The sequence below is a fragment of the Microtus pennsylvanicus genome, chromosome 1, assembly GCF_037038515.1.
Source record: "Microtus pennsylvanicus isolate mMicPen1 chromosome 1, mMicPen1.hap1, whole genome shotgun sequence".
NCBI classification, from domain to species: Eukaryota; Metazoa; Chordata; class Mammalia; order Rodentia; family Cricetidae; genus Microtus; species Microtus pennsylvanicus.
Window position 1 is genome coordinate 100,323,746 of NC_134579.1, and position 60,948 is coordinate 100,384,693.

A 60,948-nucleotide genomic window follows, 5' to 3' on the forward strand; every position below is an offset into this window, starting at 1 on the left:
AGCAAGTGTCTTAGTCACTGTTCTTTTGGCCGTGAAAAGACACTATGGCCAACGCATCTATTACAAGAGAAAGCATTTAATTGGAGGCTTGCTTACAGCTTCAGAGGCTTAGTCCATTATCCTGGTGGGGAACGTGGCAGCATGCAGGCAGGTGCTGGAGCAGTAGCTGAGAGCTAACTACAATCTGACCCACAGATAGAGAGAGACTCTGGGTTTGGCATGGGCTTTTGAAACCTCAAAACCCATCCCCAGTGACACACTTCCTCCAATAAGGCCACGCCTCTTAATCCTTCTAATTCCCTCAAACAGTTCTACTCCCTGGTGACTAAGTTCGCGTATATGAGCCTGTGGGGGCCATTCTTACACCAGCGTGGCAAGCGTTCAACCACCTGAGCTGTATTCCTAGACTAGGTCGATTGATTGGTTGGTTGATTTCATGTTAGACATGGCACGTAAGGCCTCACACATCAGGGTACTTGATGCTCCTCTCCTGAGCTATCTCCTCAGCCCCTTTTGTACTTTGTATTTTGAGAAAGCCTCTCACGAGGTTGCCCAAGTTGACCTTGAACTCCCTCTGTAGCCCAGGAGACTATCTTCTGCCTCCGCTTCTGGAATAGCTGAGACCAGAGACCTACACCACTCCCACAAGCCTTTTGAGGTTCTCTGGCTTGTTCTTCATCTATCCAAGGAGTCAGCATTACCGTCTCCATTTTTGGATGGGGAAACTGAGGCCCATAGACATTCCATGATGTACACAGCTAATTTTGTATTAGTAGAGATCACCTTGGGTCTTCTAAAGCAAAGACCATGATATTCTCCTCTGCCCCAGAATGCCTAAGGCGGAAACCATGTTGGAGATTTTAAGAGAAAGGCAACAGCAACCACAGACTTCTATTTCCTGGTCCAGAATAGGAGGCTGACTATAAAAAGATGAGGAGATGTGGCAGTTTGTACCGATAATCCCAGCACTCCCAGTGCTAGGGCTGAGGCAGGAGGATTAAGACCTCAAGGTCAGCCTGGGGAAAGACCAGAGTTGAGAGCTGAGGGCTGGGAGGATCTGAGAGCCACTGAAGGGACTCACTGTGGGCTGGGGATGTAGCTCAGTTGGTAGAGTACTTGCTTACCTTGCATGCCCGGTACCCTCTGCCATGTGGTGTGGTGTGGAGGCAGGAGAGCCAGTCTAAGATAGCTTCAGCTATACAGTGAATCCAGGGACAGCCTGTACTACATGAGACTGCAGGGTCGTAAAACAGAAGGAAGAAGGCTCGGGGACATCTTGATGCTCAGCTCTGCCTTCTCTCTCCTCTCCCAGGTGTGTGAGCTGGATATCATCTTCAACTTTGAGAAAGCCTACTTTATCCTGGATGAGTTTCTGATGGGTGGGGACGTCCAGGACACCTCCAAGAAGAGTGTGCTTAAGGCCATCGAGCAGGCCGACCTGCTGCAGGAGGTACGAGCCAGGGACAGTGAGGAGGAGGAGGAGGAGGAGGAGGAGGAGGAATACTGTGGCCGAGGGGACTTCCCCTCCCTCGGACACCTTGCCCGTTGATGAGTGGCCCCCCTCCATCACGCCCTGCTGTCTGACTTGTCCTAAGTCTGGAGCCCCTGGACCAGGAGGTGGGTGGAGCCATCTCCCACTCGCCATCCCAAGCTGTGGCCTCTTCCCAGGACCCATTTCCTTTGATTTAATGATTCTCCCGACAGTAAGGGCTGTTGAGAGAATTGGAGAGTGGTTCATGGTAGATAAGCCTTTTCTTCCTTGATTTCATATCTATTTTCTGTCTCTGCTGATGGAGCCGAGGGCCCTGATCCATACTTGGCCTGCCTGTGTGTGTGTTCTTGTGTGTAACGTGAGGGGGGTGTGGAGGCCAAAGGTTGAAATTGGGTCTCTTCCCACTGAACCTGGAGTTCATTCAGCCTCGCTGGTTGGCCCCTGAGCTCCAGGATCTGCCTGTCTCTATCCTTCCTGCCCACTCCCCCATGCCAGGCTTTTATGTGGTTGCTAGTGACCTGAACTCAGGCCTTCCTGCTCACGTGACAGTACATTAATGACAGGGCAGTCTCCACAGCCATGCCTGATCCCCACTTTTAACAACATGTGTACCCACATACATATGTATACACACATGCACGTGTAGACACACATACACACACCCCGCTGTTGCTCAGGCACCGACAGCTGTGGGGACTGTTAGCTCTCCCTGCTATCTGGCACACCCCCTCTGCCACGCTGCTGCTGAGCCTTGGTGCAGGGAGATGAGTCACCAGGGCTCTGCAGTGACAAGCAAGCCAACTTGAGCTGGCTCTGAGGAGGGGGAGAGATGGGGACAATGAGGAAGGTTGGCTCTCTGAGGAGACACAGTGGAATGAAACAAGGTAAGCTCGCTCATGTCACACCCTCACACACAGATGCGTGCGTGCCCCCTGGTCATTAAACTTCTCTTCCCAAGGACTCTGGGACCAGTGTCTTGCTGGCTTCACCACTCTAAGAGGCACAGACCAAGCGTCCATGCCACCTGCCTCCTGGGAATCAGGGTTCCTCTGCATCCTGCCCCAGCCATTGGGTTCTAAAGCTGCACACCTGCTCCCCGAGTCCAGAGCTTTAGATTCTGGGTGGTGATGAGCTTGGCATCCACCTCTCCTCACCACTGTGGGTTCTGGGAGTGGTGTCATGAGGCCTGTGAGCCCCCCTCAACTGAGGGCTCATGGTGTTCCAGACTTGGGCTCACTTCAGCTTCTCCCCACCCCCACCCCCACATGTCTGTGCTTCCCCTGACTCTGATCCCTTCATCTTGCCCTCCCCGTCTGCCCTCCCTGTGTCTCAGGAGGATGAGTCGCCCCGCAGTGTCCTGGAGGAGATGGGCCTGGCGTAGCCCCGTCAGCCAGCAGGGGACCCTGTGGAACTGGGGAGCCGAGACAAGAGGCAGCACTTGGGGGCTGTTTTTCCCACCTCTCCCCCAGGTCCCTTCTCTTGGTGGGAGCCAGCTGTTTTTCCTCGGCCACCTCACCTTCCTTGGAAGGAGCTGTGGCTCCAGCCCTTCATTCAAACATTCCCTCCCTCCACCCTCTACCTTTCCCAGCGGAGGCTTTAGGAGTAGGAAGGCAGGAAAATGTGACCTGGATGGGGGTACTAAGTGGCTTTCATTCCCTTCCTCAGAAGAACCAACGTTAACCCCAGCCATCCTCCATCCTCCCTGTCCTTTATTGCTGTAAATATATAAATATGTCAGGTTAAAGGGAAAAGGTTTCCAGGGCTCTTTTCTCCCCTCTGCCCCAAAACCTACCTCCACCCTTCCCCATAGCCAGCCAGAGCAGCTTCTCTGCCTGGGAGGGGATTTCCCTCTCCTGCCCTCACTTCCTGCTGGGCTCCAGTGTCCAGCCAGAGCCAGGGAAGGAACCACCAAGTTAATGTTTTTCTAACCTTGCCTCCTGGAGGGAAGCGACAGTTGGGGGAAGGGCCTGCTTTCTGGGACACTGGCCCTGTCCCCCTCCACTCCAGCCAAGTGGGTAGAGTGGGCCAAGCGGCTGCCTCTGTTTCCTTTCTTCTGGAATAAAAGGACAAGTGTTTCTGGACTTGGCTTGCCTCTGTGTTTGTTGAACCAAATTGCTGTCCACCCTGAGGTCAAGGGAAGCTTCCTGCTAGTGTCTTCCTGGGACCTGGGTCACCATAGTTAAGAAGAAAAGCTAAAAATAGAAGATGCCCAGTTGAATGACAGCTGGACAACAGGTTTGGTTGCTGTTTTGCTTTATGTTCTGGGATAATCAAACCCACGGCCTGTGTGTGCCGGGCAGATACTCTGCCTCCTGAGCACTTAGACTTGTGTTTGGAGACACGGAGTGACTTGGATCTCAGGGATGAGTCTGGGATTACTAGCATGTGCCAACCACATCCCGACACAACAGATGCATTGGAAGTTTCTTTACATTTTAGAACGGGATCTCACGTAGTCTAGGCTGGCTTCAAACTCAATATGGATGGGAGGATAAACTTGTCATTTCTGATCCTCCTGCCTCTACTCTAGAAATGCTGAGGTTACAGCTGTTCAACAGCACATTCTGTTTTACAAACTGCTTCATACGTGCTGGGCAAGCACTAGATCAACAGAGCCACATGTCCAACCACAAGAGTTGATTTTGTATTTTGCAATACAAGGGTCTCTTGCATTTGAGGTCGGTGCTCTATTGCTGAGCCACAACCAAAGCCCCAACAGATAAATTAGTGTGTCCCATGCACCGTGAAGAGGTTATTCTGGGGGATCTAGAGCTTATCTGGAATTGAAGTTTGCATGAATGTCTTGCTCTGTCTGGTGTCCTGCCCCCACACACTGCCTGTGACTGCACACATACCCAGGAAAGGACATGCCGGAAGTCGTAGGTTCTCTCTTCTGAGATGTCTGCATAGAGAATTTCCATTTTCATTTTGTTTGGGGGGGGGGGTAATTGAGAAATGATTAAAAACAAGGTGTGTGGGGGTTAGCTCCTTCTCCCCAAGTTTCTGGGAATTCAGGGAGCCATGAAGGGGAGCATGGATGACTTGGGGATACCCAATGAGGAATATCTCTCAGGTGGTACCTTTTTTCATTTGAGCTCTAGAAATTGGCTTGTCCCAGACAGTTGGCTCTTTTCTTGTTTTTTCTTTGTTTTGTTTTGTCTTTTTTTCTGACCCTTTATGAACTCAGTTTATGGGACTAGACCTAGGGGCCAAGTGCACACTAGGCAGGCACTGGTACCAACTGAGCCATATCCCAACCAAACGTCTGGCCCCTGTTGGAGTCCACTCTTACTTAGGTCAAAGACTAGGAATTATGGTTCAGTTTTGGCACAAGGTGGTAGTGGAAAGCAGAGATTGAGATCCTATTTTGCTTTGTTTTTTATTACATTTATTTATTTGTTTTTTTATCCTGTGGGTGGGTGGGTGTGCCGTGGTGGGCATGTGGTAGTCAGCCCTCCCCTTCCATCATGTGGAAAGAACCCTGGTGTCACACTCTTGTCACGTGTGGCAACATGTGCCTTTACCCACTGAACCATCCCACATAGGTATTTCCAGGTACAGCTTCACGCCTTTCTCCCCGGCAGCTCTGGCTTTGGTCAGAGAGTCCGGAACAGATGATGTTGGCGCTTCCCTCACCGCCCCTTGGAGAGGACCACGCAGGCCCACGGGGACTGGTGAATAACGGAAAACAAAGTCCTCTAGTAAAATAGTCCCTTTTATTTCTTAGCAAAACTATTTCCTCCGTGAGGGGTATTTACAACAGAGAAGGGCAGGAAGTGGGGAAGTTCACAGCGATTTGGGGAAAGGGAGGCTCCGGGGTGGCCCCAAGGCTGGGAGACAGACACTTCACACGATTAATTAGAACAGGTTTTCCCGTTTGGGACCGGCAAAACTAGATGGGGACGAGGCCCCTGGAGGAAGTGGGGGTGTAAGGGGACCCGCACAAAAACCCACCAGCCTGGGATGGCCCCGGGATCGCCGGTGAGTTTCGGGAGTTCTGGACTGCAGACCCGGGGGAGTCTAACAGGTCCGGTCCCGACAGAACTCGGGGCGGGGTTACGTGGGGCGGGGCCGGGCGGCAGCCGAGAGGCGGAGCCGGGGCGCATGCAAACACCGAGGAGGAGGAGTGACACGGAGGGGGGCGTGGTGGCGCGCCCAGCTGGGGGCGGGCGCGCGTGGGCGGGGCCGGGGCGGGTCACGGGCGGCGCAGCAGCACGTGCTCGATGTAATTCTCCAGCTCCTCCTGCTCCTGCAGCCGGCGCTCCTCCGCGTCCGCCTCCTCCTGCGCGCGCCTGGCCTGGGCCTCCAGGTCGGGATGGTGGCGCGCAGGTGTCAACGCGTGGTGGAAGTGACGGCGGCGGGAGGATGCGGGTGGCTGCAGTGTTCGCGGCCGAATGTAGTTGGGGAAGGGGTGATAGGGCCCCGGGGGAAACACCTCATCCTCCTCCCGATCCCAGGGTGGGAGCACTTCATTCCAGTCTGGCAACTCATCCCGGGCCGGGGAGGGAGGTGGGGGCGGTGGGGAGCGGACATGAGTGGGGGCTGGGGCAGCCCGGGGGGGCGGCACCGGCTCGGGAGGGGCGTTCTTCTTCCGCTTCCGTTTTTCCTCCACCTCTTCGATGATGCTGACCACATCGTCGGCTGGCAGGTGGAGTCTGGTGGACAGTTCAATGAGGCTATCGATCGTCTGTGGATCCATCTCCTCGTCGTCGTCGTCCTCTTCCCCTCCCTCCTCTGCCCCCTCTACATCCTTCCGCCGATGGCCTGGCGCCTCCTCCTGGGAGCGCTTGTCCTCGGCTCCGGCTTCCCCGTCCTCCTCCTCGGCGAACAGGAGCGAGTTCTGCCGCGCCCTCTCCGCCTCCTCTGCCTCTGCCTCCGCCTCCGCCGCCTCCTCATCCTCTTCCTCCAGCTCGTCCTCCCCACCACCGCGTCTCTCCTGCTCCGCCTCCTCCTCCCTCTCGCTCTCCCGCTCTTGCGGCGTCTCCTGCAGCCCGCGACCCCCGAGATCGCGCTGCCGGGCTCCGCCCTGCAGCAGATACTGGAGCAGCAGGTCGGAGGCGAGGTCGGCCAGCCGCTCTTCTTGCGCCGCGGCCTGCCGGGTGGCCTCCGCCTGTCTCCTCCCTGCCTCTACCTGAGCCAGCCCTTGCTGAAGGAGGCGCTCTCCAGCCTCGGAGCCGCCCAAGAGTGAGCCCTCAAGCCGGCGCACCTTGGGGAAGGGGCCACCTAGGCTTTGGTACGCCTTAGCTAAGGGTGTCAAAGTCTCACCTAGATGTGTTTTAGGGGAGGCCACCCCTTCCCCGAACTGATTGGTTTCGGGGAGGGGAGCACTTTCGGGCATTCGAGCCTGGAATTGCGAAGGGACCGGGGGTGACAGAGGAGCGCGCTCCGGGACGCGCGCCTGGAACTCTCCCCAGGAAGCGCGCCATACGCGCTCTGGCCCGGGGCTCTCCAGATTGACTCGGGTCAGCGTGTGCGTGCGAGTTTCCGTCTCTGCTGCGGTCGTCTCTTGCTGGCGCTTAGCATTGCTCGGACTGAAATCTCGAAGTTCTTGAAGCAAGGATGCTAGCGCCTCCAGCTCTTCTGAGCGGTCGTCGGCCTCGGGATCGTTGTCCTGAGTCTGAGGGCGAGGGGGGGCTGCAGCGGGCACTTGGATCTCTGGTGCCGGGAGGCTATGGGTCTGACTGCGCACGGACTCTGTCAAAAGAGCTTCTGCTGCTTCTTCGGGTGTTTCCTGCTGGGAACCTCCTGGGACCGCCGGGGGCGAGGCCGGACGGTCCAGTGCCTGCAGCAGTACCGAGGCCAGCGCCCGGGGATCCACGCCCTGGAAGAGCTCTCCCTGGTCCTGAGGCTCGGAATTCCGAGCGGCTCGGACCTCTGGGACGCTGTCATCCTTTGGCCGGGACACTGCGTCCTCAGCTACCTGCTCTTTATGCTCAGAGCCGAGGGGTGGAGGATAAGCATCGGAGCGCCCGGGGGGCGCTGCTTCCAGCCCCTGGATCAGTATAAGGAAGCAGAAGAGGACGGATGCAGGCAACGTGAGGGTTTTCATGACCAACGGGCTGCCAGAGACTGAAAAATAGAAAAAAACAAAAGAAATAGAGAATTTCTGTAAGAATTCCCCGGTTTCTATTTCTGCATTCCCTTCCCCCACCTTTAAGCAGGAAATCCGGGGTTTCCCTCATTTCTCTAACCTTACCCGAAGAGAACACATTTAGCAGAGAACAAGAAAGATGTAGCGATCTCTAGAGTCGTGCAAATGAAAAACAACGTCCGCAGTCCTCCTTCTGGGTGCCCAGTGCCTCCTGTCTCCCCCTTCCCTAAGTCATCTCTCAGCCAGCGCCCGCGTACAAGGATAAGCGGGAGGGGGGGTATCTGTTCCCTCCCCACAGGACTCCCCGGATGGTGCGTGGGCGACTTCATCAGCGACAGAAAAGCAGAGACTCCCCCATTTACCAAAGACCCTTCTCGGGGGCACCCCGCTGTGTTCTCAATACCCCACTCTGGGAAAAAAAAAAACCTCCCTTCACGCCCACGACTAAAGAGGGTTGGAGAAATGGACATCGGAGTATTTACCAGCCGGTGTCACGACGGCGGAAGGTGGAGAGAAGGGTCGGGACAGGGAGAAGATCGGGACCCGTCCGCCTTGACTCCGTCCCGCGGCTGGAGTATCAGCGATGGTCGAGGCTGGCGTTCTAGGAGCTGGGCTCAGCTGGGTCAGCAACAGCTCTCTAGCTCCGGCTTCAGCACGCTGGACAGCGCCCGCGTCGCCGCCTTATAAAGGAGAGCGAGCGGGGTCACGTGGGCTCGCCCCGCCCCATTGACGTCAATGTTCATTCATGGGGAAGCGGGCGGGTGCAGGGTGATGGTGGGTGTCCAGTGATTGGAGGATGAGCGTCGCTCCCGGCCTGCGCCTGCGCAGTGAGGCCCTCGGCTGGAGGGGCGTGCGCTAGCCGAGCTCCGGGAAATGAATGAATGAATGAATGAATGAAATGTCGAGGCGGGCGGGGCAGGGGGCTATGAATGAATGAAGGAGGGACGAGGAGAAAAGGATGAATGAATGAATGGAAGAATGAATGGAAGGGTGGGTACAGAGGAGCCAGAAGGCGGGAGGGTGGGTTACAAAGCAACTTGCGGCGCAGAGCCGGCGTTGCTGAGCAGAATAGGCTAGGAAGAGGGCACCGCCAGCAACTAACTGGGCGTCAGTAAGAGATCAATACTGGATGGGGGGACGGTAAGGGTTTGAAAGCCGGGGAGGTGGTCGAGCTCCCTACTCCGCCGCCACAGCGTGGTCTATAGGGAGCACGCCCAAGGACGGCGTGAACCTGAGAGGAGGGAGTGGATCTGCGGTGCGGAATGCCCGCCCAGGGCCAGGGCAGATGGGTGGATATTGCGGTTTGGGTAATCACCTTGGAAAGGGTCCTAGTCGGAAGAGAAAAGGGAAAGATTGACGATGTGTGTGCCTCTGGGTCGTGTCTGCTCACGATGGGTTCGTGTCTGGAGGGGGTGGGGAAAAAGGTGTGTCTGTCCTTCTGGCCAGCGGACTCTGCTGTGCGTGTTAGGGGTCCCTGTTGTGCCCCCTTTCAATTCACCTCTCCCACATCCTTCTGCTTATTTTCCTCTCCCCCACAGCCCCCACCCAAGGACATTTGGAGGGCGAGACCAGACCAGGTGGGGAGGGGGTTGAGCAGGTGGAGAGGGTGACTCAACTCCATTTCTCTCTGCTGCTTAAAGGGGAGGTCTGAATGCGACCGGAGGGGGGGGTGCACTGCCACGTCAGAGATGGACCCTCTCAGCCATCAGACCCTTAGACCGTATCTCCTGCCCAGAGGGGTTGGGGCTGGGGGCTTGAACAGCTAGAGGTTCCGGGAGTGGGGGGCGATGACGCAGAGATTGCGCAGAAAATCTATCAGCCAGCCGGGTCCGGTGAAGGGAGACCAGACGTGGGCGGAGGTGGGATGGGAGGACGGAAATGGGGAGGGGGTAGAGGAGAGGGAAAGGTGGCCCCGGGAGCAGCTACTGCAGGAACGAAAGGGAGGGAGGGAGGCTGAAGGGGGCTGCGGTACAGGCGGACGGAGAGCAGTGCGGGGGCGTGGGCAGGGAAAGGGGGGTGACAATGACACATACCAGAAACACAAGAACTGCGGACACAGGGGTGCTTGTAGGCACACGAAAAGCCCCCCCAGCACCCCAACAATCTGGAAACCAGGATGGGTGTGTGTGGAGGGTCTCAGCGCCTCTTTCAGAGTTAGCCCTACCATTATCCCACCATTAAACTGACCCTTGTTCTAAGCCCCTAGCTCGTGCACGCGCCTGCGCGCGGGCATGGACACACACACACACACACACACACACACACACACACACTCACGTGCTTTCCCTCTATAACCAGCAGTGGCTTCTCCCTTCCATCAGTGACTTGACTTTCCCAGAAGAAAACCCATCAGCTCTGCGGAGAAAAAGGTGGGGTAAGGGAGGAAAGGGAAGAGATGGGGGCAGGGGGAAGGGACGGAAAAAGAACCTGAAGCAGGTTGAAGGAGCGGGCTAAAGGAGAGAAACAAACAAACCAACTTGAAAACCAAGGTGACAGTATACACTCCAAAGAAGGGAGGGAGAAGGGCCTAGAGATACCCACCACCACCACTGCAGCAGCAACGGACACTCCCCCACACCACCATCCAGAGCCTGCGGCCAGAGGCCAGAATCCCCTCCATTCCTTTCCCCTCCCATTTCCCTTCATCCTGAGCAGTGGGCTAAGGAGAGGGTTCGCATTACCTTCCTTAAGGAAGATCAGAAGGCTTCTGGTTCCGACGTCTGAAGTGGGGGGGGGCCTTCAGCGAGAGGAAGGTGGGGGAGAGAGCTCGCCAAAGAGGGGTGACTGAGGGGATTGAGAGTCTGAGTTTGAGATCCCGGGAAAGGAGACAGACCCCGAGAGAAACCAGATACCTGTGGGCTTGTATGCATGCGTGTACATGTGTGAGCGTTTCTCTGGGCAGAGAGTAAAGAGACCCAGGGAAGAGAAGAAAAAGAGAAATAGGAAGAAGCAAGTGAAGGAATCAGGTTGAGACTGGATGGATGCGGTTCCAGTTTAAATGAGTTGGGGGGGGCTTCTCTTACCACCTGTGTGGCTGTTGCTGCACAGGGTAAATTCTAGTCTCTTGGAACTCTCGGCAGACACCTGTGCTATTTGGGGTCTTTGAATGCTCCCAGATCTGGTGTCTGGCTTAGTGTGTGTGCCTTTCTGGGGATCCATGCTTATGTGAACTCTGTACCGTTCTTGTCCCTCTCCTTTCTTCGCCTTGCAAATCTCAGGACAATAAAGTCTATAATTGAAGCCGTTTATCTGCAGCTCCTCTCCCCCAAGTCCTTATCCCAGGCTGTTAGGGGCATTCCCTATTTCTCTGTCTTCCTCACCTCCCCTTATTTGGAAACCCAAGTAACTGCGCATAAACTCATATCTCAAGACCCTTGGTCGTCATAGGGTGGAGATGGGCAAGAAGGGCCCAGATAGCAGACAGGTTTGATGAGTTCATTTCATAGGGTCAAGCCCCTCTGCCTTCCTGCTCTTGGGACTCTGTGTCTCTCTACCTGGTCCCTAGCTCAGCTCATTCTCATAGCACATATCCCTCCCCTCCCAGGGATGACAGATGCTCTCACGACTTCCCGCTTTGTAGTTACATTGTTTTGTTGTTTCTGAGGCAGGGTCTCAAGTAGCACAGGCTGGCCACCAACTCACTAAATCACTAACTGAAGATGACCTTGATTGTCTGGTCCTGCCTCCCCCTCCTAAGTGCTACGATTACAGATGCAATCCTCAGTGCTCAGTTTATGCGGTGTTGGGGATTGAACTCGGGGCTCCATGTATGCTGAGTAAGGACTCTACGGACGGAGCGCCACTCCCCCCCACCCCAGTCCTATCAACCACCTCTTAAGACTCTGCCGCCTCTACATAGGAAAAGATCTAGACAAGGGGCAGGTCCCTAAGTTGCGGGAGAGGAGGGAAATGGCCAGATGGATAATGACATGGGAAGACAACTAGAAAAGGTGCTGCTAAGATGAGGATCTGGAGGGGACACCAGGTATCTGCTCTGACTTGTGCATATGGACCTGTGCACCTTGGTCCTGGTATCTGAATCTCATGCATTCCAGGGGTAGAAGGAGAAGGTGAGGTTCAGCAGAGCCATGATCACAGTGTTGAAGGTTTGGAAAACCAGGGAGGAGGGCTGGGGGAAGGGCATTAGGAAGTGTGGGAGAGGAAGAGCAGGGGCTTCTCTCCCCACCCCCAGCCCTGCAGCTCATCCAACCCCCCCTCTTCCTGCCTCCCCTCCCCCAACCGGTGACTCACCTCTGCAGCCATTCATTTCGTCAGCCATGAGAAGGGATGGAAATAGGCAAGGAGAGGGGCGCTTGATAAGGAGAAAGGGGTCTCCACTTTGAACTAAAAACAGAGAAAGTGTTAAGGACCCTTGAGAATGGTCCGATTTAGAATCCATTCATGTCTTACCCCCCCCCCAAGTCAACCCAAAGCTGGGGAAGTCTGGGAAGGAACTTGGAGAGAGGGTCAGGGAGGGGGGCCAACAAGGTTCCGAATGATATATTGTGGGGAGGGGGATTCCCACTCTGATTTTTAATCCCAAGGTCCCATTCTATTAGACCCCTGCCCACCCACTTCTGAGTGGGGGAAGGGAGACCCAGCAAGCCGGGGGAGGCCATTGCCGCATAGATGAGTCACCAAGCAATGAGGAAAAGAGACAGAGATGGGAGAGACACAGAGAAACTGTTACTTGAGAGACCTAGGAAGGGTAACACACCACATACATTTGTGCGTGTGCGCGCACACACACATCCACACATACAATGAAGGTGGTATTCACCACTAACATGGGAAATTGGGTGCTTCCATAATCTTGCTCCAACCCCCTCCAAAATCCACCTGTCACAGGACCCGATCCCCCTCTTACCGAGTTACTCTCCGACTCTTAGACACACCCACTTAACAAACACAATGTCACACTTAGCACAGTCACCCAGACTTAATGCTGAGGATTTGCCCGGAGTGATATCAATTCTCATTGACAGCCCTTATTCCTTTTTTCTCCCAGGGTGGTGGGAGAGAGGGTTAAAAAAAGAAAGAAAGAAAAAAGAAAAGAAAAATAAAGAAAAAAGAAAAAAAAGCCTCATGGAACGTGACTTCAAAAAATCAAGACGCCTTTTCGGGGACTCACAGCCGGCACTATGTACACGCGACAATACACATAAGTCTCCTGCCTCGCCATCCACACATAGCCAGTGACACTAAGCATCCTCATAAAAAGAAAAGACACTTGGAGTACCTGTTTCAGAGGATACATCAGGTTTGTTGCCCCGAATACATCCCACCCAGACACCCCTTGGCTCGCACACGTATGTACAGAAACGCAGACACACAAAGACACCCATGGGCGCACTCACACGGACGAGAACCACCTTGCGCTGCCTCGCCCGCGTCCGCACTTGTCCTGGCGCCCCCGTGTGGTAAAATCGAGGATCGCAGTCTCCGCCGCTCTTGGAGCAGAAGGGGGTGGGGGGCGGTGCCCAGGTTCTTTTCACCTCCTCCTCTCTGTCACGCGCTGCCCACCCAGAAATGAGGAAAGACAGAGAACGTCTGAAAAGCACAATCTAAAGAGGTGGGAGCCAGATGCCTGGATTGGGGTTAAGAGAGAGACTGGTCTTGGATGACAGAGTGAACTCAGGAGACGAACCCAAGAATTTAGGAAGCAATTCATTCCTATGTCCAGGGGAAACTGAGGCCCTGGGCTAGCCAGGGCACAAGCTGGGTTCTTTCTTCTGTTTGGTGGAGGTGGGGGAGTGCAATGGACAGCATCTCTCCCCGCCCTTTGCTTCAAGAAGTCATTAAGCCCAATTGCTACCGGGCTTGGAGAGCCTCTTGAATACAGGCTGATGGGGGGAGGGAGTCATCCTTCCCCATGGTCAAAAATGAAACATACACACACAGAGGAAAGACCAAAGATCTTTTAGTGCCACATGGCCATAGTGGAAACGACCAGAAAGGTGGCATGGCCAGGCTAAGACAGGGCAGAGTCTGCAATGGCTGTACTGGGAAGGATTAGACAGCGATGACTGTCCCCTTTTCATGCATTGAAACCTCCTGGAGCCCTTCACAGCCCACACCTTGGATTCCATCTCCAGCAAACGCTGTCCTGAAGGTAACATTTCCCTAGCAACTGTTCCCTTCTCCAACGAGAAGTTCAAGCCGATAGCATCGCCCAGAGAGAGATTCCGCGCATGCTCGGGGCTTGGACCGCTTAGGTTATAGACTCTGAAGAGGCTTCTGGAAACTGAGAGAGACTTAGAAGCCACTTGGATCTTCCTGGGTTTGTTCTCTCCCTCTAGTTAGCGTGGAGATCCAACAAAGGGGACCACACCCTATAAACACAAGTCATTTTTCATATTTAAGCAAAACGAATCCAGGGTTAGGTTGGGGTGCAGCTCAATCGGTAGAGCCTTTGCCAAAAATGCACAAACCGAACCCCTGACTTCCATTCCCAGCACTGAGTCTCACCAGGCATGTCTGTAATTCCTACACTTGGAAGTAGAAGCAGGAAGACCAGGAAGTCAAAGCCATTCCCAGCTACATCTCAAATTCAGGCCCAGCTACGGGATACATGAGATGTTGTCTAAGGGGGTGGGGGGAGTCCACACGTTGTTTAGAGGAATGGTGAGAGACGGATCCAGAAATATGGGATGGCCCTCTGCTGCCCTCGGGCTTCCAGCCCAGTCAGAACCGCTCGCTGGATGGAGCCTTGAACAGTGAAACCGTTGTTGAATAATTTTTTAGGAACCGCCACCCCCCCCCCCAATCCCTCTTGGGCGGAAAGGTTCAGAAAATGCCTCACCAGAGATAAACACGGGAACCCAAATGGGGAGCATTAGAAATATGTTTCCATTACAAAGTCTCATACACATTGGGCAGTGGACGAAGCTAGAGGGATAGGTCACAGAGAGAGCTAAATCTTAGAGAGACGCTCAGAGTGGAGGAGAAAAACGGGCAAGGAGAAAGGCAGTGCCTTCCGGATAAACAGAAGCTGAGGTCAGGGGCCTGGGGCCAGCTCTGGGGCTTTAGGGAGGGAGCAAGGATAAATACAGATACAGGACTCTCCTACTAGGGGCTGAGTGCTGCACGCACTTTTGCTCGCTTCCACCAGGGGGTGTAAGAGAGAAGCCAGGAAGGACGTTCCTTCGGGACAGGGAAGAACCCTGAAGGGGCCTGTCCGTAGCTGTGCACAGAGTGGGTAGTGATCTCGCAAGAGAATCCCCTAAATCAGGAGCTGATGTGGGCAAGGGCATTTTGGGGTGTTTTTAGCAAGATAAGAAAAGTTAGGGGCTTAGGAATCAGAATCTAGGGGCTGAAGAGATGGTTCGATGGTTAAGAGTACTGGATGCTCTTCCAAAGCTCCTGGGTTTGGTTCCTAATGCCCAGGTGGAGTCGCATAACCACCTGTAACTCCAGTCCCAAAGAATGCAGCGTCCTCTTCTGGCCCCCTCCGGTACTGCACACACGTTGCATACAGACATACATGCAGAGAAAACAACCATGCACATAAAATAAAAATACATTTTAATTTTTTTAAAAAAGATTTGTTTATTTATTAAGTATACAGCATTCTGCCTCCATGTATGCCTACACACCAGAAGAGGGCACCAGATCTCATTACAGATGGTTGTGAGCCACCATGTGGTTGCTGGGAATTGAACTCAGGACCTCTGGAAGAGCAGCCAGTGCTCTTAACCACTAAGCCATCTCTCCAGCCCCATTTTTTTTTATTTTTTAGAAAAGAAAACAAACTATCTTTTTTCATTATACATACCCAATCCAAGTTCCTACTCCCTCTCCACAATTTTTTTTTTTTCGAGACAGGGTTTCTCCGTGGCTTTGGCTTTGAAGCCTGTCCTGGAACTAGCTCTGTAGACCAGGCTGGTCTCGAACTCACAGAGATCCGCCTGCCTCTGCCTCCCGAGTGCTGGGATTAAAGGCGTGCGCCACCATCGCCCGGCTCCACAATTTTTTTTTTTAAATTATTTTATGTGCATTGGCGTGACGGTGATAGATCTCCTGGAGCTGGAGTCCCAGTTGTGAACTGCCATGTGGGTGCTGAGGTTTGAACCTGCGTCATCTGGAAGAGCAGCCCAGCTCTTAACCACTGAGCCATCTCTCCAGTCCTCCACAATGTTTTAAGAAATTAAAAGCAAACCTTTAAAGGAGGAGAGGGGCTGGAGAGAAGGCTCAGCAGTTGAGAGCACTCGTTGCCCTTGCAGAGGGCCTGCTTTCAGTTTCTGGCACCCACATGGTGGCTCACAGTCGTCTGTAACTGTGATTTCAAAGGACCCAGTATCTTCTTCTGATCATTCTGGCACCAGTATATGTAGGCAAAACACTCATATACATGAAACAAAATAACTCTAAAAAAAGAAATAATTAGAGGTTAGGGCCCACAAGATGCCTAGTGGTCAAAGCTCTTGTTACTCAGCCTGACAACCTGAATTTGATTCCTTAGATCACCATAGCGGAAGGAAAGAACTCCCTGAACTCCCCCAAACCTCCCTCTGACCATTACACTCCTACAGTGACGCTCTCACACATACAAAAAATATGAAAAGCAAATATGATATTGTTTGTTTGTTTTAAATAGCCTATTTCTGAGGGGCTGAGCTTGGGGCTGGCAGGGGTGGGGCTGCCTTAGGATCTGCAGGAGGGGAGGGGTCTAAAGAGCTTCTTGCTCCTTTCTGGAGAAGAGGCCCAGAGGCCTTAGACGTCCAGCCCTCCAGCAGGCACTGCGCAGTGCGACCCTTGGCCAGCTCAACCCTCCTAGGCTGATCTGACCAGTCAGCCAGCTGTGAGCACGGCCGGGATGCCAAGTAGAGCTGGTACAGCCTAGGCAAGCGACTGGTCGCTGCAGGTGCCACAGCTGCTGGCTCTACACTTGCGCCCAGGAGCTACTGCGGAAGACAATACTAGCCTGCGCTGTGGGCCTGCAGCTCCAAGCCTCTGGCCTTGAATAGCCACTGTTGATCACACCGACAGTCATAACTAGTGGCGGTCGCGCTGCCGAGAGAGCGACAGCAGCAGGAGGGCCGTGTCTTAGCTTGCCCTCTTATGAAGATGGTGGGCAGAGATGTTGACCATTGGCTTGGCTAGGCCGGGATCCTCCACTCAGTGAATGGGGCTAAAAGGATGTCCAAGGGGACCATAATGGGCGTGCACCTCAGCCCAGAGGGCTGGTCTTCCTCAACATCATTGTTCCCACAGCATCTCACATGGGCCGATCCTCCAGAGGTTTGGCTTAAGGGATGAAGGTGAAGTAAGCTGGGTGAAAGTCTGGATCCCCCAAAGTACCAGGGCTGGACTAGAGTCAGAAGGGTCCCACTACCTGGATCCCTACAGAAAGATGGATGAGTTTGGAGTAAGCTGAGGATAAGGGTGTTTGGGTCCCTGGGTCTCCAAAGGGGGACGAAACGAGGGAGATAGATCAGAAGATAGAATGAAAGAGGTTCAAATTAGAAAATTTTAGGTTCTTAAAGAATTGGCAGGGTCGTCTGGCCGTGGAGATGGGATGTTGGGCCGTCTGAGCATCCTCTGTCTTCACCAGCTTGGGGGTTAAGAAGTATTTCCTCAGTTGGGGTTGGAGGGAAGATGGTTGCCTGGAAAAGCCACGCCAACTTGGTCCTCGGAGACTGTCCCTTGATTGGCTATAAGCAGAAACAGTGCAGGAGCCTAGGCTGCTCCTGGTGCAGCGCCTTCAGGGTCTCCAGGAGCGCCCGCAGGGTCTGGATCCAGGCTGGGAGTGGCTCCCGCTGCAGACGCCAGCTTCATCCTCGGCCGCTAGGGGGCTCTCTCCCAAGCTCCACCCCAGCCATCACTGGGGGTTCCCTGGCCCACAAGCCGCACGCAGACCACACCACTCAGGTGACAGGCCAGATTCGAGGAGGCCAGTATAGCTGGGACTACAGAGCTGAAGGAGAGTCGTTCGCTAGGACCCCTACCTCTTCGGCTTTGAGAGTATCCAGGCCCGGACCATTCGCCACGTCCCGTAACTCTGGCTCTAGCCCCAAGACTTTACCCACACCCCAGCTTGCTACCGTATTTCTTCATCTATTAAACTATTGTGGAGATAAAATGTAAATTATTGCTGTCCCTTTTTAACAAATGGATGAATTGGAGAACTAGTTCTCAACCTGTGGATGGCGACCCCTTTGGGGTTTTCTGAAGGGTCCTTTAATAGAAGTCGCTTAAAATCATTGCTAAACACAGATTTTGCATTACGATTCATAACAGTAGCAAAATTACACTTATGAACTCACAACAAAATTAATTTTATGGTTGGGTGGAAGATCGCCACAACATGAGGAACACAGCGTTAAAGGGTCACCGCGTTAGTCTAGGTCAACTCTAAGTTCTGGCTCTCAGTCTCCTGGTCCTCTGTAGGACCCCATGGAGCCTCCCTCCTCTTGCCTCCTCTCCCCATTTTGTGCTTCTGCCCTGAGACCCTAAATGGACCCAATTCGAGCCTTCACGCTGTTTCTCTTCCATCTTGCCTCCTGATCCTCCTCTGGCTGTTTCTGTCCCCTTAGAGACTTCTCTACTGCCTATTCCAAATCTGTCTGCCTTTTTGTAGGAATCAAACCACAAACTACTTCCTTCCCATTTGGAATTCTTCCCTTCCTTCCTTCCTTTCTTCCTTCCTCCCTCCCTTCCTTTCTTCTTTCCTTCCTTCTTCCTCCTTTTTTTCCTCCTCCTTCTCCTTGGCCTGGCCTGGAACTCCCTGTGTAGCTAAACCAGGCTGGCCTTGAACTCGTGAATTAGCCCACCTCCTTGTGCTGGGATTCGAGTTTTGTACCACCACACATCAGGCTCCTCTTCCTCCTTCTCACCCTCCAGGACCACTGCCAATCCAGGGTTCCTCACCCCTCCTGCTTAACAGCTTCTTTCCACATCCCTTCCTCCAAGTCTCCTTCCGAGTCCCTCTCTATGAACCTGGCATGCTCTTAGCAGCCAGTTCTTCTATTTTCCTCTGCCCAGAGACAAAGCCAAAGAGAAAGGGCCTCCCTCCCCAAGTCCTGATGACTCCTATTCTGGATCTATTTCCTCTTATGAACCGCACAACCAATCAAATCCACCATTCTCTTTCAGCCAGTTCCAGCGTTCCTCTCACAATACCTGATTCAATGCCCTTAGCCAGGACTCCAGGGACACAGACCCCAACTATGCAGGGGATGATTAGCTTGGTTGGCTTAAGGGGTAACCAGCTGTGGCACCAAGAGCAGTGTGAGGGGAACACTGTTGTTTATTTTTTTTCCTGTGTGTGTTTTCCCTGCATGTATGTTTAGGGACAAGGTGCATACTAGAGTGCCCAAGGACATCAGGGCATCAGATTCCCTGGAACTGGGATTACGGAAAGTTTGCCCAGAGTGGGTGCTGGAAACAGAACTGAGGTCCTCTGAAAGAGTAGGAAGGGCTCTTAACTGCTTAAGCCAGTGGTTTTCAACCTTTGGACCATGACCCCTTTGGGGGGTCAAGGGACCCTTTCAGAGGGATCGCATATCAGATATTTTTATTATGATTGATAACAGCAGCAAAATTTACAGCTGTGAGGTTGCAACAGAAATTTTACAATTGGGGGCCACCACAACGTGAGGAGCTGTATTCAGGGGTCACAGTGTTAGGAAGGCTGAGAACCACTGGCTTTAGCCCGCTCTCCAGCTCCTGAAACATACTTCTAAAGAAAAGCTCCAGCTCCCTTTTCCCTGTCTGAGTCTTTGTAACCTGCCTCCAGTTAGGCCAGCCTGGGTGAGGGGAAGCAGCAATGGTTAAGAAAAAAGGGAACTAGGCTTAACGCATGTCCGAGCTCCTCTGGGGCCACTGAAGACTACAGGGCTTGATCTGTACAAGACCAAGACAAAGCTTACCCCATCGACATCCCGTTACGGAGGAGGGATCCCCTGGCGCTGGAGTTGCAGACAGTTGTGAGCCATCACCATGTGAGTGCCGGGAATTGAACCAGGTCCTTTGGAAGGGCAGCAAGTAGCACTCAGAAAGCTGAGGCAGGCAGATCTTTGTGAGTTCCAGGGCCACCAAGCCCCACCATAAAGATCAGGGGACAGTGACTGTGGCTTTTGAGATGCTGATTCTCATGGGATGCAGACTACACTTTGTTTTCTTTTCTTCTCCTCCTCTTCCTCTTGGCACCAGCAATCCATCCCAGGAGCTCGGGCATGGAAGATAAACATGCTGCCTCTGATACACCCTCAGCAGCAGCTAATATTAGCCAAGGCCTTTTGAGAGGCAGGAGAGAGAGAAGGCCTTTGACTCAGCAGCCCTGTGTGGGTCCCCTCCAGGCCATGATGCATTATGAATCACAGCCCCATCCAGAGTGTTCTCAAAGAGAGTTGGCATAATTCTCAGAAGGCCGTAGGTGGGTGGTTATGGTGGGTGTGAAATGTCACCGCAGTCATGTGTGTCTGAACACTTGGTCTCCGGCAGGCGGCGCTGTCTGGGGGTGGGTTTGGAGCCCTACTGTGATGGGGGTGTATTTGTTACTTGCATAGTTGCTATGACAAGATAAGATACTTGACAAATATCAACTGCCGGGAAGACGGGTTTCCCTTGACTCACAGTTTGAAGGTAGAGGCCCTGGCAGCGGCAGCAGGTCACGTTGTCTCCATGGTCAGGAAGTAGAGAAAGATGAAGGCTCAATTTTCTTTTCTTTTCTTTTTTTTTCGAGACAGGGTTTCTCTGTGGCTTTGGAGCCTGTCCTGGAACTAGCTCTGTAGATCAGGCTGGTCTCGAACTCACAGAGATCCGCCTGCCTCTGCCTCCCTAGTGCTGGGATTAAAGGCGTGCGCCACCATCGCCCGGCTCGGCTCAATTTTCTCCTTTCTATTCATTCTTGGACTCCAGCCCACAGGATGCTACTGCTCACATTCAGGGTGCATCCTCTCTCCTCAGTTAAACATACTCAGAGGTGTGTCTCCTACGTGACTCAAATCCAATCATCTTGACCGCTTGCTTCAGTAGGTCTCCACCTCCTAATGGTTTCACAGTTTTTCAAACAGCGCCACCAGCTGGTGACCGAGTGTTAAAGCACAAGAGCTCAAGAAAGGCATGTCGTAAAAGCCAACCACAGGTGGGGAGATCAGAAAGCCAGCTTCACCTCCAGACACATAGGGGGTCTGAGGTCAGCCTGGGCTGCAGGAGACCCTGTCTCAAAAGTAAGTCATCAGTGGCTAAGGGCCCTATGAAATAATCAGGGGATTGCGCAAATGCTTGTAACTCCAGTTGCACGGGACCTGGCAGCTTCTTCCGGTTTCTGTGAGAGCACACACACACACACCTGCATACACACATGCATACACACTCACAAAGACACATATATGCACGTACATATAAATACAAATTTAAAAATCACTATGAATTAAGAGAATAGGCCTTTTCTGTTTGTTGAATGGAGCCAGGCTCTTGCTATGCAGCCTAGGCTAGCCTTGAGTCTGTGACCCTCCTGCCTCATCCTCCCAAAAGTTGGGATTACTGATGCTCAAAATCAAACCAGCTCTCACCACTTTCTTTAAAAAAAACACACACACACACACATAAAAACCCCCCAAAACAAAAATTTGTTGGTACTGGAGAGATGGCTCAATGGGTAAGAGCAGTGACTGCTCTTCCAGAGAACCTGGGTTTGAGTTCCAACACCCATGTGGTGGCTCACAACTACAGTTTTAAGGGATCTGATGCCCTCTCCTGGCCTCCATTGGCACTGCACCTATATGGTGCACCGCCATCCAGGCAGGCAAAACACCCAGACACATAAAGTAAAATACTTTCACACCTTTAATCCCAGCACTTGGGAGGCAGAGGCAGGTGACTCTCTGTGAGTTCAAGCCTAGTCTAGTCTACGGAGTGAGTTCCAGTACAGCCAGGGCAACACAGAGAAGAAACCCTGTCTAAAAAATGAAAGAAAACAAAAAACAAAACAAAACAACAACAACAAAAAAAAAACCACGCTCATAACTTCTAAAAGTCCAATCACTTAAAAAATTACATTTGAGCAGGGTGGTGGTGGCGCACGCCTTTAATCCCAGCACTCGGGAGGCAGAGGCAGGCGGATCTCTGTGAGTTCGAGGCGAGCCTGGTCTACAAGAGCTAATTCCAGGACAGGCTTCAAAGCTACAGAGAAACCCTGTCTTGAAAAAAAAAAGTACATTTGTGGGCTGGAGAGACGCATCAGAGGTTAAGAGCACTGGCTATTCTTCTGGAGGACCTGGGTTCAATTCCCAGTATCCACATGGCGGCTCACAGCTATCTGTGACTTCGGTTCCTGGACACCAGACCCTCTCAGGCAGACCAAACACCAATGTACATAAAACAAAAGAAAAAAATTCCATTTGCTTAATTATGGATGGGGAACCTGTGCACCATAACACACATGTGGAGGTCAGAGAACAACTGTTAGGAGTTGGTTCTCTTCCTCCATCTGGGGATGGAGTCCAGGCTGTGGGGCTTGGCAGCCAGTGCCTTCACCCACTGAGCAAGTCATCCTGACAACCCCATATGCTTTAAAACAAAAGCAGGGCCTCGCGTAGCCCAGGTTGGCTTCTGGGCTTCATGTAGCCGAGGCTGCCTTTCAATTCCCAATCCTCCTGTTTCTACCTCCCTAGTTCTGGGATTACAGGCATGAACCGCGATTCCATGCTCCATTTGGATTTCTGCAGAGTGCCAGAGATGGAAGCTAAGGCCTCCTGCTTGCTAGGCAAGCAGTCTACCCACTGAACTACACCCCCAGCGTCTCTCAGGTGTTCCATCTCCCACCGTCACAACGAGCTCCCTTTTCAGACAAGGGAGGAGACCAGACACAAAAGGGTTAAGCAATTGGCAGCCCATCATTGCAGAGCTGAAGAATGCCTAAAAGCCTGACTCAGAAGGATAGCACTTAGAGGAAAGGCCTGGATGGCGCAGAAGGGGATGGATTGCTGATGTCACGCTCGCCGGTGAATCACGACCTGGCCCCTCGCTTCCAGTAAGGGCTGAGTGAGATGATGCACGGAGAGGGCTTAGCGTTATATTTCTGGCACAGAGGCTCAGGTAATGGGAGGAATTATTATCTAGCCAATTGGAGCAGCCGTTCTCCAGCAGGGTTTCGTCACAGCCTGCACAGCACAAGGCAGCCATGCCGGAAGTTGCTCTTGTTGACTCCGTGGGCAGGATTGTACGATTCTAGGAACACCCTTGAGAGCTTCGTGAGTCAGAGATAGAAGAACCATCAGCCTTGATCATGAACTCTTTTAGGACAGGGTCGTGTTGGAGACATCCCTGTATCTCTGTGTATTCAGTAGTGGCTGTTGTCGTCACTGTGGGAGAATGCCTGGCAGAGATTTGGATAGTTCTTTGTTTGTTAAGACTGTGTCTCTGCATGTAGCCTTGGCTGTCCTGGAACTCACTCTGTAGACCAGGTTTGGACTTGGACTCCCAGAGATCCACCTGCTTCTGCCTCCCAAGTGCTGAGGTTGAAAGTGCGCAACCCCACACCCAGACAAATTTGGATTTTAAAATTGGCAATTTGGAGCTGGGTGGCAGTGGTTCTTGCCTTTAATCCCAGCACCCAGAAGGCAGAGGCAGACGGATCTCTGTGAGTTTGAAGCCAACCTGGTCTACAGTGTGAGTTCCAGGACAGCCAAGGTTACCCAAAGAAACCCTGTCTTGAAAAGCAAACTAACTAACAACAAAAATAATTGGCAAATTGGGCTGGTATGGTCAGCAGGGAAAGGCATTTGCGGCCAAATGGGATGATTCAAGTTCCATCCCCAGGATCCTCATGGTGGAAGGAGAGAACTGGCTCCCAAAAGTTGTTTTCTGACCTCCGTAAGCACCTGAGCAAGCGTGCAGCCACCCACTACACATATTACATGTTAAATAAAATGTAATAAAACATGCAAAACAAAAATGATATTTGCAGTGGGGTGGGGTGGTACAAGGCACACCTGTCTGTGATTCCAGCACTTGGGAGATAGAGGTAGGAGGATCAGGAGTTCAAGGCCAGTCTTGGCTAGACAGCAATCTGAGACCATCTGGGCTGTGTGGGAACCTGTCTCAAAACGGAAACCAAAAACAACTGGGATGTGGCTCAGGGGTCAGAGTTCATGCTCACCTTAAAAAACAAAACAAAACAACATGTGTTTTAAAATATGTCCCCCCCCCCGCTCTCTCTCTCTTTCTCTCCTCCTCCCCGCCCCCTTCATGTGTACAAGCACACGCCACAGGGTACACGTGGGAGCCAGAGAACAATTTCTAAGACTCAGCTCTCTTCTTCCATCTTGTGGGCTCTAGGGATTGAACTCAGGCAATCAGGCTTAGAAGCAACTAATTACCTTTAACCCCTGAGCCATCTCACTAGCCCTTTCAGCTTTGTTTTGGTTGTTTGCTTTTTGTTATTCTAGACAGAGTTTCCCTGTGTAGCCTTGGCTGTCCTAGAACTCACTCTGTAGACCAGGCTGGCCTCGAATTCACAGCGATCCACCTGTCTCTGCCTTAGGAGTGCTGGGATTAAACTTGCTCCCTGCTGCACCAAACCTTACGCTTACCATCTGCAAAGGCCTGAGTCCAAACTTCAGCTCCCTGACCAAGCAAACCAAAGTCAAACAACAAAGAAACAAGCGATATTTTCATCCCACCCGTCTGATGTCATGGGCTATCTGGAATCCCTGGTGGGAGCTTTGTCTTCCTTTACCGTAAAGGTGCGGAGACAGCTTCTCAAGGCACGATGAATGGCAGGAAGTATTTCCCCTAATATTTTTAAAATAGAGGCTGAACAGATGGCTAAACGGTTAAGAGTACTTGCTGCTCTTAGGGGACCTGAGTTTGGCTCCCAGCATCCAGGTCACACTCACCGACAACTATAGCATACACAAAATCAATAAAATCACTCTTTAAAATAACCTTATAACTTTTCCTTTCTTTCCCTTTCTTTTTTCTTCTTCTCTTTTCTTTCCTTTCCCTTTCTTTCTTTCTTTCTTCTTCTTCGTCTTCTTCTTCTTCTTGTTCTTCTTCTTCTTCCTCCTCCTCCTCCTCCTCATCCTCCTCCTCTTCCTCCTCCTCCCCCTCCCCCTCTTCCTCTTCCTCCTCCTCCTCCTCTTCCTACTCCTCCTCCTCTTCTTCCTCTTCCTCTTCCTCTTCTTCTTCTTCTTCTTCTTCTTCTTCTTCTTCTTCTTCTTCTTCTTCTTCTTCTTCTTGTGTTTGTGTGTGTGTGTGTGTGTGTGTGTGTGTGTGTGTGTGTTTCAAGACAAGGTTTCTCTGTAGCTTTGGAGCCTGTCCTGGAACTAGCTCTGTAGACCAGTCTGGTCTCAAACTCACAGAGATCCACATGTCTCTGCCTCCCACGTGCTGGGGTTAAAGACATGAACTACTACTGCCCAACTAAAATAACCTTTTCAAATTAATGAGTTGCTCCATGCCCTTTAGTGCAGATCATCAGATTTTTTTTATTTTATTATGTGTATATATATATATATATATATATATATATATATATATATATATATATATATGGGTTTTTTTTACACTATGAGGCCCTGAATTCACCATTTTCCCACCCTGGCCTCCCTAGTGCTGAGGTGACCAATGTGTTCCACTTCATCCAGCCCAAGTCCTTACTTTTAGCTGGGGGCATGTTTAACATACTGCAATCTAATACAGTAAATGGGATGAGGGGCATCTTTAAGGGAGGTCTTGAGCCACCTGGTAGGTTGCAGGCCTGGGAAGGCCCTCTGGAAATGAACAGTGAATTGCACTGAGGTGTTCCCCTCCAGGTAGGCACCTGGTCTCTAGGGAAATCCAGGGCTCAGAGGCCTCCCGCTCTGTGCACTTTTCAGGGTATAGCGGCTCATGCCTGTAATCTCAGCATTTAGGAAGCTGAGGCTGGAGGTTCAGAAGTTCAAGACTAGCCTGTGCTCCAAAGTAAGATCCTGTCTTAAAGGCTAAAACCAAATAATCCAAACAAGCAGAGCCAGGCAGTGCTGACACGCGCCTTTAATCCCAGAACTCTGGAAGCAGAGGCAGGTGGATTTCTGTGAGTTTGAGACTGAGTGTGATTGCCCGTTGGATCCTCCCAGTAAGCTGGCCTGGCTGGCAGGCAGAGGTTTTAAACTGGAGAGGGACAGATTTGCCTTGTGAAAAGAGATCACCCTCTGGTGGCCACGTTGAGAATGGCAGGAAGAGAAGGGTCAAGAAGCTTAGCTCCTGGAGCCTCCTGAGTATGGTCCTCCAGATGGCAGGGAGAACTGCTCACTGCACGGTGAGGAAGAGATCCACAACAGCCGTGAACTCTAGGATACAGGGCTCTGAGAAAGGAAGGGAGGGAGAAGAGGAGGGGAGGGAATGGGAAGGGATGGGGAGGGGAAGAAAGGAGAGAAGGGAAGAGGAGGGGAATGAAGGGACAGAACCATCTGAGTCATGCCTGTATTCTCAGCCCTCAGCAATGCTTGTGAATTCCAGGATAGCTTGGCTGCATACTGAGATCTCACCTTTGAAAGGAAAAGACAGGCCAGCATGGAATGTTACAGACCTGGCTGCAGCCGCACTTTCCAGATGGGACGGCCAGCTTACAGATAATGACAGACTTATCAGTAATTATGAAAGTTTGGGCTTTAGCCTAGGCTTCCTAAGCCTAAATTAACCTGTTTCTATTAATCTATGTTCTGCCATGTGACTTTTACTTTTTCTCAGTACAGGGTGTCTGATTTCCTCTGAGTCTGCTAACAAAAATCCCTTTCTTCTTCCCAGCACTCTCTATCTCTTTCAAAGTCCTGCCTATTCTCTCCTGCCTAGCCACTGGCTGGTCAGCTTCTTATTAAACCAATCACAGTGGCCTATCTTCCTAGCATACAAAAGATTATCGCACAACACTTCCACCTTTTTGTCTAAATTAAATAGAAAGGTTTTAACTCTAACATAGTAAAACTATATACAATAAGAACAATTATCAAGTAATAATTACATTCACAATGTCCAGTCCATTTGTGTTAGGCATTGTATTAGTTCTGTACCTAATTTACTTTCTATCATGACTAAAGAAAACTGTAATTATAACTATCTAGTCTTCAATCCCGTCAGAGACCTGAGAAGGATATAATATCACCTGAGTAAACAGGAAGTGCAGAGCAAACAATTTCCAAAACTATAGAAATGACAGAGACATCTGGCTGCCTGGACAGTCACCCCAGGTTCCTCTGCAATGTTGGGGCATCCATCTTCAGCCTACGGGCCCAGAATATCTGATGGACCTTTCTGTGAAGCAGGAATTTTGAAGGACTGTCCTTTGAACTTTGTCTTGGCAAAGTTCAGCCCTCATCTTCTTTTGTGTTCTGTTTGTCCAATTTAGACAGTATACTGTCAGCAGTCAAGGCAAGGGTGGTTTCTTTACCCAGTGGCTAACTCTGCCATAGTGAAAGCAAACTTCATATGGAGATTCTTTGATTCCCACCATCTTTTTTTTTAAGTAAATTGGTGCTGCCAGGAGCAAATGTGTTTCACTGTCATGAAAGTCCTATGTTATTAAAACAGTTTAAATTCCATAATATATAGATCTTTGAAGTGTTTGAAGACCATCTATCTATTTGTTTGACCTTGAAAATATCCCTAACATGACTGTAAGTTTGATGGCTATAAAAGACTATCTACTACCTAATAGCTTTCAAGTACTAGAACCTTACATTATATTTTTAAATGGGCCGCATAGGTACAATGCCTTAAACAAGAATATAACAAAAATAACTTTAGATTTGTATCAATATACAAAAATATCTTAAACAAGAGTAGAAACATATATATAGTATAACAAAAATAGCATTAAATTTGTAGAAATATACAATAATCCATAACAATATAAAATGTTTGAGACTAGTAGTTGCCTTTTTAGTTTAAAAGTAGATTCAATAATCTTCCCTTTTATCTCATCATTCCTGTACCCCCTTTTTTCATAATGAGACTCCTGAATCTAATATACTTTGCTTAGTTTCCTCCATGATCATGGCCGATAGCAACTTGTAACCAATCCCCCCTAAATGATGACCAACATCCACCAAATGACCAAACACCACCAAACCCATCTCTTGGAAATATGGGGGCTGGAGAGATGGCTCAGAGGTTAAGAGCACTGGCTGATCTTCAGGAGGTCCTGAGTTCAATTCCCAGCATCCACATGGTGGCTCACAACCATCTACAGTGAGATCTGGTGCCCTCTTCTGGCCTGCAGGCATACAAGGAGGCTGAACACTGTGTACACAATAAATAAATCTTTTTTTTTTAAAAAAAAGAAAGAAATATGGGCATCATGTTCTTAAAATTACTTGCTGTTGTCTGGGGGCAATAGCATCTTTAGAAGACCCTGAAAAAATTAAGATAAAGACCAAGTCCTGGGAGAGCTAGCTGGTACCCAGTCTTGGTGTGATGGGAAAGTACAGGGCTTAACTGAAGTCCTGACTGGAGTGGTCTATGAGGCTGGATCATCTTAGCTAACTGCCTTGGAATTGTCCTGAACAGTTTGTAGTACAAAGCTGGTCTTTGGGTCGTGTTTGTCACTTAGTGGTGTAACCACAAACCAGGTAGAATCGTCACTGTGAGGCCCCATCATCCTTTTGGAGACTTCAAAGGTTGCTGTTGGGATTGGTCATGGTTCACTGCAGAAAACTTAAACATTTTGAATGTCATATGCAGCAGACCTTGGAGAGGTTAAAGGACCACAATTTATTAAATGCACCTGGGATACATAAGCTTAATTCCTAACTACCTGCTTCAGAGTCAACCCAAAATTATATAATTACATGCAGGAAGCTAGATGAAGCCTATTTCTAGAATTAGTCAATACTCTATAACCATTAATATCATGACAGAAAGTTTATATATATATAACAAATTTTGAGATAATATTTATACCTTAAGAAAGGTTTTAAAGAGTTAAAATAAAAGCAAGGAATGATGAAATTAGTGGCAATAGAATAGTCCCTTAATTTTTTCTCCAGTCCCATACCAGGTGACTCTGCTGACATGAGACAAAGACGTTGAGTTTTCCTTTAACAAACATGCTTGTGTTTAGAGAAGGAGAGAGTCATACTCCAACTCCAAAGCCGGATTTAATTTTTAAGTTGAGACTACCAAAAGACCATTTGCCTTATAAGTCTGTAGAGAACAGCAGAAACAAACATTTGGGAACGTTTATGAATTTTTTTCCTATTGGAGAGGTGCTATACCATTAAGCCAATTTACTCTTTCTTGGGATGATTCATGTTTCTTCTTCAGACATCTGATTGGTCCAGTGGTCTTTAGATTCTTTAGTTAGGCCCTTTTATTCTCCTGGAAAGTCAAAAACAAAACCCTGTCCCAACCTAACTTTGGAGAGGTTTCCTTTTTGGCAGGCTATATCTGATCAAATGAAAGACATTTGCTAGTCTTATAAGTTAATTTAGATGGAACAGCCATGCCAGGATGTCTAAGGAATTTGACCCACTGAAGGGAAGGGAGCTTGGGTAAGAGCCACTCAGAAGGAAGTATGTCATAGGTATCAGTCAGTAGAGCATGGGACTATAGTGATATTTTGTTTATGTTTTAATATTAAAGTTCACCTAAAGATCAGAAGGGCAAGGTAAGCCACTAGAGGGCAGGCAGTGGTGGCACACACCTTTAATCCCAGGATTTGGAAGACAGAGGCAGGTGGATCTCTATGAGTTCAAGGCTACCCTGAGCTACACAAGATCAATGTAGAAACAAATCCAGGTGGTGGTGGCCTACAGCTTTAATCCCAGTACTAAGGAGTCACATGTCTTTAATCCCAGCAGTAGAGGGAATATAAAATGGGAGGAGAAAGAGGTTTAGTCTTTTTAGTCTGTGGTTGCCCAGTCCTGGTAGAGGTAAGACTTCTCCAGTGACTTGGCTGCTTTGCTTTTCTGGTTTTCTTTTCTTTCTTTCTTCTTCTTCTTCTTCTTTTTTTTTAAGATTTTATTTATTATGTATACAGTGTTGTCTGCATGTACACCTGCAGGTCAGAAGAGGGCACCAGATCTCATAGAAGGTTGTGAGCCACTATGTGGTTGCTGGGTCTTGAACTCAGGACCTCTAAAAGAGCAGACACTGCTCTTAACCTCTGAGCCATCTCTTCAGCCCTGTTTTTCTGGTTTTCTGATTGAATCCCAATATCTGTCTCTGGGTTTTTATTATTTGTGCTACATTGGACTCTTAATCCCAGGGTCATGGGTTCGTGCTCCATGTTGGGTGCCAAACGTAGAAGCAGTAATCATTGGGACATCCAGTTGGCAAATAATGACACAGAGACATTATTAATTATAAAAACTTGGCCTTTAGCTTAGGCTTGTTTCCAATTAGTTTAGGATTTAAATTAACCTGTTTCAGTTAATATACTTTCGGCCACATGGCTTTTACCTTTTCTCAGTACAGCACGTTCGACTTCCTCCAAGTCTGCTGGCAAAAATCCCTTTCTTCCCAGCATTCTCTCTCTCCCCAGAAGTCCCGCCTATTCTCTCCTGCCTAGCTATTGGCCATTCAGTTTTCTATTAAACCAATCACAGAGACACATCTTCATAGTGTACAAAAAGACTATCCCACAACACCTGGCACTTGCCCTTTTCTGGAGAAAATTTACTATGAGCTAGGCATGGAGGCAGAGCCTGTCATCTCAAAACTTGGAAGGTGGAGACAGGAGTTCAAGAGGAGCATTGGTTACATAGCAAGTTCAAGGCCAGCCTGAGCTACCTGAGACTTTGTCTCAAATAGAAGAGGAGAGAAGGAGTGGGGAGAGATGAGAGTGAAGAGGGGAAGACAGGAGGCATGGGACGGGGCATGGGGGCTTGAGCATATTTGAGGCGTGTAACAAAATAGCAAGGCAGGCCCTGGAGAACTGGAGCCAGTAGGAGGCAAGGCCTATTGGGCTGGAGCCCACGAGAGTTTAATCTGACAAGCTTCATATATACGTACCTGTAACCTCAGCCCAGGGGCAGCAGAGACAGAAGGATTGCTGGGGTTTCTGGCCAGTGACTGAGCTCCACCTTCAATGAGAGACCCTGTCTGAGGGGAACAGGGCCGAGAGCAATAGAGGATGCTGAGTGTCCTCTAGTCTCGCTATCCCACTGTCTACACACACAGACACACACACACATACACACACAGACACATACTCAGACACACACAGACACACAGACACAAACACACACACAGAGAGACACAGACACACACACAAAGATACACACACACAAACACACACGGACACACATACACAGACACACACACACACCACAACAAAATATCAGGAGGGCTAGAGAGATGGCTTAGTTGATAGTATGCTTGTGTAGCACACACAAAATAACCCTGGGTTCCATCCCCACCAGACAGGAAGATCAGGAATTCAAAGGCACCCTCTCCTCACTCAGAAAGGTTGAAGGTAACCTGGGCTACATGAGACCTTGTCTTTAAAAAAAAGAAAAGAAAAGAAAACAACTTCCTATCTGAAGAAGACCAACAAAAGTTGTGAATTTACCCAAATATTTGCCTGGAGATACGAGAAAATTCTTCCCCTGAATATATTTTTAGGACAGTGGATGACAAATAGAGTTGCATTCGGTTCACATTCAGACAAATTGGTATTATTATTATTACTTGGGCCAGGAAAGAAGTCTTCTGACGCAGGAGCTGATCAGGCATGAGTCATCACTCCCCGCTGACAAGTCCTTCTGCTTCTCAGTCCCGGATGCAGGCAAACAGGTGAAGGCAAAGTGAAAGGATGATGTGGCCACAGGATTCAGAAGACATCAGATCTTACCCCCCACATTTTATCTGTGCCATTAACTCTACTTTGGTCTCCACCCTTATTTTAAGCCCTTAAATCTTCTTTTAATACAATATTTTATATTAATTTGGGGGGAGAAAATTTTATACATGAATACAAAGTATTTCAATTACATTGACTTCTCACTCTCCCCATCCCCTCTGAACTGTTCTCTCTCTCTCTCTCTCTCTCTCTCTCTCTCTCTCTCTCTCTCTCTCTCTCTCTCTCACACACACACACACACACACACACACACACACTTTTATAGCTCATTGACTCCGTTTTGCGGTGCCCATACACTCATGGGTTTGCATGGATCCACTGGAATAGGTCTACTTGCCAGGGCCGATACCCTTAAAGAAAACTGCCCCTCCCTTCTCCAGAAGCCTCTGTCCACAGCAGCTCAGGTAGGGAGGGGTCTTGTGTGCCCCTCCCCTTCCACGCCGGTTTGATCTTGTACAGGCAACTGCAGTTGGTGTGAGTTCGTGGGTGGTGTGTCCTGCCATGTCCAGAAGCCACTCTGTCTGCACTGACCTCCAACTCCTACAGTCTTCCTGCTCCCCTTTTCCCAGATAGTCCCTGCACCTTGACAGTGACCCTCCGGGGCTGAGCAGTGCATTGACCTGGTCTCTGCGCTTTATTTAGTTACATTTCTCCCTTCACCATTGCCTATTACACAAGGGAGCTTTCTGAGAAGGTCTGGGAGCCGCGGTAATCTGTGGGTAATGGAGATACACGGATTTAGTGAACCCTCTGATGGTTTGTCCATTTAGCAATGGGATAGTAGCAGGCTCGCCCTTGGCCCCTACGAGCTCCCCCAGACTATTGGTTCCTGGCCAGATTTACTGGTACGAGGCATGTGTTTCCTCCTGTTTTGTTTTCAGTCTCTGTGTGGGAGTGTTTGTGTGAATGCGGGTGTACACTCAGACGTCAGTACCGACTGTCCACCTTGAGACAGGGTCTCTGGTTTGCCGTTGCATATGTCAGGCTAGCTGGCCTATGAACTTTTGGGGAGTCGACTGTCTCCTCCCCCCATCTCACTGTAGGAGCCATGACTTTCCTGCCTCAGTCTCCCAGGTGCTGGGGACAAAGGCATGCACACCAGGACAGACCCCAAGCTGAGCTTTTGCTCATGATATTCCAGTACCTACCCTCACTTCTCCTACTTCCAAAATTCTGCTCACCCTTCAAAGCTAACCTTCCACACAGCTCTGCACTGTAGCCCGCCAGTTCTCCAACTCCTCCCCGTTCCCCCACTTCACCAAAAAAGGATTTCTCTGTGTACCTCTGGCTGTCCTGGAACTCACTCTGTAGACCAGGCTGGCCTCAAACTCACAGAAATCCACCTGTCTCTGTATCCTGAGTGCTAGAATTAAAAGCGTGCACCACCACTGAGTACCTGGCAGTTCTTGGCTAAACTGTTGGCCTCATTTACAGAAGGAGCAAAATTCTCAGCAAGGATTACAGCCTCTCAGTAACACTCAACTCCAATTCCAATACTTGGGGTGTGGAGACAAAAGGAGCAGGGATTCAAGGCCCACCTCTGCTATAGGATACATTCAAAGCCAGCTTGAGCCACAGGAGACTCGGTCTCAAAAAAGGGGTGGTGGTAGTCACGGCTTTAATCTCAGCACTTGAGAGACCTGCTTGTCTACACAGTGAGTTCCAGGTCAGCCAGAGACTCTGGCTCCAAATTGGGAGGTGAGGTGGAGCTTGATGCTTGCTAGGGTAGGGGTGAGACATTCTCTGCCACAGCAGAGCCACTGGCCTCCTTGTGGTCTGCAAACAACCGCTCCAGAGCCTTCATGTAGAGCCGGTGATAAGGATCCACTTGGTCTTCGGTGGGCTTGAGGGACTGGGGCACAGGGATGGGGCGGCCACAGGGATGGGGTGGCCCACTGCAGGGAGGGGAGATGTGGGTGGCAGGGCTCTCTTGCTGCAAATGAAACAGACAGCAGCTCTCCTCCCCAGGGATTCCCCACTCACCCACAGTAGTGATGGGCTGGGCAAATGGTACCTGTCCCCAGAGGTTGGCTGAGAAGAGACTACGACCCCAGAAGATGCAGGGGGAAAATCCCGTGAGTCTCTGGAAGGCAATTTGGCATCGACACTGCCAGGAGTTTTGGTCAAAAGACTTGATTCTGTAGATATCATTCTCCCCAAAGGAATACACAGGCACGAGGGAGGCCCTGGAAGGGTGGCAAAAGGGAAGAAGGGCTTCCTGCGGTTAGTATGTGTGTCTCCTCGTGCCTAAGTCTCCCAGGGTGCTGGGATTTGAGGCCTATCTCACCACACCTGGCTCCAAGGCATCACCTTGAGATGGGCTGAAGGCCTGGTGATACTGCCCAGACAGTGAAGTGCTGGCCGCAGAATGGTGAAGACCTGAGCTTGCTTCCCAGAATCTGGGTTTTAAAAATCCAGATGCACAGGATGGGGCTGGAGAGACCTGCATTCGAGTCTTGGCACCCACATGGTATCTTACAACTGTCTCTAACTCCAACTGCAGGGGATCCAATACCCTTTTCTGGCCTCCTTGGGCACTGCACACACATAGCATATAAACATGCATGCAGGCAAACACGCATGCACATAAAAATTAAAGACAAGAGTACTTGCTGCTATGACAGAAGGCCAGGGTCTGGTTTTCAGTCCCTTCGCTGAGCAGCTCACAGCTAGCTGCCTGTAACTCTAGACAGGGGACCTGGTGTGTTCTTATGGCCTCGTGTGCGTGCCTGTGTGTGTGTGTGTGGTGTATGCAATATAGATATATCTATATCTTTCAGGTAGAACACTCACCTAGCTTGCATGAAGCCCTGGGCTCTGACCCCAGCATTGCATAAACCTGACGTGATGGTGCACACTTATTGTAATCCCAGTACTCAAGAGGTGGGGGCAGGAGGATCAGAAGTTCCAAGTCATTCTTGGTGACACAGGGAGTTCAAGGACAGCCTGGGTTACTTGAGACCTTGGTGTGGGAGATCCTTCTGTATATGTGTTACTTTTATCAATTAATGAATAAAAAAGCTGCTTTTGGCCAATGGCTTAACGTAATATAGCCAGGCTAGAAGAGCTATATATAGAGAGAGAGAGTAGGCAGAGTCAAGGAGATGCCATGGAGCCACCAGAGGAGAAAGACGCAAGCTACAGGTTGGAACCTTGCCGGTAGCCCACGAGCCTCGTGGTAAAATATAAAATAATAGACATGGGTTAATTTAAGAGGTAAGAGTGAACTAGAAACATGCATAAGCTAATAGGCCAAGCAGTGTTGCAATTAATACAGTTTCTGTGTGGTGATTTCAGGAGTCTGGGCAGCCGGGAACAAACAAGCAGCTTCCGCTCAACAAGACCCTGTTACAAAGCACACCTAACCTGAGAAGAACCTGTAGCCCTGCTCACCCGTGCCTTAGCGCCAGGCGCACAAAGCCTTTCCGCATCCTCAATGTGATGCAGTGCTCCCCTGGAACCTCGTACAGGGCTTCCTGGGCACCCCCAATCAGGATGGTCACTGCCTGGCCAAGCTGGGGCTGTGACAGAATGAAGTCCAGACTCTGTCGACTCACAGGACACAGCCCTGCGGACAGAAGTGGGCCACTGTCACCACCCTCTCCCCAGCTCCCTAGCCCTCCCACCTCCACTCAGCAGTACCTGAGAGTTCTGAGTCCTGCGTCCCCTGCATCCTGTACACCACACTTGGGGTTCCCCTCTGAGTAGGACCAAGCCAGTCCTCTTAACCAAGCAAGGATCTTGTTAGTTAGAGGAGATACCCTATAATCCATGGGCACTTCTGCCTTCCCATCAACTAATAATCAAGACAGTGCCTCACAGACATAGCCATAGACCAAGCTGATCCGGGGAAATCCCTCAACTGAGAGTCCTTCTCAAATGGCTGCAGGTTGTGTCAAGCCGACACAAGGCTAGGAAGGCTCACCATTGAACATGAGGTAGTCTACATGAGGTAGAAGAGTCCAGCAGTGTGGCCGCCCAAGGCGTAAGCCCGAAAAGGAGCTAGGAGAAGGCGTTGCTGTCCGTGGAGAAATTACAGAAGATTCCTGTGCTCATGATCCCGTGGGGGTGGGCACCCAGCACGTAATTCCGGTCAGCCGGCAGCTCTGAGTTTTCAGTAGCTTTGAGGTATTTGGGGAGATACACAGAGGAAGAGGCACAGAATGCAAGGTGAGGGCCCGACAACCTGAGCTCAATCCCTGGGACCCACGTGATGGGAAACCTGATTGACTGCTACCGGCATGCGGTGGCCTGCACAAGCCCCTTCCCCACCCTCCAAATAAGCACAATGTAAACTTTTTTTTAAATTTAAAAAGTAAGTAAAAATAAAAAAGAATACAAGGTAACTGCTGGGAAGAACTGCCCTTTACCCCACTGGAGTTCAAAGTTCAAGGTCCTAAGATGGGACTAAGGGCAGAGGGGTCACTCTCACGTATCACCCCATCCCCCAGCTCAGACATCCAGCACAGGCTCCAGCAGGCAGGAAGGTGAGTAGGCCTTAGAGAGGAAGGAGACCGACTGTCTTTCGAGGGAAATGATCTCTCTGGTGTTTCCAGATTGTCCACTTTTTCATCTACCTGCTGTTCCTTCCACCTGCACACAGAGAGATGGGGCTGGGGTGAAAGAATTTCCCGGGGTGGGGGTGGGGGAACTGTCTCTTCTGGACTGGGGCAGGTAGCATAAGGGTTACGCACTTGCCAAGCAAGCAAAGTGACCAGAGTTCAGATCTCTGGAACTCATGGAACTGCCAGGTGGGCGCGGAGGTCACTGCAATTCCAGTCTCAGAAGGAGACAGGAATCCCCCAGCGCATGCTGGCTAGCAAAAGACAGCCACATATCAGTGTGCTCTGGGTTTGATTGAGAGACCCTGCTTCAGTGAACAAGGCAGAAGGGTGATGGAATCAACCTCTGGTTCCCACCAGCAGAACCTATGCACACTTAAAAACAAAAACAACATGCACACACACGAACAGTGGAAACACACATCTCATGACCGGAGACCTCTGCCCCAGACTTACCTTGGATGGGTGTGTTCCAGTCCAGGTACAGCCACACGAAATAGAGAACAGAGAAGGACCAGAGCCGGGTAAAATGGAGAAAGAAGACCAGAAGGGTGCAGGAAAGGCCTGGGTGAAAAGGAAAGAAGACTGGGCTTCTGTCTGTCATGCAGTCAGTCAAAACAACCTGCTCCCTCCCCTCCCCCACCCTGCTGAGCACCCCTGTGGTCTCCTCTGGCCCTTTCCTGGTGCCTGGAGCCCACAATGGTAACAGCCCAGACATATGGCCACCAATGTCCTTTACCTAGTTCCCTTGTCTCTGGGCCCCCATGTCCCCCCTTCCCCACCAGTCACACTTACCCATGAAGAGAAAAGTGACCACATATTGGTAGGCGCCTATCACTTCAAGTCTTTGCTTTTGAGGTGTTTTCATGGTGAGAGAGGAGAAGGGATATGGGGATAGCGGTCCTAGTGACTCTGTGTCACCAGGACTCCAGGACCCAGGAAACAGAGGGTGAAGGTTTGGGGGTGTGATCTCACAGGGAGCAGATCACCTCTGAGGTGATCGGATGTTGGACCTAGAGCCCCAGAACTTTCTAGGCTCCTTCTTGGACTGACCTTTGAACTTCCTTGGTCAATGAGTCTGGGCAGGTTACTGGGAGGAGCTCTGAGTGGGGAAAGAGAGGTAGAAAAGGGACAGTCCTCGCCTCCCTGGTGACTGAGGCATTGAGGTGGGGAGTAGGCAAGAAGCAGGTACCCACTGGCCCGCAGGACCCGGACAATGGGGGGACCGGAGACTCTGATCTCCGACATACAGGCAAGGCAGGGCAGGAGAACCCAGACACACAGGCAGGCAGGCACTGACGATGTAATCTGTTTGCAGGTCTCTGGGAGTGGTCAAGGCTACACCAGTATCAGAGGGGACAATGGGTCCCCCTGCCCCGAGGCTTCTCTTCCCTTCCCTGAACTTGTACAAACACACACATGCTTCTTGTCTATTCTCACATTTAATTTCGTTTCCCACGCATCCTCATCCCCCTCCCCCATCCCCTGCAGTCACTCAGGAAGGCCAGGACACGGGGACATGGAGGAGCCTAGGTAAGAACAAGGTGTTGATCAGCAGAGACCCCAAATCGTGTCTTGTGTTCCTCAAACAGCTGTGTGAGAGGCTCTACATACTACACGTGCAGCTGGTCCACCTGTTCCCGGCTGGGCCTCCGGCTTGCTAGACTGGAATCGGGGTATCCACTGAGGACGGAACGGGAGAGGAGAAGATTGACTGTTGAGGTGTCTCTAAATCTCCCACTAACTGGGGATCAGGCTAAAAAGCTTGGGGGAATAAATGCCAGACTCGTGGAGCAGAGAGCTAGCACATCAGGCTTTAAGGGAGATGTGGAAAGATACATGACTCACCTACAGTGTGGACGGCACACGGAAGGGTAGCAGGAGACCCAGGCGACCGTGAAAGAGAGGCCACGCTCAGCATCGCCTGAAGAGCTTCCTGTACCCTCCGCACCCAGGAGCCTGGCGGGGTCGGATATTGCTGGAAGAGCTCCTTCTCTCCAAAGGAGAAGACAGGCACAAGCGAAGCCCTGGAGGTGCAGGAAGAGACCTGCCCGCGGCGGACTGGGGCCTGAAGGTACCGGGTGCCACATTCCTCCTCTCTAAGAGAGCAGTTCCCGTGGATAAACCTTGCCGCCACCCACCCACTTCTCACCCGTGTTCCAGTGATAATTTAATGAATCTTTTCTGATTCCGGAGCTGCAAACTCACTATTCCTGGCTTTGCCTCCAGGGGACCTCCCACAGCCAGGACGGCCATCTGGCCACCCTCGGGGTGGGTCAAGAGATAGGAAGCGCTAGCCATGTCAGAAGAGACTAAACCTGGGTGGGGAGGACAAAGGCTGGGTCTCGTGGATACCACCAAGATAGAGGTGAACACAGGCGCCCGCACCCCCTCCCTCAGCCCAGGATAAGAAAGGTTAGGTAACATCCAGCGCCCGGGGATCTCGAGAAGGGGCCTCCTTACCGCTGGTCATGATGTAATCTCGGAAGAGAGGCACTTGGAACCAACAAGGCAGCATGAGAAGGTGTGGCTTGAGACCCGAAAAGAGGCGAGAGAAGCCTGTGGCCTCTGTACAGAAGTTGCTGAAGGCCCCAACAACCAGGACCCCGTGAGGATAGAAACCGAAAAGGTAGTTTCAGGATGGACCCAACTCGGCCGTTTTGACCAGCTGGAGAGCAAAGGGTATGTTCCCAGTGAGGAACAGCATCGGAAGTGGGGAAAGAGGGGTAGCCACATTTGTCTCTTTTGAAATCCCACCCATCCATCAAGCTAGCGCACTTTCTGGGACCCTCACCGTAATGGGGAAGCAGTCTGGGAAATACCTCCAGATTGCCCAGTTCCGGACCCAGGCAGAGCGGCGGCCCCCCCATCCTGGGTGTGTATCTGTCTCTGTAGAGCCAGGTCAGGTAGAGGACCGCGAGGGTCCAGGCCCAGCCTAGGGAGGCTAGGACCAAAGCCACCAGGCACAGCAGGGCTGCAGGACCAGATAGCAAGGCATGCTAAGAACTCAAGTGTTAGAACCAGCAAGATGGCTGAGATGGTAAAAGTGCTTGCTGTCAAGTCTGGTGACCTAAGTTCGATCCCCGGGTCCCATATAATGAAATCACAGACCCGATTACTTCAAGCTGCCCTCTGCTCTGCACACATTTGCTATGGCATGAACATGCCTCCCCACAAATAAATACACATAATAACAAATATTTTTTTAAAAAAAGAGCCCAGATGTTTAAGCCCTTCTCTCCCCACTGGCCCACCCTCCCAGTCCTACGGTATTCAAGCCCCATACTCCTGCTAGGACCCCAGAAATTCCTACTCTGTCTCCTTGGGATTGTGGGGGAAGAAAAGCACCAATAACCACGTTTGTCTGATTCCGAGGGTTTGGGGGACTCACCAAGTCCCAGGAACGAAAAGACCCACTGAAGCCCAGCAAACACTTGAAGACTCCGATGCAGGGGACTGGACGAGACCTCCATACTTTAGAAGGGAATGGCACAGGGGCAACCCACAGATTAAGTACACCCCCTCTTGACTCAATCCTCTGACTTTGACTCCCGAGCCTGGGCCCACTCCCATTCCTACCCCCTTGCTCTGACCCACACATTGAGCCACGTGGCCAGTGAACTATGAACAGGAGCAAAGCGAAGCTATCTCTCCCCGAGCTTTCAGGAGTGACCAATAGTATGAAATGGAAATTACCCAGGAGCCTAGAGCAAGGTGTTTGAACTCCAGAGCGGTTAGGGCCTCTGGTCTCCACTAATAGGCTGAAGTAGAGATCTGACATGTACTGTGTAAGGCCCCATGGGCCGTTACAAGAACAGGTTTGAAAATCCCATAGTCAGTGCCCGGATCTAATTAAGGTCAAATTCCCAAGGCTGTAAGCATCAAGAGGCAGCTGTGGGGCCTGCTGACGGTTCTAGTGCCCCGCTGTTGGGATACGCTGTCTTCAGGCACAGGAGCTCGACCTTCCTGAAAACATCTGGGCCAGCACACACAGGCCCTACACACAATTTGGCTGAATAACTGTCATTCACAGAAAGGGGAAGGTACAGAGAATCTGGAGCAATGGCTGAGCAGTTAAGAGCACTGACTGCGCCCGGTCAGGGTGGCACACCTTTAATCCCAGCACTTGGGAGGTAGAGGCAGATGGATTCCCGTGCGCTTGAGGCCAGCCTGGTCGACAGAGTGAGTTCCAGGACAGCCAGGGCTACACGGAGAAACCCTGTAGAGCACTTACTGCTCTTGCCAAGGACCTAAGTTTGGTTCCCACACCCTTGTTAGCTGTCTCACAACCACCTGTAACCCCAGCTCCAGGGGACCTGATGCCCTTTCCTGGCCTCCACAGGCACCTGCATGCCCCTGGACACACGTGTACACACACATGAACACAAATGCAAATAAAAAAATAAATATTTTACAGGAAGATTTTTTTTTTTAATTTGCTTATTTTAAATCATGTGTATGTGTGTTCGGGGTGGGAGGGTGAATGCAGGAGCCTTGGAGGCCAAAGGCATCAGGTTCTCTGGAGTGGAAGTTACAGGTGGTTGTTGATAAGATTTTCGGATCCCCAGTAGTAGGTTTCTCCATCAATACAGTAAACCAGATCAATCCAAATTCATAAAACCAGGTTTAATCTGAGCAAAGCACTCCCAGGTGACTCTCAGGAAAGGGAGGAGAGAAATCACAGGGCAGGTCTATGGGCGGAGCTTAAATATCCTGTAGGCGTGGTCTTGAGCAAATCCAGGGGAGGAGCCACCGCTTGCCAGGCTTTCTGATGGGTTTGGAGAGGGAAGGGGGCACTGAGGTGGATCTTGCAGCAGAACAGTTGAGCTGTCTGACCTGGGTGCTAGGAACCAAACTCAGGTTCTCTGGGAGAGCAATATGTAATCTTGACTGCTGAGCCATCCCTCCAGTCCCCAAATAAATCTTTTTAAAAGGCGTTGGGGGAGGGCTAGGGAAATAACTCAGTCAGCAAAGAACTTGTCTTCTTGAGTTTGCCCCCCAAGAACTCAACCTCGTCAAGAAGCTAGGCATGAGCCCAGCAGTGGTGGAGCACGCCTTTAATCACAGCACCCTGGAGGCAGGCAGATCTCTGTGTGTTCGAGACCAGCCTGGTCTACAGAGCTAGGACAGACAAGGCTACACAAAGAAACCCTGTCTCAAGGGGCTGGAGAGATGGCTCAGAGGTTAAGAGCATTGCCTGCTCTTCCAAAGGTCCTGAGTTCAATTCCCAGCAATCACATGGTGGCTCACAACCATCTGTAATGGGGTCTGGTGCCCTCTTCTAGCCTGCAGGCATACACACAGACAGAATATTGTATACATAATAAATATATATTTTTTTAAAAAAGGAAGAAACCCTGTCTCAAAACACACACACATACACGAAACTGGGCATGGACGCTTACTGTAATCCCAGCACTGGAGAGGTGGGGACAGGTGACTCAGGTAATTACTGAGTTCCAGGCCAATGAGAGACCCTGTCTAAAATCAAGGTGGATGGCAAAACGGATTGACACCTGGCGTTGACCTCTGACCTCCACCCCATGCCCACCTCGACACGTGGGGTCGTTATCAGACTTTCACCTGTCTTTCTGGCCTCTCCCCCCTCTGACTCAGTTCCTGTCCCAGCTCACGCAGTCTCGCAGTCTCGAGAGAGGTGCAACAGTAGACCTTGCCTCTTGAGTGTGGGGATTAAAGGTGTGCACCACCACATATGGCCAAGGAAAACATTTAATAGGGTAGCTTACATTTTCAGAGGTTCAGTTCATTATCATCACAGTGGGACATGCTAGCATGCAGGCAGACATGGTGCTGGGGAAGGAGATGAGGGTCCTACAGCTTGAAGGCAACAGGAAGTGACCTCTCACTGGGTGACCCTTCACAGCAATGGAAACCCTAAATAAGACACCAGGCAAAGTCTACCAACGTAGCTGCGTTCCCAGCTCCTTTTGCCCTCTCTCCCTAATGAACAGAAATCTACCCTCCAGGAAAAGTTACCAAATGCCAGCATGCCGGAGGTGATTGTACAAAATTCTGGGCCCCAGGCAGACAGGCAAAACCAGTCCTCTTCCCTCTGGCTCATGTAGACTGCTCCTTCCAGGGACCTTGCCAAAGTCCCCCCCCCCCCCGCCATCCCCCTTGCTCAGATTACTACCATCCATGGGACAGAGCTCTGCCCAAGGCAAGGGATGGAGTTCAGCTGTGGGGCTCCTGCTGAGCCCCCAGTAAGAGGCTGGGGGTGCGGGGTGTGGATCAGTGGGAGAGCATCCACCTAGCTTGCATAGGCACCACATACACACCCAGCACACACAAACATACACACTCTGGCAAAAGCGTTCAAACCATGTGTGGGTTATCTGCCACCGCCAGGAAGGTTTTCCTAGGAGCCTGGGTGTCAGGTGCAGAGCAAACTCCATTTTCCCAAATTCCAGCAGTTAGGCAAAAGCCAGCATTCCTTAAGAACATGTGCCGCTGGTTCCCCTCTACCAAAGGAGCCGGTTCCTTTATCACTGGCAGAAAGAACAAATGGTTGTCTGCAGTGCCCATTGGCACAGCAAAGCATATGCTGGGGGGGGGGGGGGGGGACTCTAGGATTCCTCAGTATCACAAGGACCTGTCTCAGAGTCCATGCTGGCATCCTGACTTCCTCCTCGGGAGCCTCCCTCCCTCCCCAGAGTGGCTCATTTTCCTCATAACCCTGTTATTTCAGCCGTGCTCTCTTCTCTTCCTCTCGTTTTTGTTTTTTCAAGACAGGGTTTCTCTGTGTGTGTAGCCCTAACTGTCCTGGAACTCGATTTGTAGACCAGGCTGGCCTTGAACTCAGAGATCCGCCTGCCTCTGCCTCCGGAGGGCTGGAGTCTATGGCGTGCGGCACCAGTTTGCCATCTTCTCTATTGCCAGCACTCCGTTCTCCTCTCCCCCTGTGCTCTGCTTCTCTCCCAGCCAGGTCCAGTCTATTTTCCCTCTCTGCTCCGGGACTCCTTCACATGCCTCTGACTGTCCTCTTTCGTATCTACAATAAAGACCTTCCCTCAGCCATGTGTGGATCGGTTGTCATCAGTTTATATGCTGGGCAGAGAAGGGACTTGCTGTGAGCATGGAAGCGTGATGAGGCAGGTATGTACGACTGGTGGTGATCAAGTATAAATTTTTTTTTTAATTTTAGAGAATATTTGTGTGGGTGGGTGGAAAACCTACTCCCATAAGACACACACGCACATTGAATAAATGTAATAAAAGGGGGTGAGGGCTGGAGAGATGGCTCAGAGGTTAAGAGTGCTGTTGTTCTTGCAGAGGACCAGCGTTTGGTTCCCACCTGACTCAAGACAGGTGGCTCTCGACCCAACTACCCGTGACTCCAGTTCCAAGGGGGTACGATACTATCTTCTGGCCTCCATGGACACCTTCACTCTCATGTACACACCTACACTTACACACACAATTTATTTAAACAATAAGAATAAAGGAGAGGGATGTAGCTCAGTTGTAGAGTACTTGCCACCACGCAGGACTTCGGGTTTGATCCCAGCACCGCGTGAACTGGACGTGTGGTGCACAACCGTAATCCCTATAGTGAGTTGGAGGCCTGCCTGGGCTACATGAGACACCAACTTTACATATATGACTCGTGGACTCGAGAGCTACAAAGACCCTTTTATTCAATGTGAGGCTGAGGAAGCTCAATAATTTATCAGGGAACCCTCAGAAGTCCACTCCCATGGGCAGCAGTGGTGTGCGCCTTTAGTCCCAGCACTTGGGAGGGGGAGGCAGGTGGATCTCTGAGTTCGAGGCCAGTCTGGTCCACAGAGTGAGTTCCAGGACAGCCAGGGATACACAGAGAAACCCTGTCTCGAAAAAAAACCAAAAAATAAAACAACAAAGAAAGTCCACTCTCCCTGAGTCCATTGGGTCGGTGGGAAGGTGGCAGACTCCAGGGACCTCCTGAGAGGGACGCTGAGGGCAGAACACTCAGTGCCAGGCACACAGACACACTCAGGAAATGAGAAGAGCTGGGCTCCCTCTCTCCGAGAACGGCACCCCCGGAGCCCAACAAGGCACAATGGCAGAGAAGGTTTGGCAGACTGGTTGAGTGTCAGGGATCAACAAAGGACACCATGATGTATCGAGTGCCCCGGGTGGTGGGCAGCCCCTCATGGTAGTGTGTGAGGCGGCCAGGGTGCAGGAGAGCCCAGCCCTTCCTCGGGGATGAGATTCTGCAGTCATAGCGCAGGAAGCGGCAGCCACCTCCCTGGGGAGATGAGAGAGAACATAAAAGGTAAGGTTAGCAGACATGGGGATGTGGGGGGCAGGGGGCAACAGGCACGGGAGAGGTGCCAATCAAATGGGCTGCTGAGACAGGCAAGAGAGGCTATGTGCCGGTTAATCTGCAAGCCAACTTGATGGAATTTAGAGCCATCACAGAAACCCACCTCTGGGAATATCTGAGAGGGAGTTCTAGAACAAGTTAGAGAGGGGAGGGGGAGACCCCCCCAAAGAAGGATGGCGCCATCTCATCATCTAGGACTGATCAAAAGGAGCAAGTAAGGACTGGAGAGATGGCTCAGCAGTTAAGAGCACTGCTTGCTCTTCCAGAGGACCCAGGTTCAATTCCCAGCATCCACAACAGCTCACAACTGTAACTACAGTTCCAGGGGACCCGACACCCTCACACAGACACACATGCAGGCAAACACACCAATGAATATTAAATTAAATTTAAAAAAAAAAAAAAGAAGAAAAAGTGAGCTGGGCTTCAGGCTTCACCTTTTTGACTGTGGATACAGCGTAGCTAGCAGCTTCCCCCCTGCCAGCATGCCTTCCCCACCATGAGGGACTGTACTCCCAGAATGTGAACCAAAACAGACCTTCTTTCCTTCCTTCCTTCCTTCCGTTCCTTCCCTCTCTCCTTCCTCCCTCCCTTCCTTCTTTCCATCTTTCCTCCCTCCCTCCCTCCCTCCTTCCCTTCCTTCTTTCCATCTTTCCTCCCTCCCTCCTTCCCTTCCTTCTTTCCATCTTTCCTCCCTCCCTCCCTCCTTCCCTTCCTTCTTTCCATCTTTCCTCCCTCCCTCCTTCCCTTCCTTCCATCTTTCCTCCCTCCCTCCCCCCACTTCATTGCTTTTGTCAGGAAGTTTGTGGCCACAACAGAAAAGTAACCAATTCAGACATGGCCAGCCAGAGGACGTAGGGAGGCAGCTGTAATGGCTGAGTTTACGTCAACTTGACACAAGCTGGGATCAGGGAGGAGGGCATCTCAACAGAGGTAAAACCTCCATTGGGCCAGCCTGTGGGGCATTTTCTTGACTGATGATTGATGGGGGAAGACCCAGCCGACCGTGGATGAAGCCATGAAGAACGAGCCAGAAAGCAGCACCCCTCCAAGGTCTGTCTCTGCATCAGCTCCTGCCTCCAGGTTCCTGCCCTGCTGGAGTTCCTGTCCTGTCCCTCCATGACTGTGAGCAGTCCAGCCATGACCTGATACAGCCAGAGACTGGGAAAGGAGCTGAGACATGGCTGCTGGGAGAAGTGTGTGCAGTGTCCTGAGACAGGAAGGAGCCAGACTCACCTCATAATCCACGCCCTTGTGGTTGAGGGCGACGTTGAGAGTGAAGGTGGACGAGTCGTGGTGTGGCCGAAGTGAGGGCTGTTCATCTGGCCGGTAGCGGACCACAAAGTTCATCACTGCCCGCGTCTGTGGGGACATGCAGTGGAAGCCACAGACAGGCAAGGGAAGCACGCCTCTGCCTTTTCTCATATTCTTTTGTTTGTTTTTCAAGACAAGGTCTCACTGTGTAGCCCTGGCTGTCCTGAAACTCACTATGTAGAGCAGGCTGGCCTCGAACTCATAGAGCTCTTCCTGCCTCTGCCTCGTTAGTGCTAGGATAATAGGTGTGTGCTACCACACCTGGGTCTACTTGTCCTCCTCCACCTTAGGTTCCTCCCCAGAACTGGGAGTACAGATGTGTAACGCGATGTCCAGCTTTTCACACGGGAGCTGATGACGTGAACTCTTCCCCATCTTCCCCAGCCCCATTTCTCCTGGTTTTTGAGACAAGGTCACATAGCCCAGGCCGGCCTTGAACTCACTGTGTGACTACAGATGACCCTGAACTTCTGATCCTCCTGCTTCTCCCTCCTGAGTTCTGGGATAACAGTCCTGTATTACTGTCCTACCCCATTTTACACAGTGCTGGAGACAAAGCCAGGGCTCTGTGCACACTGGGCAAGCATCAAACTGACCCACATCCCCAGCCCTTCCTTTCTGTTTTGAGACAGGGTTTCACTGAGCAGCCCATGGTCTCCTCAAACTTGTTCTTCAAGCTTCAGTCTCTCTTTCTCTTTCTTTTTTAAGTGTATTTTATTGATGAAACATTATTATTATTATTATTATCATTATTTTTGAGCCTCAGTTTCTCAAGCGCTGAGGTTACAGGTGGCAGCATGCCCGGCCAGGGACTCTTCTAATGACAGAGCATTAGAGACCTGGCTTCTTCCCAAGCCACCTTAATCCCAAGCCCCAAGTCTATGGAGCCTGAGTTGCTACAGGGACTGAGAGGGGGTTCCATGTGGAGCCTTCCAAGACTGGGGTACAAGAAGACAGCAGTGGTTGGATATCCTACCTTGGTATGATAGCCAGGGAACAGGTACTCGGTCATGGGCCCCACATATGTCCTCAGCAGCTGAAGCCACTGGTCTTCGTACCCCACCTGCTTCATGTGGATATCCACGGTGGGCACATTCTCGTATCCTCCAGCCAACCTGGAATCCTGTGGACAACAGACACTGAGCCCCTCACATCTGGGCTGGCCCATTCTTCCTCGGGGACAGTATCAGCTTCTTCTTGCTGGTTCCTAGTTTTTTTTTGTTTGTTTTTCGAGATAGAGTTTTCTGTGTATTCCTGGCTGTCCTGGAACTCGCTCTGTAGACCAGGCTGGCTTCTAACTACTCAGAGATCCGCTTGCCTCTGTCTCCAAGGGCTAGAACTAAAGGCTACGGCACCACTGCCAGCCAGAGTCACAGTGCTGAACCTTTTGGTCTCTGGTGTTGTTGGCTCTCCTATGGATCGCTCTGGCCTTCCCATGTTATCTGGCCATGCTATCTAACAGTCATAGCCCATAAAATAAGACCCTCTGTGCAAGACCTAACCTGGATTGTCAACTTGATAGACCTCATCCAGACTACGTTAACAGAGACGGGAAGACCTGACCACTGTGGGCAGCCCCATCCCACGGGCCAAGGTCCTGAGAACAGGATCTGAGCCCCAGCACCCATCTCTGTGTCTGACTGCAGATATCATGTGACCAGCTGTGTCAGGCTCCTGCCGCCTTGCCTCCCGCCGTGATGAGCTGTACTCACAGATTGTGAGCCCTTCCTTTGAGTTGCTTTGGTCAGATACTTTGTCACAGCAACGAGACAAGTGACTGCCACACCCTGAATGAGCCGCACCCTTGGGAATCCCTCCTCACCCCAAGCCCACTGTCCCCTTGGGAACCTCCGCCCTCACCTCGTGCCGGCCTCCAGACCACTGGCCGTAGTGCTCCATCTCCTCCACCAGCTCGTCACACATCTGCTCCGTCAGCAGTGGGAACCAGTACACATCTGGGCAGGGCTGGGGACACGGCACGGTGAAACTCAAGGGAGAGGGACAAGGGGCGGGACAGGCTACAGGACAGGGGAGGGGAGACATACAGGAGAGGATCTATGGAAGGGCAACCTGAGCTCTCTAGGCAGCTGCTGGGGTGTAGTCAGCGAAGAGGCCTCCATCCTCCTGCATCAGCTTCCAGTGGTCAGAGAAGGGCAGAAATAGGGTGCCTAGAGCCCCAGTATCTAGGACAATGATCCTGTTCTGTCCCCTCCCCCACCCATTTTTTTGGAGACAGGGTCTTATGTCGCCCAGGCTAGCTTCAAATTCACTGTGTAGCCAAAGCTGGCCTTGAACTTCTGGTCCTCCTAAGTGCTGAGCTCATAGGCTGCAACACGTGCTCGGTTTGTACGGTACTGAGGACAGAACCTAGGGCTCTGTGAATGCCAGGCAAGTCCTCTACCGAGTGAGCTACATCCCCAGCCCCTTTATTTCTCTTAGTTTTAGACAAGGTCTTACTACGTAATCCAGATGGTCTTGAACTTGCTATGTGTCTGAGGCTGGCCTTCAACTCCTAACCCTCCTAGCTTCTTCCTTCCACTGCCTGAATTTCTGGGATTACAGGCAAGCGCCACACCTCTGTTTGTCTTCATGTGAGCGTGGGCACACCTGTGTAGGGGCGTGCATACTCAAATGTGTGTATGTGAGGATCTGAGTTCGCCACGAGGAACTGCTCAACTTTTCCTGTGCCTTCTCCACCGAGGCAGGATCTCTTAATCAAGCCCAGAGCTTACTAATGCAGCCAGTCTGGCCAGTCAGCTAGGATCCCGAGTCTTTGCCTTTTAATGCTGGAATTAGACAGACTACCACACATGCAGCATTTACTTGGGTTCTGGAGAGCTGAACTAGGTCCTTATGCTCATGTGTCAAGTGCTTAATTACAGAGTGGTCTCCTCTGCCCCGTCTGTTTTATTGAGACTTGGTCTAGCCACCTGACGGTATGACACTCACTACACAGTCCAGGCTAGCCTGGAACTCTCCATCCTTCTGCATCAGCTTCCAGACCGCTAGGATTACAGTGTTATACTCAGTGTGGCTATCCGCCACCCTCCTGTCCAAACAGCAAACCCTCAGTCTTTGGGAGCTCAGCTTGGAACCCACCAGTCCCAGCAGTGGGCGGGTCACATAGGCCGCGGTCCTGGGGCAGCTTACCTGCTCCACCAGCCCCTCCCCATCCAGGGCTCGGCTGTAGTTCTCATGAATGTACTGTTCTTTCCAGTCCTGCAAGAGGGATTGTGGCATTTGAGTGGCGCCTTCTATACTCTCCCCATTGGGCTACCCACTCCCCGTGGTGGGCAATGGAGGGGGCCCATCTCACCACAGGGTTGTCAAAGATCTGCCAGAGGTCTGGGTGTAAGTGGTCAGTGTCATAGCGAGAAGTGGCCAGCAGCCGGCCAAACTCATGCTGGTTGCTGAGGTGGAGGAAGATGCCCTGGAGTGGGGTAAAGGGTGGGCATGTGTGAGGAGGACCACAGGAAGCTGTCGGCACAGCATCAAGTCCCCAGACTTGGCAACCCATGCCAACCACCCCACTCACCTTATCCCGTAGGCTCTTGCAGAAAGCCATATCTGGGTCAGTGTCACTGCCTGAGAACACCTCCTTCTGGGGCAGCTCTGTCCTCAGGGTCTCCCCGCGGATCACATATGCCTGGGATATGTAGGGCACATTCCACACGCCCCTGCAGACACCGAGTATCGTTAGCCAGGCGGACAACCCCTCAGATTATACTTTATTAACTGTAAAAGCTCTGTCCCTCAGGGTACCCCAGAACCCTGAGCCTGTGGCCATGACATCACTGATGGGAAGTCACCACCCAATCCATTGCCGGTCCCTACCCACAGCTGTGGCCTGTCTAATGACCACATAGGATGCTACAAAGTGGGGATCCAGGGAAGGCTCTGGTCCCTGCATGGTACACATGGGTAGGACTCACACTCGCTTCCGCTGCACCAGTTCCACGTAGTCTTCGGAGCGGGCATAGTACTCATCGGGGCTCAGGGCACCCCAGAAGTTGGACCAGAGCTTGCCATGGCGGGAAAGCATGGGGGCTATTACCTTCCTGGATAAAACAGAGGTGAAGGCTGGGCAAAGGGGAGTGAACAAGAGGGGACAGAACTATGTCCCACCCAAGGGAGGGGTGGAGCTCCTAGGCCCTCCTGGGGCTTCATGGATGCATAGGGTTGGCTGGTCACCTGTTTTGTTCAATCAAAATGCGCAGGGTCTCCGGGTTGGTAAGGACAGCATCAGCATCCAGACTGAAGTAGAACTCACACTCGGGGTCCTGCCGACAGTTATCCCTGGAGGGGAAGACCCACAAATGGAGAGAGTTCAAATGGGGCATGCGGGCAAGGCAATGGGAATGGTGAGACAAGTGGGGCTCTCCCAGCTCTGAGAGGAAGACAAGAGTCAGTGTGTGTCTCCTTCCCCAGGGGCTCCACCGTCTATGGCAGATGAGGGAGATTCACTCACATGGCCATGTCCCTGGCCTCGCCCGGGCTCAGGGCTTCCTCTGGCCCTACTAGCTTTGTAGCTGAGAAGTGGTCCTGGAGCTGCGGCCAGGCGTCTGCAATGTGAGGCTCATGGTACACCTCCTAAAGATGGGACAGGGAGGAGCATGGACTGACAGCTTGGGCAGAGGTGGTACCCAGAGATGCAATCAGGGCAGGACGGATGGGAAAAGGTGTAGGATGTGGGGGTGGGGAGGTCCCATATCTCACGTTGTTATGAAGGAAGAGAGAGATCCTGTCTGGGGGGTAATCCAGGAGCAGTAGGCGCTGCAGGAATCGAGGCAGGAAGGGGGTAGGCTGCTCCACAAACACGGCCAGAAGCACCCGGGGGGGAGGCTGAGGACACCACAGGACAAGGCTCACAGAAGCCCAGGCCTCTCTCTGCCCCGCAGCCCTCACCAGCCACTGACCACGCTGCCAGATCAGGACGCCCAGGAGCTCGGCAACTGGGGCTGCCCAGCTTGTCCTCCCCTACATCACATCTCTCTCCTCACCTGCCCCCCCGGGAGTGTCCTCTGGTTCTGGTTGCAGAATCCACAGCCTCCCTGGGGAGTCCAGCCATTGGGGACATAGTTCCCCAGGTAGTTGAGCTGGAGCTGTTGGAACAGAAGGAGGGTAGCTGAGGTGGACATGTCTGGGGACACATGAAAGGCAAGCTGGGCTCAGCACAGGGTGAAGAGAGGCGGCTGTCCCAGCACCTCTTCTACTGGGACTGGGGAGGACCAGATGGACCAGGAGGGATGGGGTACCCAGGGCTCGAGACAAGCAGGGGCTAAGGACCCCAGAGGCACCTTGGTGGGACCGTTTCCATGGACCACAACAGGGAGAGTGTCGTACGCCACATTTCGGATGCGCACACGATTCTGGTCGAACTTTAAGACCACTTCATCTGGGGGAGGAAAGGAGGTTTTCAGGAGTTCCTTTATCTGGGAACCACATAGCAATGGGGTCCCAGCTCCTCTAGTGGACAGGGCAGTGTGGGGGACCAACGGTCTGGACTACAGCTCAGTCAGGGCAGTGCTTTCTTTTGTTGCTCTTGTCGGGCTGGGATTTCCTTATAAAAGCATTATTATTATATTTATTTACTTTGGTTTTTAGAGAGAAGGTTTCTCTGTAGCTTTGGAGCCTGTCCTGGAACTCACTCTATAGACCAGGCTGGCCTCAAACTCAGAGATCTGCCTCCCGAGTGCTGGGATTAAAGGTGTGTACCACCATTACCCAGCTTATTTTATTTTTCTAAATCATCATATAGTGTGTCCAACTGGGACTGGTGGGGTGGCCCAACGGATAAAGGAACTGGGCACCAAGCCTGGCACCCGGAAACCACACGGAAGTAAAGAGCTCTTCTCTGACTCCGCTCCGGGGCACAAGTGCTCCACCCCAAGACAAACACATGAGAAAAACAATATTTTTTGGAGTTTTACTGTGAGTCCTTTCTTTCCTTTGATCGGGTCTCGCTATGTAGCCCAGGATGGACTGCAACTCAAGGTCCTCCTGCCTCTGAGACCAGGGAACTCACACCATCCTTGCCTTGCCAGTCTGTCCAGGCTGCTGCCGCCTTCGAGAGGTCACTCGACCTGACCTGGGGTGACTCACTAGACCCTAAGGGAGTCAGTTTCTCACCTGCCAAAGGGTCTTCCAAGGTGGGAAGTCAGGGAACACTCCCTTTGCAGAAGCTCTGTGTTAATGAAATCACAGCGGTAGTAGAGTCCCTGACTGGGGACCTTAGCGTATGTCTGCTAGACAGATATGTGGATGGTGCTGGAGGCTGAACCTAGGGTTTCTGTATGCTAGGCACACCTTCTGTCCCTGAGTTCCTCGCTCCCCAGCCCCTCACTGGGGGATTCTAGGCAGGTGCTCTACCACTGAGCCACCTCAGCCCCTCACTGGGGGATTCTAGGCAGGGGCTCTACCACTGAGTCACACCCCAGCCCCTCACTGGGGGATTCTAGGCAGGGGCTCTACCACTGAACCACACCCCAGCCCCTCACTGGGGGATTCTAGGCAGGAGCTCTACCACTGAGCCACCCCAGCCCCTCCCTGGCAAACCTTCAGCAGCATTCTGCTGCAGGGCCACACTTGCAGTCTCACTATTGCTAACACAATATAACACGCTTAGGTGTTGGATAGGTTAGCACACTGGTCATCCGTAGACCAGCCCAGTTCTGGCAGGAACCCGTCCCTCATCACCTACTTCGAACCATCTTCTTCCTCACCTAAGGCTCCATTGAGGTTCTGGAAGATCCGGGACTTATGGTCCAGATTAAGTTTGAGCTTCTCCTAGATGGCACGAGATGGAGCAGTGAACGAAGAGGGGACAGGTGACACCGCGTCTTTCTGCAACTTCCCTCACGTCAGTCAGGGGATGCCCCCGTCCCCAGTCTCCCTACCCGCAGCCCTGGGTCCAGGTACAGGCGCGTGTAGAACAACTGATCGTCATCGTCATCTTTGTATTTCCACTGACGGACAATTTGATGGATGGTCGGGGCGAAGCCAATGAATCCTGGGGGACAGAAGAGAAGTAGACCCCCAAGGATCCCAGGATCCCACTCTCTCTCCAACCCTCAAGAACCAGAAGCATGCGATGCCTTGCCACTGAGGGCACTTTGGCACTCACCACCAGAGTTGAGGAAGCGCTTGCCCGTGCCCACCTCAGGGTACTGCTCGGCCAGCCCCCACTCGGGCCAGCAGAAGCTCTCGGCAGAGAACAGCAGATGACTGCCACTCTGGACAAACTTCTTCAGCAGCTCTGTCGGGCTGCTGGCCAGAATCACATCGTAGCTGGACGAGGAAAAGGGTCTCTTTTTCTCTCTGCTCCTCCGTTTTCCCTCTCTCTCCACCCAGACAGACCCTCTTTACCTGTCTACAAACATGATGATCATGTCTTCCCGATCCGCGTACTTCTCCATTTCCTTCTTTAGCCACCTGACCTTCTGGCCTCCACCAACTGTTCGAGCTACATCACCCCCTCGCCACTCGTGTCCCAGGCCCAGGGTCTGCAGGAAAGAACCCACCCCCACAGGTCAAGGTGAGGCAACACGACCAGCTCCCAGCCCACTCCTGACTGCACTTCTCCCATGAGTCCCCCACTCACCCGTACGGTGTAGTTAAAGAACTCCGCAGACTGCAGAAAACGCCGGTATCCCTCTGTCTCTGCCGTAGCCACAGTGATCACCAGCAATTTGTCTGACACAGCCAAGGAATTAGCACTTAGGACCCACGTGTTTATCCCTGTGTATCCCCTCCATCTCCCTGTTACTTCACTTAAGTTCTCTCCCGTTCCTTCCTTAATTCCTGCTCAGGGACATTTGGTCTCCAGAAGAGTCGAGAAACAGGAATGGGGGCTGGGGTGTTCCTGTCTGTCTGGGGAGACTGGAAGCCCCTAGTTCAGCGTGGGGAGAGGGTGATGCGCTGGGTCCCCGGTGAGAAAGGACACTCCCTCCCAGGCTGGCAGACGTGTCGACTCTGCCCCCTCGGCCTCCCGGGTTCTCACCTGGGTTGACAGGGTTCGAGCCCCGGGGTCGATCGGAAGCAGAAGTCACAGAGGGCAGCGGCGGCAGCAGCAACAGCAGCAGGAGCAAAAACCGGGGTTCCGGGCCCGAAGCAGCCATGGTCAGCAGCACCCTCAGGCGACACCCGGGCCCGCCACGGGGCTGAGCTCAGCGCCTGGATTCCGACTCTTGGAGAAGGTTCTGGGAAAAGGGAAGCCGAGCCCGCTGTGAGGAGGAGCTGGGCTTGGGACTCCGCCCTGGAAAAAAGGCGTAACCCGAGGCCACCGAAAACCCGAGATGCAGACGGCGAGACAAGGCAAGGCTTGTCCCGTGGGCGCGGGCTGGGGGTGGGGAGGAGCCGGGGAACCGAGCCCCCGGGGAGGGTCCAGGGGACGCGGGGGCGGGTCTTGGCCGCAGTCCGGACCCGGAGGAGGACTGGACGGCGAGGCCTGCGAGGGCGCGCGGCGGGGACGACGGGCCCGGAGAGGCGGGATCGCGCGGACATCGCTGCGGGCGGGGGTTCCACAAAGCCCCGAACCTGCCCACCACGCCTCCCCGCTGCCCGGGGACACGCCCCGGGACCCCGCAAACCTCCCGCACCATGTTTTAAAAGTGACCCTTGGCGGGGGGGTCAGGGGCTCCTAGATTTTTGTTTTTGTTTTTTTAAAACAACCACACCGAGACCGGAAGTAGGTTTGCCCCTATCAAAGATGGCGGAAAAGCTTTCTGGTCTCCAAGGGAACAACACGGCCTGACTTCAAATAGGCGGGGCTTGACTGCGCACGCGCCCGAGTGCACGCCACCGGAAGGGAATCGCTTGGGCCGAGGGTGGGTGGTTAATACGCGTGCGCAGTAGACTCTTTCGACAACTGTTGCGCAAATGGTGGAGAAGAAACCCTCGGGTACGTGAGCCTTTAGAGGTTCGCCCTTTTCTGCATCCCAAGTTCGAATCCATCTTAACATTACCCCGCCGCCCGGTTATTCCTGTCAAATCCCCTTGCAGGCCCTCTCGCCCGGCGTTGGGGCAGCGCCGCAACCATTCATTCGTGTTTGGTGAATGTTTTGGTGAATGTTTGCCGTAAGCTAGACACCAGGGATGGAGAGAAGAGCCATGTCATTCCAAAGCCTGGGTGCAATGAGCATTTGTACCCACCCCAGCTTCTGGATGGAGGGGACGGAGTCGCTTAGGAAATCAAAGGCCTTGGCTTTAGGTTCACTACCACCACGCACGCCACTCTTCAAGTTCTTTTTTATTTATCAAGACAAGTTTCACTTTGTACCCTAGGCTGCCTGTGTAGTTAGGCTGGTCCTGCCTCAGCCTCTCGATGTCTTGTAACCAGGTCTGTGGTTTGAGAGGGTTCTGGCTTGAGACTGGCATGTTATGTGGAACACAGCTCTTTCTTTGCGTTAGAAGCACCAGGAATGGGCTGCCCAGGTGACCCAGTAGGTAAGGGTGTTTGCTGCCAAGCTTGAGTCAGTCTGTCCCTAGGACCCACATGATGGGAGAAAAAAAATTCCACAAATTGTCCTCTGTCCTCCACCCGTGTACTGTGGTACCCACATGCACACAGAAACACATAAAATAAATGAGCTTTTTGAAGTATGAAATGCTAGAGAAAGAGGCCAGGGATTTGGCTCGGCTGGTAGAGGGCTTGTCTGGTAGGCACAAAGCTCTGTTTCATTCCCCAGCACCACAGAAACCACAGGCGTGGTGGTGCATAAGAGGTCATTCAGAGTCGTGCCCAGCTACGTAGTAAGTTCCAGGCCAGTCTGGGCCTCCTGAGACCCTCCTGAAGGTTGGGGGGAGGTGGGGTTATTAATAGAAGGACAAGCAGAGGTGGCCTGAAGAGGGGGGCCAAGATGTGGGACTGGAAAGCACACCAGCTGTGACAGGAGGACAGTTGGAAGTCACGCCAAGGAACAGAGACTCTTAGTTCAAGGAAGGTATTCAGTGCAGTCACAGGGCATAGGAATGCAACTCAGGCTGAAGGAACATTCTAGAAACATACCCTGGATTTGGCCCTGCAGAGTCACAGGTGTGTTGAATAGGAAAGCCAGAGGTCAACATAGTGTCAATCCTCTACATACACTCCCTTATTCTTTAAAATTTATATATGCGTGTGTGTGTGTGTGTGTGTGTGTGTTGCTATGTGCGAATGGAATGCTAGATAAAGGCTAGGGATTTGTGCCCACGGAGGACCTGGAGCTGGAGTTACAGATGGTTGTGAATCATCCTAGTGGTTGATGGTCCTGTGTGCTGGGAAACGGAACTGTATCTCTGCAAGAGCAGAAAGTGCTCTCAACCCCTGTGCCATCTCTCTAACTGCAATTTATTGTGTCTCAAGTTACTGCTGGTACTGGGGACGAAGAGCATGAAAGGCTGAAGTCGGCTCCCCCAGCTGAAAGGAAGCAGAGTCAAGAACTGGGAACTTCCCGCAGCATAGTGATGGGTCAAGACCAGGAGACTGTGGCTCTCTGCCCTACCAGCCCAGCTGCCTTCCTTTCTTGTCTTCCATAATTCTTGTTTGTCCCATCTAGTTCGCTCCCAGGACCCTGGACAGCGGCGGGTGCTGGACCGGGCAGCCCGGCAGCGGCGGATCAATCGACAGCTCGAGGCTTTAGAGAACGACAATTTCCAGGATGACCCCCACGCAGGCCTCCCCCAGCTGGGCAAGAGGCTGCCTCAGTTTGATGACGATGCAGACACAGGTGTGGTGGGGATTGTGGGAGAGAGGATGAGATGGTGTCGCGAAGTTCCTGGCAGCCTGTTACCTCAGATGGCATGGAGCAGAGATGGGAATTGAATCTTTATTGTATTTTTTCATTTCTTTAGTGTGTGTGTGTATTTATGCATGTGTGTGTCTGTGCAGTTTTGCACATGCTTGCATGTGGAGGTCAGACAGAAACTTATTGGTTCTCGCCTTCCACCCTATAGCAGCGTTTGAACTAAGTCACTCAGGTTGCTGGGTTTGGCTGCAGGTGCCCTTAGCTGCTGAGCAATCTTGCCAGCCCCTGGTTCTTCAAAACTTCAATTTATTTAGAGAGTCGACAATCTGAGAAGAGAATGCATCTTCAGTCAGCAGGTTATACACAGACAAAATGCTGTTGGTCATTCTGGATTGACTGACTTCCAGTCTTTCCCCTCTGTGTCACGTTTCTGAGACTTGTGGTGACTATGTCTCTCATTATCATCCCTTGATCTTGTCCCTCATTCTGTTGATGTCTGAGCTGGTGGGCTAAGGCACTTTGAACCACTGAGTAACTCAGTGTCTGCTGGGGTTACCTTTGTCCTCCAAGGATGCCTGGACTGGGAGGGAGGGATTAACTTGACAAAAAACCATCAACAGCTGTGTGCGCTAAGCTAGTGATAAATGTACATGCCTGTTCTTTCTCTGCTCTTCCTATTGCGGGAGGATTTTGTCTGTCTGTGTGGACTATTATTCTAAGATATGTTACATTTGTTTATGCTGTGGAGTATATGTTTAATGATGCAAAGATGTGTTGCATTCTTTTATGTTGCATTTGTTTTACTCTGTGAAGCTGGGTTACTTTGCCTGTCTAAAATACCTGATTGGTCTAGTAAAGAGCTGAATGACCAATAGCAAGGCAGGAGAAAGGATGGACAGGGCTGGCAGGCAGAGAGAATAAACAGAAGGGGAAAAGAGGGTTGAGGAAACAAGAGAGATCAGGAGTGAAGCAGGAGAATAGGAAGACTCCAGGGGCCACCAGCTGCACAGCAAGCAACAGAGTAAGAAGTAAAGAAAGGTATATAGAAATAGAGAAAGATAAAAACCCAGAGGCAAAGCCGGGCGGTGGTGGCGCACGCCTTTAATCCCAGCACTCGGGAGGCAGAGGCAGGCGGATCTCTGTGAGTTCAAGACCAGCCTGGTCTACAAGAGCTAGTTCCAGGACAGGCTCCAAAACCACATAGAAACCCTGCCTCGAAAAAAACAAAAACAAACAAACAAAAAAAAAAACCCAGAGGCAAAAGGTAGACATGATAATTTAGAAACAAGCCAAGCTAAGACTTGGCATTTATAAGTAAGAATAAGCCTCCTTGTATATGATTGTTTGGGAGCTGTGTGGTGGGTCCCCCAAAGGAGCTAAAGAGCAAAGAAGTAAAACAGCCAACTACAGTCTATATTTTGAGAAAGGGTCTCTATGTATAGGCCAGACAGGCCTTGCACTCACAGAGATCCTCCTGCCTCTGCCTCTCAGGTGCTGCGATCAAAGGTGTGCGCCACTACTGCCCAGAGAGATTTTTAAAATTTAAACAATTTCTGTTGCTCTATTTGTGCATATATGTGCACACATGCATGCTGTGGCATGGAATGTGGGTGGATGTCAGGACACCTTTCAGGAGTTGGCTTCCCTCTTTTGTGATGTGAGTCCTGGGGATTCAACTCGGGCTGTCAGACTCGGCAGCAGCTCTTTTTTTTTCTTTTTTTAAATTTTTATTTATTTATTTATTAAAGATTTCTGTCTCTTCCCCGCCACCGCCTCCCATTTCCCTCACCCTCCCCCAATTAAGTCCCCCCCCTCAGCCCGAAAAGGGTTCCCTGTCCTGTGGGAAGTCCAAGGAACCCCCACCTCCATCCAGGTCTAGTAAGTTGAGCATCCAAACTGCCTAGGCTCCCACAAAGCCAGTGCGTGCAGTAGGATCAGAAACCCATTGCCATTGTTCTTGAGTTCTCAGTAGTCCTCATTGTCCGCTATGTTCAGAGAGTCCGGTTTTATCCTAGGCTTTTCCAGACCCAGGCCAGCTGGTCTTGGTGAGTTCCCAGTAGAACATCCCCATTGTCTCAGTGTGTGGGTGCACCCCTCGCGGTCCTGAGTTCCTTTCGGCAGCAGCTCTTTACCCACGGAGCCATCTTGCTAGCTCAAGTGTGTCTTTTTTTTTCTTTTTTCTTTTTTTGCTTTTTTTTTCAAGACAGAGTTCTCTGTAGCTTTGGAGCCTGACCTGGAACTAGCTCTTGTAGACCAGGCTGGCTTCGAACTCACAGAGATCTGCCTGCCTCTGCCTCCTGAATGCTGGGATTAAAGGCATTCGCCACCACCACCTGGCTTCAAGTATGTCTTTTTTTTTATAAAAGATTTATTTATTTATTATATATACAGCATTCCTTCTATGTATGTTTGCATGCCAGAAGAGGGCACCAGATCTCATTATAGATAGCCGTGAGCCACCATTTGGTTGCTGGGAATTGAACTCAGGACCTCTGGAAGAGTAGTCAGTGCTCTTAACCTCTGAGCCATCTCTCCAGGCCCAAGTATGTCTTTTTTAATACAGAATATAAAAGTATCCAAGCCAGCAGTGGTGGTGCATGACTTTAATCCCAGCACTCGGGAGGCAGAGGCAGGTGGATCTCTGTGAGTTCAAGGCCATCTTGGTCTACAAAAGTGAATTCCAGGAGAGGCTCCAAAGCTACAGAGAAATCCTGTCTTGAAATAAATAAATAAATGTATCCCTGTTGGCCAGGTGGTAGTGGTGCGCACCTTAAATCTTAAAACTTGAGAGGCAAAAGCAGGCAGAACTCTGAGTTCAAAGCCACCCTGGTCTACAGACTAGTCCAGGACAGCCAGGGCTACATGGAGAAATCCTGTCTCATAAACAAACAAAAAAACTATCCCTGTCATTGGGAAAGAAAAGAAGTCAAGGCTGTGGAGGCCCATGTGGGATGGGTCCAGCAGAGGGTGGCTGGGAACCAGTCCTGTCTTTGCCAATGACTAGTTCCTGTGCTGGGAGCAACTGTCTTCCCCTCTTTGCGCCTGCGTGTCTTCATGTGGAGTAAAAAAGATGGAGCACCAGGTATGATGGTGTGTACACCAACACACAGAAAACTGAGGCAGGAGAATTGCCACGAGTCTAAGGTTAACTGGTCTATATCGTGAGTTTGACGTCAGCTTGGGGTATGTAATGAGACCTTGTGTCAAGTCAGCGAAAACGAAAGGCCCATGGTTTCAGCACGTGAGAAGTGGAAGCAGGAGGACCAGTCCAGGGTCATCCTTGTCTACATAGTGAGCTCATGGCCAGCCTGGGCTACCAGGATTGGAGATGTCAGGGTACAGGCAGACCCCAAGTGTCACAGCAGCTGTCCTTGGTTCCCCTAGGAAAGAAAAAGAAGAAAACTCGAGGTGACCATTTCAAGCTTCGCTTCCGGAAAAACTTCCAGGCTTTGCTGGAGGAGCAGGTGAGAGAGTCCTTGGCCTGGTGGTGGTGGTGGTTCCCTCGAAAGCAAAGGGTCCTTGGTGGACATCAGCTGCATGGCAGATCAGAGTACTTAAGATGCCTGTCCCTTCATGTCTCTGCAGAACCTGAGTGCATCTGAGGGTCCCAACTACTTGACAGCCTGTGCGGGTCCCCCATCCCGACCCCAGCGCCCCTTCTGTGCTGTATGTGGCTTCCCATCCCCGTATACCTGTGTAAGCTGTGGTGCCCGGTACTGCACAGTGCGCTGCCTGGGCACCCACCAGGAGACCAGGTGAGCCCGACTCTAACCATGCCCTAGTGCCATTCCACACAGCATCCAGGACCTCTCTCCACCTCCAACGGGCTTCTTTTCTCTCTGCAGGTGTCTGAAGTGGACCGTGTAAACCTGCATCAGGAGAGGAAGTACCCCCAACCCTTCCCCCAGCTCATCCTCAAAGGGTAGAGAGAAGAACCATCCATTCACGCAGCGAAGCTGTGTCCTGCCAACCAACGGAGACCACACGGACCCTGGGGACTGTGTGGGATTGGTCTAACCCATAGAGTTATAATAGATGTAAATATAAAAAGTGATCAAAAATGGCCCAGTGAAAAGAACCTGCCGGCTTTTTCTGAGGTGTTTGGAGGTGACTGTCGCTCCTGCATGTGTCCTGTCTTCCCTCGTCTGGCCTTCCGTTGTTTGCCCTCTGTGTTGTGGGGTTTATATCCCATCTCCAGCTACGCTTAACTCATCTCTGCCTTTAGTAGCAACTGCTTTAGTTTGAGGGACTCAGTTCTCTTTCTCCCTTGTTGAGACAAGATTTTTACTGTGTCTCCCCTCAGTGGGCTTCAGGCTAGCTGTTTCACGAGCTCACTACATGCCATCTCACTGTAGAGGTGCTAGGATTGCAGATAGGAGCCAGGGCACGTGTGGGGGCTAAGAACCAACCGTGAGTCATCAGGCTTTCAAGGGTCCCACTGCCTTACCCACCCGGCCATCTCCCCTGCCCTGCCTGTTAGAGCCAAGAAACAACAGCCACTTGAGTACCTTTGGAAAAAAAATTCCTGCTGGGCTAGAGATGGCTCAGTGGTTAAGCGCACTGGTTGCTCCTCTAGAGAACCCAGTTTCGATTTCCAGCACCCACACTACGATCTGTAACTCCAGTTTTAGGGGATCTGACACCCTCTTCT

At 51.5% G+C, this 60,948-nt stretch overlaps 5 protein-coding genes across 9 annotated transcripts in view; 2 read left to right on the forward strand and 3 right to left on the reverse strand.

Annotated features, from left to right (window-relative positions):
• Ap1s1 (adaptor related protein complex 1 subunit sigma 1) overlaps window positions 1-3,573 on the forward strand; it is a 9,743-nt gene extending 6,170 nt beyond the window's left edge. Inside the window, exons 4-5 of the mRNA XM_075975983.1 lie at window positions 1,313-1,450; window positions 2,826-3,573. Of these exons, the coding sequence (XP_075832098.1) occupies window positions 1,313-1,450; window positions 2,826-2,873 (186 nt within the window). The 3' untranslated portion in view covers window positions 2,874-3,573. The remainder of the gene's footprint in view (window positions 1-1,312; window positions 1,451-2,825) is intronic.
• Window positions 3,574-5,189: 1,616 nt separating this feature from the next.
• Window positions 5,190-11,905, reverse strand: Vgf (VGF nerve growth factor inducible). Of its 3 annotated transcripts, XM_075975998.1 has the most exons (5): window positions 11,835-11,902; window positions 9,861-9,938; window positions 8,899-8,986; window positions 8,066-8,263; window positions 5,190-7,561 (listed from the first exon to the last, which is right to left on the reverse strand). In XM_075975998.1, exon 5 carries the CDS (start codon window positions 7,539-7,541, stop codon window positions 5,688-5,690), a length of 1,854 nt encoding a protein of 617 aa, XP_075832113.1. In that variant the 5' UTR covers window positions 7,542-7,561; window positions 8,066-8,263; window positions 8,899-8,986; window positions 9,861-9,938; window positions 11,835-11,902; the 3' UTR covers window positions 5,190-5,687. The 3 variants fall into 3 exon arrangements, with proteins under 3 accessions (XP_075832113.1, XP_075832123.1, XP_075832131.1); XM_075976008.1 differs by lacking the exon at window positions 8,899-8,986 and having other exon boundaries at window positions 11,835-11,905; XM_075976016.1 differs by lacking the exons at window positions 8,066-8,263; window positions 8,899-8,986; window positions 9,861-9,938; window positions 11,835-11,902 and adding an exon at window positions 7,689-7,840.
• Window positions 11,906-33,091: 21,186 nt separating this feature from the next.
• Mogat3 (monoacylglycerol O-acyltransferase 3) lies at window positions 33,092-38,406 on the reverse strand. The gene is given in 12 exon segments (XM_075974460.1): window positions 33,092-33,266; window positions 33,351-33,557; window positions 34,765-34,959; window positions 35,319-35,340; window positions 35,343-35,492; window positions 35,887-35,964; window positions 36,390-36,497; window positions 36,729-36,859; window positions 37,548-37,677; window positions 37,782-37,960; window positions 38,086-38,251; window positions 38,397-38,406. Coding segments are annotated over 12 exon segments (1,551 nt in total).
• Window positions 38,407-43,574: 5,168 nt separating this feature from the next.
• On the reverse strand, window positions 43,575-53,705 carry Plod3 (procollagen-lysine,2-oxoglutarate 5-dioxygenase 3). 2 transcript variants are annotated; one of them, XM_075976035.1, is made up of 19 exons: window positions 53,573-53,705; window positions 53,174-53,265; window positions 52,939-53,075; window positions 52,697-52,860; window positions 52,470-52,582; window positions 52,296-52,359; window positions 50,871-50,968; window positions 50,574-50,675; window positions 50,290-50,415; window positions 50,042-50,163; window positions 49,765-49,869; window positions 49,506-49,631; window positions 49,109-49,250; window positions 48,890-49,003; window positions 48,724-48,792; window positions 47,434-47,538; window positions 46,550-46,696; window positions 45,496-45,621; window positions 43,575-44,181 (listed from the first exon to the last, which is right to left on the reverse strand). In XM_075976035.1, the coding sequence occupies exons 1-19, from the start codon at window positions 53,688-53,690 to the stop codon at window positions 44,026-44,028; spliced, it is 2,226 nt and encodes a 741-aa protein (XP_075832150.1). In that variant the 5' UTR covers window positions 53,691-53,705; the 3' UTR covers window positions 43,575-44,025. The 2 variants fall into 2 exon arrangements, with proteins under 2 accessions (XP_075832150.1, XP_075832144.1); XM_075976029.1 differs by having other exon boundaries at window positions 48,890-49,250.
• Window positions 53,706-53,744: 39 nt separating this feature from the next.
• Znhit1 (zinc finger HIT-type containing 1) lies at window positions 53,745-60,361 on the forward strand. 2 transcript variants are annotated; one of them, XM_075976055.1, is made up of 5 exons: window positions 53,745-53,886; window positions 56,109-56,279; window positions 59,682-59,761; window positions 59,883-60,052; window positions 60,143-60,361. In XM_075976055.1, the coding sequence occupies exons 1-5, from the start codon at window positions 53,868-53,870 to the stop codon at window positions 60,162-60,164; spliced, it is 462 nt and encodes a 153-aa protein (XP_075832170.1). In that variant the 5' UTR covers window positions 53,745-53,867; the 3' UTR covers window positions 60,165-60,361. The 2 variants fall into 2 exon arrangements, with proteins under 2 accessions (XP_075832170.1, XP_075832161.1); XM_075976046.1 differs by lacking the exon at window positions 53,745-53,886 and adding an exon at window positions 54,333-54,472.
• The last annotated feature ends 587 nt before the right edge of the window (window positions 60,362-60,948 follow it).

Coding starts and splice junctions, on each gene's coding strand:
- Vgf (XM_075976008.1), bottom strand. CDS start 7,541: ATGAAAACCCTCACGTTGCCTGCATCCGTCCTCTTCTGCTTCCTTATA.
- Plod3 (XM_075976029.1), bottom strand. CDS start 53,690: ATGGCTGCTTCGGGCCCGGAACCCCGGTTTTTGCTCCTGCTGCTGTTG. Junction 50,969..52,295: donor GAACCTCAATGGAGCCTTAG/GTGAGGAAGAAG, acceptor TTCCTCCCCCAG/ATGAAGTGGTCTTAAAGTTC. Junction 44,182..45,495: donor ACAAGGGCGTGGATTATGAG/GTGAGTCTGGCT, acceptor TCATCTCCCCAG/GGAGGTGGCTGCCGCTTCCT.
- Znhit1 (XM_075976046.1), top strand. CDS start 54,451: ATGGTGGAGAAGAAACCCTCGG. Junction 56,280..59,681: donor TGATGACGATGCAGACACAG/GTGTGGTGGGGA, acceptor TGGTTCCCCTAG/GAAAGAAAAAGAAGAAAACT. Junction 60,053..60,142: donor GGCACCCACCAGGAGACCAG/GTGAGCCCGACT, acceptor TTCTCTCTGCAG/GTGTCTGAAGTGGACCGTGT.